The sequence below is a fragment of the Puma concolor genome, chromosome A3 (genome assembly GCF_028749965.1).
Source record: "Puma concolor isolate L17-30 chromosome A3, mPumCon1.1.hap2, whole genome shotgun sequence".
Taxonomy (NCBI): domain Eukaryota; kingdom Metazoa; phylum Chordata; class Mammalia; order Carnivora; family Felidae; genus Puma; species Puma concolor.
Genome location: NC_141669.1, coordinates 92882687 through 92943634, shown reverse-complemented (window position 1 = coordinate 92943634; position 60948 = coordinate 92882687). Strand labels below are relative to the sequence as shown.

Here is a 60948-nt window from a genome sequence, read left to right as displayed (position 1 = left end):
GAATTCTTGGCTGTTCCATCCACATTGTTACAAAAGGCCATATTTCATTCTTTCTCATTGCCAAGTAGTATTCCATTGTATATATAAACCACAACTTCTTTATCCATTCATCAGTTGATGGACATTTAGGCTCTTTCCATAATTTGGAGAGTGTTATGATAAGTGAAATAAGTCATACAGAGAAAGACAGGTATCATATGTTCTCACTCTTATGTGGATCCTGAGAAACTTAATAGAAGACCATGGTGGAGGGAAGGGAAAACATAAGTTAGAGAGGGAGGGAGGCAAACCATAAGAGACTCTTAAAAACTGAGAATAAACTGAGGGTTGATGGGGGGTGGGAGGGAGGGGAAATTGGGTGATGGGCACTGAGGAGGGCACCTGTTGGGATGAGCACTGGGTGTTGTATGGAAACCAATTTTTATTGATTTATTCATATTAAAAAATAAGTGAATAAACAAAAAAAGACAAGATGCTTAATACTTGATTAAATAAAATTAATCTTCATTAAAATATTCCTCTACTTAAAAAAATAAAAAAAACTAAAACTAAAAAATTAAAAACAAAACAAAAAATAAAATAAAGAAAGCTAGAACCTAGGTGTGTTTGGTTCTGCTTTTTGAAAAAAGCTTGATAGAACAGAGAAAAAAGTAAATAAAAGGGAAAAAGAGAAGAAAAATTTTAAAAATTAAAAAAATTATAGAATAAAATAGAATAAATTGAGATAAAGAAAATGAAATAGAATAAAGAATTTAAAGAAATAAAAAAGAAAGTAAAGAAAGAAAATAAAAATAAAATTTTCTCTTTCTGTATCCAAGAAAAAGGAGGAAAAGAAAAAAAAATCAAACAACTTAAGCAAAAACAAAAGCAAAGAAAATGAACAAATAAATGAACCAGCAAACAGAATGAAACCCAAATGAAGTTACATCCAGTTTCCACTAGAACTGAAACTATGAAGTCTCTATAGCCCATGTACTGAGTGAGTGGAGTGACTTGTGCTGATCTTCTAGGGGATGTGCTTGGGGGGCGCAGTTGGGCAGGGCTTGGTGTAAGGGTTCTGTTCTCTACTAGGTTGTGCTGCTTAGCTTACTGGGGTGGATCAGGGTACACATACACGTGTGTGTGCATGCCTGTGCCTGGGAGAGGTGAAAATGGCTTCACCCAACTCCCTAGTCTCTGACACAGGAACTTCATGGTCTCACCAACCCACAATCAAGTACCCCTCCTTTGTCTCAAGCCTCTGTCCACTCCCTGCCTCTACTCTGTTCGTGTCCAAGCTGTCTGCCTGCCAGGCAGCACCTCTCTTCACAGTTTAATCTCAGATGTGTTTGTGTTTCAAAACCTCAAACTTCGGAGACCCCTGTGGCTTGGACCTGCACTGACTATCTTGGGGATGGTCTCACTGAGCAATGGCTGAGAGCCAGTTTGCCCCAGAAAACGTTCACACAATTGTTCAGTGGCAGAGGTTCAGAGATTATGGCAAATCACAACACACAGCTGGCGCCAGGTTTCACTGCACTCTTGCGTCTTTGTCCCAATACCAGCAAACGTGGCTGCTCTATAGGGTCTCCTGGGACCTTTGCCTGTGAGGAGGCTGTATGGCCTCTACCAAATGCACTCTAAGCAGGGGAACTGCTTCTTCACCTGTGGTACACAGACCCCTCAGGCCCTGCTACCTGCTCCTGGGGATTCATCCTACTTCCTCACTAGAGCACTGCCAGGCACTGAGCTCTGGAACTTCAGATTCTGTGCTCCACTATTTATAGAATTCTAATGGTATTGTAACCCTCTCCTTTTTTCCCATAAAGGTTTTGGGGAACAGATTTCTTGTTCAGTCACCTGTGAGTGTCTTCACTTTTTCTCTCTCTTTCTCTCCAGCTACTTTTGGGGGAGTGCTTTTCTTGAACAATCCTGATGCACCTCACTTTCCCCCTTTCTCTGTCCTCTCTCTGCAAAAATATCTCCCTAGCCTCCCCGGCTTTTCTCTCCCCAGTTCACCTCTTCTCACTATATACCTGCTGAATTCTGTAGCTCAAGTTGTACAGATTGTGCAGATCAATTTCCTAGGTGTTCAAAAATGGTTTGGTGCTGATCTAGCTGCGTTTTAGGGATGAGACAAGCTCAGGGTCTCCATGCTGCTCCACCATCTTAACCCCTTCCTTCTTTTTCTTAAAAGCAGGAGATGAAATTCCTCTGTGAAAAATGCCCTCCCTTTTCAAGATAATTTTTATCTTTTCTGTTCCTGCTTGTAACGCAGGCTGCAGTGAGTGGTATGTGGAAGAGAGCACCCCCTTCTGGGCTTCCTGACTCCATTTCAAATGAAGTGTCCTTTGAGTGTCTGAGAGGCTCAATTGGTTAAGTGTCTGACTCTTGATCTTGGCTCAGGTCATGATCTCATGGTTTGTGGGTTTGAGCCCCACATCAGGTTCTGCCCTGACAGTGCAGAGCCTGCTTGGGATTCTGTCTCTCCCTCCCTCTGCCTCTCCCCCACTCACTCTTTCTCTATCTCTCTCAAAACAAATAAATAAACTTAAAAAAATAAATGAGGTGTCCTTTGTGCCTTTTCACATTTACCCCTTTTGGTCAAGATCTTCCCTTGAAAGCAGCACCAATTATAAATCAGGTTTTTCCCATTTAATGGTTTTGTTCCTTATTGTCAGAAAGGCCCTGTCCTGGCTGTCATATCCATGCTGGAGGGAAAGTGCACCAATTGGAAACCACTGAGACCACATTTGAATAACTAGGAAGGGTAAGAGGGATAACTCTCAGGCCTCTTCCACCTATCAAGGTCATAATGTTGGAGATCAACTCCAAGCATTGAAACAGCATCGCCCTGTTTGGTGCATTGTTTCTGCAGACATTTGACAGGCAACAGGTACAAGGTTTAAAAATAATTATGCAAAGCAGAATTAGAAGTAATATGACAAATCCAGTTTGTATGATGACTCTAAACCAGGAGCTCAAACCTGAAGGTAGCCAGCTAAACAGATCAAAAGACCATGGGGAAATTTCTTGTAACCTGTGTGCTTGTTCTCTAATCTTGTGTGATTGAATTTTTACTTCTTTAGAGGCATTTATCCATGTATAACAAGTGGAATTCACTATTGCACAAATGTCTCCTTCTTCATTAAGTAAATAATCAAGGGCCATGTGACTGTCCATAACTACTTTAGCCAAGGAGTCAAGTGATCATTGTTGGGCTGCTACTGCTTTGGCTGTGGGACTGGCTAGCTTTCCTAATGTTAGGGAGAGATTTCTGGTCATGTATTTATTGGCAAGGGAAAAAGGTTCTCCTATGGAAGCAAATATTGAGTCATGTACCCCTTCTGGAAGTTTTTGTTGAGAGTGGTCATGGAGGCTCAATGGCAGGACCAAAGGGAAACTTCTGATCTGTTATAGATGCTAACTGGGACAGTTTAGTGTTCTTGTAAGCATTGACTCCTGATTCACTAGCTGTCTAAACATTAAGACCTCTGGGAAATGCTGTCCACTGCAAACAAAAATGAAACCAGGTGAGGCATGCAAAACTCCAGCTTTGGTTACTGATAGATCCATTAACTTGAATTTCCTAACTGGCCCTTTCAAACCGTGGGTTGGAGGAGTTTGGGATAGCATTCTGTGAGAAGCCATACCTTCTAAAAGAGTCTTTTCTAAAAACCTTGCAAAGAGGTGTAAACAACTTCTAAACTTTTGGCAGAGTTACAAATATCTGGGATGGTGTCACCAGAATTCCTAGCCTTGTAAGTAGTTACAACATATGCAGGATGTTCTTTTTTTTAAAAGTTCTTTTAAATAAGGATCACTGCCTGATTACAAATATGAAAACACAAGGCAACAAAGTATGAGCCTATCAAAGAGTGATTATAGGCTGGCCTTGAGGAGTTAAGATGGTGTGTGTACATAATGGAAAGGGTGGTTGTTCTTGTACTGGCCTTTTCAGTTGGCTACACAGCTTCTTTCATTGCTCAATGTACTGGGATATAAGAACAGTGGATTTCAAACATGTTGGATCATTCCACAGTAAGAAATATAGTGTATTTTATGGTCCAGCTCATACCTAAATATATAAAACCATATAAGTAACTGAAATAAAAGTTTAATGAACTAATGTATATTTCCTGTTTTCAGTATATGCCATGCATGCACTCTATTTTGTACTTTATGAAATTATTTTTAAGCTAATGTAGATAATAAATAAATCTATACTATCTATAAATTATAGATAAAACTGAAGATTATTTATCTATATAGATATAAATAATATGCATATTTTCTATTTAAATAAATGTCAATCATAACTAAGCAATGGTCTGTGACTACAGTTTGAACAACAAGAAGTCACAGTAAAGCCTTCTATGGTAGGAGAAGGCTCTCATGAAAGTTCCGTAATTTCTCACCTTCCAAAGGGGCTTCTGCTGCTTTGCCCACATTCTTTCAGCTTCAATGCACACAGTCTGTGCAGAGTTAATTTATATTTAGTATTCTAAGTGTTCTGACTTTTTTCCTCGGGTTTATTTTGTGTTCTCAGCTCCTCTTCCAACTTTTTTTTTTTTTTTTTTTTTTTTACAATAATCTTTGCTGTGCTTTCCTTGGCTGAATTCTTTCATGTGTTGGGGTCCTCAGCTGGGTCCACTTGGTTCTGTTCTCCATGGTCTTTCATGTTGCAACAAGGTAACCAAGGTCTGTGCTCACAATGGTGAGAGGATGTGCTCTAGGTCCTTGGGGCTTAGGCTTGGAATTGGCCCATAGACATTTCTGCTACATTCCATGGAATGGGAGAGTGGACTCCATCTCTCAGAGAGGGGAACTGCAAAGTCATCTTTGCAAAGTGTGTGGACAGAGGGAGGTTTAAAGAACCGTAACCATTTTGTCAGTCTAGCCCAGTATTAATTCCAAATAAACCTGTATTTTCCTATTTTTAAAAAGATAATCATACCTACTGTTCAAGACTATTATCTGTTCACTCCTTCTCTCCCAAAAGATGAACTCTTTAGACTTGTTTTGTTTTTCTGAGCTTCTGATCCCCCTAGGATGAGCGTGGTAGGATGACTTTATTTCTTCTTTCCCTATATTTATTCCTTGAGTTTGAGGTTCATTTATTGCATAAAGGAGCTTGATTATTCCAACACCATTTGTTGAAAAGAGTGTTTTTCTACATTGAATTGACTTTAAATCAAAGTAAAAAATCAGTAGGCTATCAAGGGTTATGTTTCTTGACTATTCTGTTCCAAGTATCTATATACAACTTTGCAAGAATCATACGCTAGCTTAATAGGATTTGGGGGTAGGTTCCTTGGGATTTTCACAACACAATGCATATAATCATACAATGTTTCTAGGTATACATATAATCATGCTGTACATGAATAAGGAGAACATATAGTTGGGTCATATTTTTATTCATTTTGAAAATTTCTTTTAATTTAGATCATTTACATCTAACGTAATTATTGATGTGTTTGGATTTAATTTAGTATTTTAGTATTTGCCTTTGTTTGCTACCTCTTTTTTTGATTTTCTCATTTTGCTAATATTTCCTACCTTTCCATTCATTTTAAAAGTGCTTATCCTTACTTCTTGGAACGTTTGGTAATAGTCAATATCTGAGTTATGTCAGCATTGGCGTCTGTTTTTTTTTTTTTAAGTTGAACTATAGTTGACACACAATGTTACATTAGTTTCAAGGGTACAAAGAGTGATTCAATAACTCTATATGTTATGCTATGCTCCCCACAGGTGTAGCTACCATCTGTCACCATACAATGCCATTGCAATACCATTGACTATATTCTCTATACTATGTCTTCCGCCCCCTTGACTTACTCATTCCATTACTAGAAGCCTGTACTTCCCACTCCTTCACCCATTTTGTCCCTCCTTCTATCCTTGCCCCCCATGGCAACCAGTAGTTTGTTCTCTGTATTTGTGGGTCTATTTCTGGTTTTTGTTTGCTTGGTCTATTTTTCAGATTACACATATAAGTAAAATTATATGATATTTGTCTTTCCCTGTCTGACTTGTTTCACCTAGCATAATACCCTCTAGGTCCATCTGTGTTGTTGTAAATGGCAAGATCTCATTCCTTTTTATGGCTGACTAATAATCCATTATATTATCTATCCATCTATCTTACATCGTCTTTATCCATTCATCTATTGATGGACACTTGGGTTGCTTTCATATCTTGGCTATTGTAAAAAATGCTGCAATAAACATAGGGATGTGTATATTTTTTGAATTAGTGTTTTTGTTTTCTTTGGATAAACATGCAGTAGTGGAATTACTGGATCATATGGTATTCCTAATTTTTTGAAGAACCTCCATACTATATCCAAAGTGGCTGTACCTATTTACATTCCCACTAACAGTGCACGAGGTTTCTTTTTTCTCCACATCCTCACCATCACTTGTTATTTCTTATCTTCTTAATTCTAGCCTTGGTGTTTGTTGTTGTTGTTTTTTTTTTTTTTTTTCATGGGAGCTGAAATTTTCTTGGTTCTTCATATGCTGAGTAGTTTCAGATTGCATCCTGGCCATTTTGAAAGTTATGTAATGAGACTCTGTATCTTGTTTAAATCCTCTGGGGAATGTTGGTATTTCTTTTCTCAACAGGCAGTTAACCCATTGGGCTCAGGTTCCAAGTTCTGACCAGTCTTCTGTCGTTTGTGGTCTCAATGTCAGCTTCGTGTCAAAGCAAGACTTTGCCATGCTGCTTGTATCTGTGTTGAGTGTGGGTCAAGTGGCCAGTCTGGCTGGGTGGTGCTTGATCCCTTCATTCAGTTCTACAAGTCTTTGGTGTGCTGTGTAGGATTAGACCTGCACTTATGCAAATTAGGGTTTGTGTTTCTGAGATCCTCACTCCCCACAATCTCTCTAGTACTGTCTGGTTCCCTGAGCCTCCCATACCCTGCTCTACACCCAGTTCTGGGGCCACAGAACAGGACAGATATAGGAAAAAAAACAACAAGGGTTTGCCTCTTGGACCTACAGCTGCTCTGAGCAGAGGTGTCTCCCCTCCTGAAACACTGATGTGCTCTCTGCTGCCCCCACTGAATTGCCCCAGGGGCCAGGGCATCAGGGAGCAGAGAAAAGAAAACATGAGGGTCACTCCTACTGTCTGTCTCATGAGTTCCTTGCCTGCTTCTTGAGAAGGAATAGAAGACTTCTCCCAGAGCTCTCTCCACACCCTGGTGTCCTCTTCTAGGTTCTTGGCTTCTTGAGGCCCAGACTGGGGGACACAAGAAGAAAAGCGATGGTAAACCTTCCTGGTTCTTTGGTATTTAAAATTCTAATCTTCTTTTGTCTATCTGCTGCTATGTATGTTTTAGAGTGTCTGGGTGGCTGCTCCATGCATTCTGTCCAGGTTTTGATGTTTATTCTTTGGTAGAGCCAGGGTGTCATGTGTTAACTCTGTCTTACCTGGAACTAGAACATTTCATCCCAATATTTTAAAAGCCACTTTTCCATGAAACACTCTACATCCATGAAACCTCTATTCTGGGGTTTCAGGGTTGTCTTCCTTCCTCTAGTAACTGACTGCCCTGAAGGAGTATAGAGGGCCCTTCTCTTTCCTTCCTTTTGGGAATGCCTTTGGGGAAAAGACAGAATTCTGACTTCCCTTGGGACCCACACTTTCCCTTGTCTTTAGCCATGTTTGTAGGAAGAACTGAACCCACCCCTATCAGGGATGGTCTCTGATGGAACCAGGCCAATTAGTGCAGACCATAGCCTTACCTACAAACAGGTAGAGACAGGCACACTTTCTCCAACCCCAGTTAATGGTGGAGCATCAGTTGTGTGCTGGCCCTCCCAGAACATTGAGCCATTTCCCTCTTTCACAGGAACTTCCAGAAAGCCCATAGTCTCTCTCTGCACTGGATGGAGCAGGGATATGGGGCTGGATTGGTGTAGCCAGCCTGCTCCAAGGCATTGCCAGCCATAGAGCAGGACCAATCCCTAGGGGAATAGAACAGAGAAGACTTTGGGCATATTTTCCATGGGAAAAGACCAGACTCAATCCTCTCTTATTTACACTCCTCATTTAGAGGAGGACTCAGTGCATGCTCCATGGTTTTGTCTGAAGTTTTCTCTGGGCACATGACACATTTGCCCATTGTGGAATAGGCCAAAAGTGGCAGACAATGTATGCACTTTGGAGCAGCCATGATACATGTCAGTCAGGAGCTGAGGACTCAATATTCTAGTTTGTGCCTCAGATGGACAAACATACTTTTGAGGTATATGCTCCATATTGTCTCCCAGACATCCTCATGGAACACAGCCCCACCTGCCCACAGCAGTAAACTACTCATCAGCAATCTGGAACTGGCTTCCTTCCTTGCCTCTCTCATTGTGCTTCCTGGTACCAACAGAACCTGCTATGCAGTTGTCCTACAGGCCAGATGTGACAGACCATGGAGTCTTCACCTATCTGAAGAAGAACAGCTTTAAGCCAGAAATGACCAGTGGAGGAATGGCCTTTAGAAGCTTCCGTTCAACTGTTCAGCCTCTCCCCTTTCTCATTTCCATAGAGGTGGCATTGGTCTATTTTTAAGACCCTTCTAGCTGCAATAATGGGTGATCCTTTGTCAGAAGCAACAAAGGAAAAAACAAAAGTATTTTACTGCTGCTGAGTCAAGAGAGATGGATCACAGTACTGCACAGGGACACAGCCACTACTTCAGCTTGTGTTCCCCACTGCTGGGACAGTGTCCTGTCCTACTGGCCCATCTCCCTCCTTTTCTCATGCATCTCCATGTGCCAAGGAGACTGCCTTGTCTCAGTCTTGCTGAGTTTATTAAAAGAAGTTTAATTTTAAAAGAATCTGACCCTTACAGAAATGCTGTAATTACAATGAAAAGAACTTTTCCCCTGAAACATTTGAGAGGAAGTTGATGAAGTGATGCCTCATCACCCTGAATATGTTAATGAGTGATTCCTACAAAGAGGCACATTCTCCTCCCTAACCACAATGCAAACATGAAGGCCAAAGAGTGAACACAGGCATACCTCCTGCCTGACTCTCAGTGCCTGTCAGGGAATGAGCATGCTTCCTCCAGCCTCAGCCAATGGCAACTTGGCAGGATATGTGTGCTGGGCCTCCCAGGATAAGGGATCTCTTCTCCTCCCAAGTTCCCCATAACAAAAGGATGAAGAACCATGGGCACACTTGCTCTTCCATCTGGAAATGTTCCTCAGTCTTTCCTTGACTTTTATGACCTTGACATTTTTGAAGGGCCATTATAGTACAGAATTTCCCTAAGTTTTTATTTGTCTAATGTGCATGCTAGCATGGCATCCTGGTAAGGGCTCTTCTGGTGCAGAAGCTTATCTTTAGATTTCTCCTGGTCTGTGCCCATTGGCCTCGGTGAACACACACCTCCCACCTCCTCTCAAGGCTCCAGCTCTGACTCTGCCCCCTTGAAAATGGGAAGCTCTGGTCTTTCAGTGGTTGCCTTGCCAGCTGCCTTGATCTCTCACAACTTCTGAAATGGTAACAATCAGACTCATTTAGAGCTAAGGAGTAGGAATGTCCTTGTAGAAAGCATGTGTATTCACTGGTTTATCATCTCAAAGACAAGGTCAGAGTTGTGGAATGAGACAGGAGAGCAGAAACCTATTGGCTTTGTTCTGGGCTCCCCAAGCATTTGAACTACATTGGTGCTTGATCCTGGTTCTGATTTATGGCTGAATGACTAAGGAAAAGACCTTTCCTTTGCACCGTTAAAAAAACCCCCAACATTGTTATCTAAACCTTCATATCTCTCAAGAGGATAAAATATTCTTATAACAGGTGGTTGCTCTGCTGTGTTCTGTTGAGTTTTCCCAAGGAATGATCAATGTCAAATGTGATACAAGAATTAGACACCCAGGCAAGCATCAGATATTCTGAGACACGTGGCACAGCTTTGAGAAGGACCAACATTAGCCCCTAGTGCTCTTGGACAACACTGATGCTCTGGAAAGAGGCAACAGTGCTCAGGCCAGCTGGGAGACCAGAGGAGAGCCAGCAGGTGCAAGCTGGGTTGTGTTCAAGGAAGAGGTTCTCTTCCCCTTTGCTCCCCCTGCTGACACATGTGGACCAGAGGGCAGTGCCAGCAGGTGTTTATAGGAGCAGCATGCCCTCTGGAACCATATGCTTCTCTTTTTTGTAATTCAGGATTTTCCTGAGTCCCTATCATGTATATATAATGTTTTTCATTGTGGTAAGACACATAAGATGAAATTTATAGTTTCAACCATTTTTAGTTATACATTCCACTGGTATTAAGTATATTTACATTATTGTGCAGCACCACCAATCTCTAGAAATTTTCCATCTTCCTAAAATTAAACTTTGTACCCATTAAACAATAACACCTCATCTCTTCCCACTGTCCCTCCCCCCTGCCAGAAACCACCTTTCTACTTTGTTTGTATGGATTTGAATATTCTAGGTACTTCATGTAAGTGAAATCATACCATATTTGTTCTTTTGTGACTGGCTTATTTCATTTAACGTAATTCTCTCAATGTTCACCCATGTTATAGCTTGCAACAGAAATTTCTTTCCCTTTTAAGGCTGAATAGTATTCTATTGTATGAATATACATTATTTTGTTTATTCATTCATCTGTTGATGGACATAAGTTGCTTTCAGACTTTTGGATATTGTGACAAATGTTTCTGTGGACATGGGTGTGTACATATCTGTTCAGTCCTGAGCCCCATTTTGGAGAATTAACTGTTGAACTACGGCAGAACTCCCAGGGGCCCTGACCTGGGTAGCTCTCTGCTTTGTCTATGAGCCTCCAGTGAGTCCAGTCACCTGGAGGACTGACCTTTATAGGGAAGAAGGGAAACAGCCCTGCTGACTGTCCCAGAGACAGTGTTGGACCCTGGATGAGAGGCCAAAAACAGAATGAAGAGAGCTTTAAGGCAGAGCCAGGTTGAGAAGTTCAATGTTATTTCAAATGGAATCAAAATTTTCTTCTTTTCACATAAACCTTCTGAAAGTCAAGGATTACAGGAGAATTGCCCAGGAATCAAGGAAGGACATGTCACTTCTGCTTCAGGCTGTATCCACCAGGCTCACAGGACCCAGGTATTATCTAGATGAGCCATACCCAAATCTGAGAGACATGAGAGAGTGGCCAAGGGAGGTTCTGTCCACCTATAGATGCCCACCAGGGGCACAGCACAGGGGCCACCAGATTGAAAGAAAACTTCCACCAGTACTGCAATTGAATTCAGAAGGCAGAAGCTCAATTCAGCATATCCCTACCTACTCCTTGATGCTTAAATTTACACATGTGGGGACTCAGCCTGGTATTCATGGTGAGGACTTTGGCTGAAGCACTACTCACAGCCCCTGGAAGAGACAGTGATGGTGGACACTTCCCTGGTATGGAACTGTATCATCCTTATACTGTTTGACTCAAAGAAAGACCTGGAGGGGAGAGAGGGATGGGGGAGGGCACTAGGGTATGAATGGAAGAGTAGGAGGCAGTGACTTTCAGTACAGTGGAGAAGAGGTGCTTTTTTGCCTCAAATGGGTGACAAAACATGGAGTTCAGCACCTCTGAAGAAGAAGAGCTGATGAGACCATGAAGGGCTATATTTTCTGTGTAAAAGTTGACTGGAAACAGACCACTTCAAAGTGCCACTTTGAATATTCAAAGAACTGAAATAAAATAACTACCTAGCCAGCAAAATTATTCTTCAAAAATGAAAGTAGGGGTGCCTGGGTGGCTCAGTCAGTTGGGTGGTGAACTTTGGCTCAGGTCATGATGTCACAACTGGCAAGTTCAAGCCCTGTGTCATGCTCTGTGCTGACAGCTCAGAGCCTGGAGCCTGCTTCAGATTCTGTGTTTCCCTCTCTTTCTGCCCCTCCCCAACTCATTCTCTGTTCCTCCCACCTCAAAAATAAAAAAAAAACACTTAAAAAATTAAAAAAAATAAGGTAAAATAAAGACATTCTCAGACCAAGTAAAAGGAGAGAAACCTCAAAAATATTTAAAGATTGGAAGGATTCAGAGTATGTTTTCTGTTTACAGTAGGCAGTTACAATAGAAACTTAATTTGAAAAACTCTGCCTGTACATTTAGTAGTATATTTCTAAATAATCCAAGGGTCAATGAAAAATCATATAAGAAATAAGAAAATACTTTGAACTGACAGATAATGAACATATGGCATAGCAAGACTTCTGAGATGCAACCAAAGCAGGGCACAGAAGAAAATTTATAGCCTTAAATTTCATATATTAACCATGCTTGAAAGACACAGAGAGGGGAGAAGAGGGAAAATTGGCTAAATCTCTAAGACATGGGCTCCCATGGAAGTAGAATTATTTAGTGATAAGACAGGTTTAAAAAAAATTAACTAACTAAAAGATATATTATCAAGTTCCAACCAAAAATAAATCCTTAAGAGAGTTCTTTAGGGGATAGAAAATGGTCACAGTGAAAGTAATGTTGAAGGAATGATGCAGAGAGGAAGGGTAAATCCAATTTATTTAAGACAATCATATTGTCTTATGGGCTTTCAAATATGTAGAACTCAAACACATGACAGCAAGAACATACAAGGTGAGTGGGAAGTTAGGAGTAGTAGTATTCTAAGCTATTCTCACCATCCTTGAAATGATAAAAGTATTAATTTACAGTAGACTCAATTAACTAAATGTTGCTTATCACAATTGTTAGAGGCACCACTAAAAGAAGAGTAAAATAAGGAGTAAATAAGGCCATTAAGAGGAATAATTGTAATAATAAAAATATCTTGATAATTCAAAGGAATATAAGAACAGACAATGAGATAATTAGAAAACATGTAGAAATATGGCTGATTGGAACCCTAACATATTAATAATGGTAATAATAGCTGTCAGTAAGCAGTAATATGAGTCATTGTAAATGGAATAAATCCTCAACATAAAGAGCCTTAGACTGATTTAAAAAATGTTTGCTGCTCACAAAAGCACATCTTAATGAGTAGGACATCATCTGTGAGAAAAAAGATGGATGAAGATATATCATGAAAATAACAATGAAAACAATGCTGCTGTAGTAACTCTGACATCAGACAAGATAGACTGCAGAGCAAGAGGAATTACTTGGGATAAAAGGTACAACTTATAATGATAAATGGTTGACCACCAAAATAGTAACATTTCTATTTGTATAAGCACTTAATTATAGTCTCATAATATATAAAGCAAACATTATGAGAAAAGAAGAACAGATAAATTCACAATCAAAATCATGAGAGACTTTAACACATCTCTGAAAAATAGACAAAAAAGTGACCCAAACCCAAACCAAATCAAACTAAACTTAATACAACAAAATAAAGCAAAAAGGGTAAATATATGGAAGGTTTGAATGAAATGGTGTACTGAGATAGATATCTAACTCCTAAAAGATACAGAATACACATTGTGTTCAAGAAGATATACAGGTGTCTACATGGCTCAGTTGCTTAAGTGTCCCACTCTTGATCAGTTTGTGATCTTGTGGTTATGGGATCAAGCCCCATGTCTACCTCTGCACTGAGACTGGAACCTGCTTGGAATTCTCTCCCTCTTTCTCTCTCACTGCTCCTTCTCTTTTCACACTCTCTCTCTCAAAAATAAAAATAGGGGCATCTGGGTGGCTCAGTCAGTTGAGCATCCGACTTTGGCTCAGGTCATGATCTCACAGTCTGTGAGTTTGAGCCCCGTGTTGGGCTCTGTGCTGACAGCTCAGAGCCTGAAGCCTGCTTTGGATTCTGTGTCTCCCTCTCTCTGACCCTCCCCCTTTCATGCTCTGTCTCTCTCTGTCTCAAAAATAAACATTAAAAAATTAAAAAAATAAAACTTAAAAAAAGAACATATAGAGTGTTGGCCATATTCTGGGCAATAAAACAAATCTCAACAAATTTTGAACAAGAGAAATAATAGGATATTTTCTAACTATAGTGGGCTTTAGCTGGAAGTCAATAAAAGATGATTAGAAAGTTGGCTATGGTAGAAATTAAACAACACAGTTACAATAGCCCACAGGTCAAGAAAGAAGTTGCGGTGAAAATAAGAATATATTTTTTGAATTTAGGGAAAACTAATAATAAGCATATCACCCTGGGAGAATGAAGCCAGATGTACTTTCTGGAAGAGGAGGATCAGACAGCTCCCCCACCTGTTTCATTGTTGGCCACACACCCTGTACTCCCCTGGGTCTGGCTGGTGCTGTGGGCTCCAGCCACGGTTGTAAGCAGTCTTGGCCACTGCCTCCATTCCTCAGAAATGGGATCCCCAGGGTTCCTAGGGATTAGTTGATTCTGGCAGTCCTTGGTGCACTGCCAGGGAGGCAAGCAAGGTGGATGCAAGACTTTGCATGAGTGGGCTGAGATAGCAGTAGGGACCCTCTCAGGGAGCAGCTCGGGTAGGCATCCCTGGAAATGTGCAGGGAACAGAGTATGTTGCATGCATGTCATTGTGTTCAGGGTTTTTGTGATAAGGGGGTGAAAATGTGATCCTTTGCTCTGCTTTCTGTTTGGTGATGATGGGAGGAACAAAGCAGGTGGATGGAGAGGTGGAGTTGGATAGAGGTGCCAGTCAAAGCGGGGAGGTCAGCAGCTCTGAGGGCAGGGCTGGGATATTGAGTTATGGAGGGCAGCCCAGCAGTAGCTACCATCTCCTCCCTCCGTGTGTTGCCAGTCCTTGGTGCTGACAAAGGACAGAATGTTCCTGAAGATGCCTCTGCTTCTGAGGCTCATTGTGCTGGGTGCTCATGTCTGGACCATTAAAAGAGAATTTGTAGACATTAGTAAGCACCATGGTTATTTTGTGGCATCTGTGGAGTTTGCTTTGGCTCTTTTCAATGAAGACAATAGGAAAGAGCACTCATACAGGTTGCTGGGTGGGCCCAGCAAAAGGTAGGTAGCTGTCATTCTGTCCATTCCCAGATTCTGGTCCCCACGAACTGCCATGAGCCAGGCACCATGCGAGCAGAACTCTGAAGGGGGGTGGTGTCTCACCTCTAAATCATACTCCTGAAGAGATGAGGTATAGCCCCTTCTGTGCACAGAGCCCACCAGCTTCACTCAGTCTTCCTGTTTTTTGACCCTCTCCCTCTTCCTTGGACACCAGCCAGCCCTGGACACCTGGAGGTCATAGGAGCTCCTTGGGCACAGGTGTTTCACTTGCTCTCCCAGTGCCTGTGCCCTGTCCTAGCTCAGGGTCTGGTGACCATGCAAGTGGGGTTGGGGGTGCATGGGTATGTGTATGTGAGTGTGTTTTTGGTGTGTGTTGGAGCATGAGTGGGTATCATGTGTCAGCTCTAGGAACTGAGTCCCAAATGAAGTCAGCTATCTAGACAATTACAGGTCAGTCTAGTGAGAGGCAGGTTCCTTACTATGGTGATTTCTGGCTACATTTCTATGTTTGAGTTCTTGAGTTTTCACGGACTTCTATTTAACAAGATGAAATAATAACTTTTATTTTAAGTGTGGATGGAACTAGAGGGTATTATGCCAAGTGAAATAAGTCAGTCAGAGAAAGACAGATATCATATAATTTCACTCATGTGGAATTTGAGAAACTCAACAGATGAACATAGGGGAAGGGAAGGAAAAATAAGACAAAAACAGAGGAGGAGACAAACTATAAGAGACTTTTAAATATAGAGAACAAATTGAGGGTTGATGGAGGGGAGGTAGGTTGGGGATGGGTTAAATGGGTGATAGGCATTAAGGAGGGCACTTTTTCAGATGAGCACTCATTGTCATATATAAGGCATATGGGACTACTCCTGAAGCCAAGACTACACTATGTTAACTAACTTGAATTGAAATAATAAAAAAGAAATAATAACTTTTAATAACTTCTGATAGAAGCCTAACAAACACATGGAACCACACTGCTTTGTAAATATCCACCTTGATGAACATTAGCAAGAAGTACCCTTTTGTACGGCCAACTCCCACATGAAGTGAGGCAGAGCATTCCCAGCCCCCAGGACCTCCTATGTCCTTCCCTCCTGCTCTGAAAGGAATGGCCAGCTCTGATGGCTGATCAGTGGATAACAGCTGTTATCCTACTGTCCAGAGAAGGACTCACTGGTGTGCTCGCCTTGTGTCTGGCTGATGCTGTGCAGGTGTCCAATGAGAGATGGGTGGTGCTGTCACTGTAGCTGGAGACCATGCAGGCTCCTTGCTGTGCAGCTTTCCAATCTGTGCATTCATGGCACTGTGAACATGGCTAGTAGTTACAGATCATCAGGAAGAGTGCCGCAGGGAAGATTCTAGTGCATGCTTTAGGTTCATATAGGGACACTTTTCTGTTGATTATATGCTTACAGAGAAATTACAGAGGATTTATATATCCTATTTATACACATATTTTCATCTTTTGCCCACTTTTCTACTTGATTCTCTGTCTTTTATTCATTCATGGAAAGCAAATATTTAGAAGTTGTTTTATAATTTCTTCTTGACAGAGGTGGACAATAATATTTTTAATGGAGCTGAAGTTGCACCGCACAATTTGTAAAAAGCAGGATGAAGACATAAACAACTGCCCCTTGCAAGAAGGTCCAGGAGAGAAAAAGGTTTGAGAATAAAATTAAAAATAATATTAGAGAGGGTCTATGAAAGTAAGCTTGGGTGGTTGTCAGGGATGATCCTGGGCCAGAATGAGCATTTTGTCCCCTCTTCCCCCAGGTTCCAGGGCACCCCTCCTCCAATCCCCGGGAAGGAAAGTTGGTCACACTAAGCAGACAGAGATGCTTCCAGCAGAGCAGTGAAGCTGAGCCCTGTGCTCACCTGGCTGGTCCACCAGAGATCCTCTGCAGACACCCATATGACCTTCCTCCCAGGATGGAGTCCACCCCAAGAGCCCAGCCTGGATGCTTCCTGAGACCTCAGGTTCAGGCAGACACTCTTCACTCTCTGTGGTCCTAGCTTTTCTCTTGCTACTGTATTTTGGTTTTGGAGGACTGTTTGGTTTGTTTGGTCATCCCACCTTCTCCTCTATTCCCCTGGGCTTGAAGGATGTGTCTCAGTCTTGCATCTCAGCCTTAGAGGTAGCTTCCCCTCAGGGTAGGTTTGCAGCTGCTGCTGAATATTGGGTGTCCAGCTGGACCACTTCCTGGGTAGTGTGCTGGATCCCTCAGAACTCACGTATGTGTGTGTGGGGGATGGTGTTTAGGCCATGTCACACGCACTGGTAGGACCCCTGAAGGACAAGTAATGGTCCCACCACGTGCCCTCTCAGGAACCCTTGTTCCACATGTGAAGATTAAGCAACCCCTACCCATCATTTTGGTGGAGTCTTGAGCTCCTCAAATCCTACCCCAGGTCACTGTTTGTTTTTGCTGTTCATTGTTTTCCATGTATTAATCTCTGTTCTAATCTCATAATTACTTTTTTTCCCCAGGTAGACTGCACCTTTGTTGTGGATGCCAGACCATGTCTTTCCCAGTTCTCCCTCCTGAACAGCACCTGTGTGCAGAAATAGGCTGGGAAGGGGCCCCTGGCTCCTCATACAAAAGATCCTTTTCCTCCAGAGAGCAACAGTCTGTATGTAGTCCCAGGTCTGTTCAGCACCAGGAGAATTAAAGGCATCTCAGAGCACTTTTTAGGTCCCTGTCAGTTTTGCACTTTCCTGAATCATTTTTATTTTATAAATGTTGCTGCTGTGACAAGAAGTACAGAATTGATCATCCTTATTATTCTTACATTGACTGTTGGTGCACAGTGTTGAGTCAATCAGACTCTCCAACTCATGGGAGGCTACCCTCGTGGTTCTTTCAGGGCCCCCACTGGTTGGTTGGTATATTTATTCATTCATTCATCCATTAATATAACCATCCATCCATCCATCCATTCTTTCATTCATTCTCCAATCTCTCCATGCTCTCATCTATTCCACTCACAAAGAATGCAGACAATTTTGTGAGGGAACATCCACCTGTATCTTTTTTATTTCAGCTCTGGGGGAAGGCTCACAACGGGGTGGTCCTTCCGAAGAGGGGCCATATCTCATTACAGGGATAGGAGGTGAGTGAGTGAAGCTAACTAAAGGCTTTGTCCTCCATGGACACCAATCAGGACATCTGAACATGAGCCCCCTGAGGCTTTTCAAGTAGGTTTTCTTCAGAGCCTCTGAGGACAGTTCAGAACATGACACCTCAGTCACCATGTTCCACCTATTCTCTGATATATTTGTACCCCCCCCTCACAGCCCATACTGGATTTAAAGGCTGCCAATACCAATCACTACCCCTGGAACAGGCATGTGGTGATGGACACCTAGACTGATGAGTATGTCTTCTGGGATCCTCGTGGGGAGTAGCCCTGAAGGGCTAGAGTGGAGAGAGTGTGGGAGCACCTGGGGGCATGACTGGGACAGAGAGGCAGTGGCAATGACACTTGGAGGAATCCTTCAGAATGGAGGGGTTAGGGATTATCCTACCCACTTTTAGATTTTTAGGGGGTCTAATTTAACTGCGGTTGAAAGTCTGTCCCTTTCTTGCTGATGTATTCCCAAGATGAGGCTATAAGCACTCTGGGCAGCTTCACTGGGCACAGTATAAAGATGGTGGTCTGAGTCAGGTTTGGTCCTTTGACCAACCTGTGTATAGAATTTCTGGCATCTCCCCACAATATGATAGGGGCAAATATAAACAAACAAGGTGTGGTCAGCACAGCCAGCATAATACCTGACTTTGGCTTGACATCACTCAGGTTCATAGTGGTCTAGCCATTCATTGCTCAGGGGCTGTGCTGGCTAAGACAGTCAAAGCCTCTCTGAGCACTAATTGGTGCTGCTCACAGGTGCCCCTCATAGGTGAACACCTTTACCTTTGTTCCCATTTCACACTGGGAAGGCCTGGAATCTTGTTCTTTTCAATTATGCTGTGCTTTGAGCTCAGATACACCTTATGTGCACCTGGGGGCTTTGCAAATGTCCCTGTATTAGTGCCATGTCTCCCAGCAGACCCAGCCACTGGGTTATTTTAAACCCTGCACAGGGGCACCTGGGTGGCTCAAATGATTAAGCATCCAACTTTGGCTCAGGTTATAATCTCATGGTTCATGAGTTCAAGCCCTGCATTGGGCTCTGTGTTGACATGAACTTTCGTGATGTCCAAAGGAGACTTCTTTGGATTTTGTCTCCCTCTCTCTCTGTCTCTGTCTGTCTGTCTCTCTCTCTTAAAAATAAATAAATAAATAAATAAATAAATAAACAAAAAAAAAATAAGCCTTGCACTGATGATTCTAATGAGCTTCCTATTGGACACAAAGGTGTGAGTGCAGGTTTGTGATTCTGACTGTGGCCTCCTGTAGCTCTCAAAAAGTATGGGACTAGAAACAGCCGTTTGAGAACTGAAGGTCACAGCTTTGCTTGAATATGAAAGTTACAACAGTTGTATCCTTGGGCCACCTCTTCTTATGGCCTCCAGATTGGTAAAGCCACACCCAGGTCTAGAAGAACAATCAAACCCTGATCCAATAACTGACAGACCCCACCAGGTAAAAATCAGAAAATATATACAAAAATTTAAGAATACATTGATTTTTTATTATTGTTCAGAGTTTAGCTAAACTATTCCAGAGTACTGCTGCCTTGGCATCCACTTTGTGTGGCCAAGGAGACTGAGGGTTCCTAAAAGTGACACTAACATTTCATATAAGCACAAGCATGTGCCCTAGAGTCAAAAGCAAATGGAAGTACCGGAAGTGACTTCCCGTATAGCCCTTGTGAGCAACAGTCTCCCCTGCCTCCAGAGCCTCCCCTTTGTGTGCCATTACATAAGACCCTTATGAGGTTTACCAGGACCCTGCTCTTAAGAGTTGAATTGACCAATCTGGCCCTATCCTAAGAACCCCAAAGCATTCTACCCACTAAAGCCATGCGCTCCAGATCTTTTGGCTCCATCTGTATTGTGCCTTGACCTCCCCATGTGGCCGCTTCATCTTGCTGAGTGCCTCCCCCAGGACCTGTGAGTGACAGTCATCTATTTCAACTTCTCCCATGGTCCCTTGCTGAACTGTGATTTACCATGCCTTACTCTGTGCTTCCCTTTGGTGTTATTTTGACAAACACCATATTTTGGTGTTATTTTAACAATTATATAGAACATTCACCACCAACTAACAACATATATTCTTCAGCTAATAGAATACTGATCCAAATTGAACATATTCTGATCCATAAAGCAAATCTCAACGAATTTGAAAGAATTGATATTATATGGAATAATTTCTCTGGCTGCAGTGGTGTTAAGATTGAAATTAAGGAGCAAAACGGTTATTGAGTCAGTAATCCACCTTTAAATAACACATGGGCTGGAGAAGTAATCTCAGTTTTGATTAGGGTATATTATCAAAGGAAATGATTAAAACTTATGATGTGACAAGTATGTATGGTGATGCTGGGGTTCAGCTTCAAGGAAAGCAATGGTTCAGACAGGCACATGCTGAAGATGGACGCTAGGATGACTGACGATCATAGTCTCTCTCTCAAGAATGCGAGGAAGTTATCACAAAAAAGCATAGTCAAAGAAAAGAAGAAATAAATTGATAGAAAGGGTCAATACATCCAACAGCTGTCCATTCACAGGCCTCATGAAATCCCTGAACCCCATTAAGAGAGTTCTAGAAGTGAGGCAGTGACAACCCACGTTAGTAATGTAAAGGGGCCTTGTTATAAATCCTGCAGTTCTCAAAAAGTTACACTGGCCACTCTAGTCATCCTGCTGCCAGGAGTAGTGAGGAAGAACCAGTGTCGGGGCCCTGAGCTCCTCGGGGGAGGAAACAGACTCAGACATACTTGGAGGTAGGTTTTAGAGCCCTTGTGATGATTGTCCTTAGATCCCCATACCTCCAGCCATATACTGATGTGCAAAAGGGAAGGTGTTCACAAGAGTGTCTGTAATTTTGGCCACACTCCCATCTCTTCCTGGGAGTAGCCCCAGTGTGTACTTATGGCCTGTCCCCACAGCTGTGGCCTTGGCCCCGTACCCTTTCTGGGATCATCATCAATATGTTTGTGTCTATTTACTCCATGCCCAAGTGGAAAAATCCTTCCCTTGCATAGTGTCCTCATACATGTGGGCAGCATGTTGTACTTTCCCTGTCTGCTCACTCCCATTGCTTTGTATGAAGTCAGGCAAGTACCATAGTACCTCTCCTCTGCGATAAGCCTGACAACAATGGCATGGCAAAAGCCATGGGATGTCAAAGTTTCAGAGCTGTGTGGAAATGCATGTGGGCTGGGGCTGAGCCAGGTCTGCCCTTCCCAGCTCCTGACCCATGTCCATGGCTGCCATCCAGCAGAGACCTGCTCTGGTCTAGTATACCCCCCTTGTCCTGGGCATTCTCTCCACCCATCCCAGGACATTAGAAATCTCTCTCCCCACTGCCAAGTACAGTCAGACCTCATGGCAAGTAGGTCAGTAGGTGCCAGAGGTGATGGAAAGGATGGTACCCCAGCCCCAGTGGTGGCCCTTCCCTGTACCCTCCTGATGCCCCCAGGGGTAATAGGCAGCAGCCATGGTCAGAGGTAGACCTGGCTTTTACCTCAAATCCCCAGGACTCAGGGCCTACCAGTGTTCCTAAGTGTTCCTGTGACTTGCCAGTTGTAGGATACACTGCCATGAGAGGAAGAGAGGTGGCTTCAAGACCCCCATCAGGGCCTATTTGGGCTGGGCTGGGGCAGGGGGATGTAGCCCTGCAAACAGAGCATCTTTCTTGTGTGTCCCTGTGTCCAAGGCTTATGGAACAAAGGGGTGGAGATTGAGAGCTTCTGCTCTGCCTTCTGTTTGTAAAGATGGGAGGGACAAGGCAGGGAGTGAAGGGGAGGAGCTGGACAGAGCACTGGCCAACGGCCAGGGACTCCTTGGGGTAGAGCTGTGTGGGATGCAGAGCTGCAGAGGGTGGGCCCACACCAGCTGTTACCCTGCCATCTGTGTGCTGCTGGCCTCCAGGGCTGACACCAGACAGCATGCTCCTGAAGGCACCTTTGCTTCTGGGGCTCATTACACTGGTGTCTCATGTCTGTAGTTCTGACTTTGTGGACATTAGTAGGAGAGCAAATCACTTTGCCCTGTGTGTGGAGTTTGCAGTGTTCCATTTCAACCAAGTCTATCTAGATGAGTATGCATACAAGTTACTGTGGGTACGGCGAAGCCAGCGCAAGGTAAGTGGTGTATCCTCCCTCCCTGTGGCTCCATATTCACCTAGAGACCACACTTAGGAGGGGTGAGTCCTGGATCCACAGGGAAGAGCATTCCTAAATGCCCAGATCTGTTTTTGTCTGTTGTATCATCATTTTAATTTGGCAAATATTGGTAAAAAACCACAAGTTCTCATTAGAAGTGTTCCAGGTTTCCAATTTGTTTTCCTCATGAGTGAGGCCCCTGAATAACAAAGGGGAGAAGGAAAGAGGTGAGCAGAAAGCAAGTACTGAAGACAGAGATCCAGCTGTGGAGTGAAAGAGGGAAGAACAGGGGCTGATAAAGCAGCTGAGAGAAGCTAGAGTGGGACAAACAAACAAGAAATGCTAAGAAAAGCGGTAGATGGGAAACAAAATCCTGAGAAGGAAAGGCATGACAACAGTTGAGCTGTGAGGCTCCTGTAAAAAGCACTGTGGGTCCAAGCCTGGGTGGGAGATGGCAGAGACGACAGGCAGGGATGTGTTCTCATGGGACTGTTATGCTGGTGAGGTCAGGCCAACGGCCCCCAAGTTCATAAGTGAAATAGTGGAAAGCTGGGGCAAGAGCTGCACGTGTGGGGGCCCAGGGCTGAGGGGAGGTGAGAGGTATGGGGAGTGTTCAGGGAAGGCATCTAAATGATGGGTACTCCTGGAAGGACCCAGTCACATGGAGGGTGGGGATAAGGAGGGCAGGCAGCTGTGGAGAGGACCCTAGAGGAACAAGCAACAAGTGTCCCTGGGGATGGCCTGAAATTCCAGGGACTGGATTTGCTATGAAAGAGGTGCAGAGAGGCAGGAGTGCAGTGGGAAGTGGGACTAGGGACACCTTCAGGGCCCCAGGTGAAGACTTGGGATGTTATCCTTGGAGTTCTGGAGACCCATGGAAGGGGCTCTCTCAGAGGCTCCACAGCCACTGGGATGCAGTGATCACTGGGAAATGGAAGAAGTGTTGGCTTGTGTATCTGTTGGAGGTTGATGTGGAGTGCACTGGTATGAGGGTGTGAAAGAGGCTCAAGGACAGACCCTGGGTGTTTTTCCAGAACACATGGGTGTGCAGTGACTCTATCAACTGAAAAGACACAGCAGGTTTGGAGAAGACACGAATAGATCTGGAATTTAGGATTCCTGAAACAGCCCAGGCAGAAGAAGGTCTTGTGTTATAGAGCCTTAAAAATGGGAAAGAGGTTGGGTCTGATAGAAACGTGTCATTAGTCTCTGTTGGGAAAACCTTTCCCACTGCTGTTTATTCTTACCATTTTGTGCTTTCTTTGGACAGAATACATACTGCTGTCCAGAACTCATTCTGTCCATGCCCAGATTCTGGTCCCTGCATGAACTGTCCTGAGCCAGGATAGCCTACCATGCCAGCAGGGCTCTGATGGAGAGGGTCTCACCTCTTCACCACATTCCTTAGACAGCCCATGCACACAGCCCACCAGATTCCTTCAGTCTTTCCCATTTCCTTACCCTCCGCCTCTTCCTTAGACAGTAGCCAGCCCTGGACACCTGGAGGCTGCAGGAGCTCCTTGGACATAGAGACCACAGTTGCTGCTTCAGCCCCTGTGCCCTGTCCCAGCTCAGGGTCTGGTGAACATGCAAGTGGGGCTGGTGGTGCATGAGTGTGTGTGTGTGTGTGTGTGTGTGTGTGTGTTGGTGGTGTGTGTCATGTTGATGGTACATGTCTAGGTATGAGTGGGTATCATGTGTCAGCTGTAAGAACTGAGTTTCAAATGAAGTCAGCTTTCTAGACAATTCCAAATCAGTCCACTGAGAGGCAGATTTCTCCTTATGGTGAATTCTGACTACATTTCTATGTTTGAGTTCTTCCTCTCTTTTTTTTTTACTTAAAAATTTTAATGTTTATTTTTGAGAGAGAGAGACAGGGGGAGAGAGAGAGAGAGAGAGAGCACAAGTGGGGGTGGGAGGCAGAGAGTGAGACAGAGATACAGAATCCCAAGCAAGCTCCAGGCTCTGAACTGTCAGCACAGAGCCCAACACAGGGCTCAAACCCATGAAGTGGGAGATCATGACCTGAGCCGAAGTTGGACACTTAACTGACTGAGCCAACCAGGTGCTCCTGTTTGAGTTCTTCTTGTGCTTTTGTGGATTTATTTCTATTTAACAAAATAAAATAATAACTTTTAATAATTCCTGATAGAAGCCTAACAAACACATGGAACAACACTGCTTTGTAAATATCCACCTTAATGAACATTAGCAAGAAGAGCCTTTCTGTATAGCCAGTTCCCACATGAAGAGAGGCAGAGCATTCCCAGCCCCCAGGACCCTCTATGTCCCCATCTAGATGCTGTCCCAAAAGGAATGGCAAGCTCTGATGGCTGATCAGTGGACTAACACACCTGTTATCCTACTGTCCAGAGAAGGACTCACTGGTGTGCTCACATTGTGTCCGGCTGATGCTGTGTAGGTGTCCAATGAGAGATGGGTGGTGCTGTCAGTGTTGCTGCAGACCATGCAGGCTTCTTGCTGTGCAGTCTTCCATCCTGTGCATTCATGGTGCTGTGAATGTGACTAAAAGCTACAGGTCATCAGGAAGAGTGCTACAGGGAAGATTCTAGTGCATGTACATATGGACATCTTCTTATAAGAAAAAAGGGAAAATGAAGAGGAAAAGGTGAAATAAAAAATCAATTAAAATTAGAAAAATAAGAGTCATTACACATACATATGTCCTTATTCATTTACATATGCACATTCACAGTTTTTGCCTGTTTTCCTTATGGTTTTCTGTTTTTCTCATTAATGCAAAGTATTTCACTGCAGTTTCTACAATTTGTTCTTAACAGCAGTTTACTTTGATATATTTAATGGAGTTGGAGTTGGGCCAAACCATTTGCTCAAAACAGGATGAAGACCTGGAAAACTGTCCCTTACAAGAAGGCCCGAGGGAGAAAAAGGTTTGAGAATATGATGAACATTCACATAAAGGAGGGTTGATGGGAGGAGGCTTAGGGAAATTGTCAGGATGGTCATGGGCCAGAATGAGAGTCTGGCTCCTCTCTCCCCAGGTCCCAGGGCTTCCCATTGAAGGGGGATGTGGTCATTCCAGGCAGACAAGAGCTGCTCCTAGAAGGGCAGCGAGCTGAGCCCTGTACTTACCTCTGGCCTGTATAGTAGCCTTCTTGTGTTATCATCTATGAGCTGATCTTATTCAGGAAACTTGGACCCCAGGCATGAGCCTCAGTCAGGATGATGCTCAGCCAGGATGGGTGCTTATCTCGGTACTCCCATCCCAGACTTGGGGGTAGCATCCTTTCAGGGTAGGTTTGCAGCTGCTGCTGAGTGTTGGCAGCACTAGATGGACCACCTCCTGGGCAGTCTGCTGGCTCCCTAAGAACTCAGGGGGGCGGGGGCAGGTGCTTAAGGCAGCATAAGCTGCACTGACAAGACTCTGAAAGGGCAAGTAATGGTCCCACCACATGCCCTCTCAGGAACCCTTGTTCCACATGTGCAGATTAAGCAACCCCTACCCATCATTCTGGTGGAATCTTAAGCTCCTCAAATCCTACCCCAAGTCACTGTTTGTTTTTGTTTTTCATCTTTTGTAGTTTTTCATGCACCTTGAACTCCTATTCAGTCCTTCATGCTAAATGTTCTCCATGTGTGAAACTGTTCTAATCTCATAATTACTTTTTTTTAGGTGGATTGCACCTTTGTTGTGGATATCAGACCATGGCTTTCCCAGTTCTCCCTCCTGAACAGCACCTGTGTGCAGAAATAGGCTGGGAAGGGGTCCCTGGCTCCTCATACAAAAGATCCTTTTCCTCCAGAGAGCAACAGTCAGTCTGTATGTATTCCCAGGTCTGTTCAGCACCAGGAGAATTAAAAGCATCTCAGAGCACTTTTTGGGTCCCTGTCAGTTTTGCACTTTCCTGAATCATTTTTATTTTATAAATGTTGCTGCTGTGACAAGAAGTACAGAATTGATCATCCTTATTATTCTTACATTGGCTGTTGGTGCACAGTGTTGAGTCAATCAGACTCCCCAACTCATGGGAGGCTACCCTCGTGGTTCTTTCAGGGCCCCCACTGGTTGGTTGGTATATTCATTCATTCATCCATTAATAGAACCATCCATCCGTCCATCCATCCATCCATCCATCCATCCATCTATCCATGTATCCATTTATTCACTCATTCTCCAATCTCTCCAGCCCCTCATCTATTCCACTCAAAAGGAATGCAGACAATTTTGTGAGGGAACATCCACCTGTATCTTCTTTATTTCAGCTCTGAGGGAAGGCTCACAATAGGGTGGTCCTTCTGAAGAGGGGCCATATCTCATCACAGGGATTGGAGGTGGGTGAATGAAGCTGACAAAAGGCTTTGCCCTTCTTGGACACCCATCAGGGCATCTGCACATAAGCCTCACTGACACATAATTAGATCTTCTCCAAAGCCTCTGATGATATCTCAGAACACAATAGCTCCAGTCTCTATGTCTCACCTGCTCCCTCAGGCCTGTAACCCCCTCCCAGCACAGGCTGACCTCCGTGGCTGTCAATGCCAATCACTACTCCTGGGACAGCCACTGTGGTTACAGACACCCAACCTGATGAGTAAGTCTGTCTTCTGAGATACTCATGGGGATGGCCTGGAGGGGCAGAGTAAAGAGAGTGTGGGAGCACCTGGGGGAATGACTGGGACAGAGAGGCAGTAACAATACTGCTTGGAGGAATACTTCAGAATGGAGGGGCTGAGCATCTTTCTTCCTTCTTCCTGGGTTTCTAAGGACTCTGATTTGAGTGGCTCCTTGTTGAAAGTCTGCCTGTTTCCTGGCCCATCTATTTTTATGAAATGGTCATAGGGATGATGTGACAGAATTTTCCAAGACAATTTTGGACAGTTCCATTGGGTATAGCACAAAAATAGTGGTCTGGTTCAGCTTTGGTTCTTTGACACATCTGTGTATAAAGTTTGTGACCTCTCCCACACCTTGGTAGGGACATACACAAACTTACAAGGGTAAGTCTGTGTGGCCAACAGATAATAGGTCACTACTACCCATCCTTGCTTGAGAGTTCTCAGGTTCTGAGGAATTGTGGCTTCACCTGAGGAAGGCCTAGTGTCCTGTTCTTTCTCACTATGTCTGTTGTGTCTTCTGATCCATGAAAACCCCTTAATTTTACAAACCCCTTTAATTTTACAAATTTCCTAGAGATCAGGCCATACCCACCCTCTCTACTAAAGAAGAATCTTTGTGAACCAAAATCAGAAATACATACAGTCTCCAGGTGATTGGCACTGTGGCCACAGTTGGAAAATAGTTATCTAAGGAACTGAAATATTTAGAAATGTGTGAAATGTAGCTAGTGTATTTTGTTTGTGACCTATGTCTTTCCTCTGGTTCATGCTTTCATAGAATATAGAATTAAAAACATGGCCCCATTCACTCAACTCATGTTCACAGGTCATGGTTTGTGCAAGAGTCTTTGGCAAGGTGGGTAAATGTGCCTGCCACCATTGCTTTTGATGAGCACACATTAGTAACTTTTGAATGATACAGCATTATCCAAGGTGAGTCAGCACCAGGAGCAGCTTGTCCTGTGTCAATGTGTCTTAGAGAGACCTCTCCAGATCCAGCCCAGTCATTCATTGTCCCAAAATCAGTAGGGAGTAAAAATATACTTGAAAGTTACAATATAACCACCCATATAGAAACATTGACATGCATTTCAGAAATTCTCTATTTCCACAAACCCAGAATGTTTTATGGGATTTACTGGTTTGAAGGAGCAGAGGTCTTTGGAATATATCTGTGAGACCCCTTCTGAAATGGGGGCTTAAACCAAAATCTCAGCACTGAATTCTCTGGGGAAGCTTCAAAGTGAAAAGGGAGGAGGTGAAAGAGAAATAGGGGAACGATGTTCCCTGCAAGGTTGATGTCATGAAATTTAATGAGATGATCTCTGTTAACTCTCACCACCAGCACCCTTCCCCATTTCCCTGCCAGGGCCCTGGCAGCTAGTCTCATGATTCTCTACTGTGCTTTTCCTAAACTGAGCTCACAGATTGAATCTAGTTCTTTTTACCCATGTTAACTCTTTGATTTCCAAATGCAAAGATCCATAGACATTACCAAAGAAACAAAGGCTCAGAAATACATGTAACTAGTCATTTGTTATCTCCTTTTTGTGATGCTTTCCAAATATTATTGTCAAAGCAAAATCATATACCACAGAAACTGCTGCTGTTTATAAGCTTTCCTGTCCTCTCTTAGGAAGCTACATTGTCAGCCCAGGAATAGCATCAGCGAATCAAAACCAACAAATCAATGTCCTGAAGCATCATATTTGTTAGGCTGAGCACCTCACCTCTGTCTCCAACTGCCCTAGACACAGGTGCCATTCCTCAGCATCTGCCCTATGTCTTCCCAGCGTGCTCATAAAGCTGGTATGACCTCTCCTTCCTCTCCAGTCTCCTGGTCATATCCACTTTCAGGATTTACTCTTTAGATAATGACATCTATTATCTCTGAAACTGTCTATCTATATTTTATGTAGACCTGTCCTATGGTTACATCGTATGCATTGCTGTCAGATCAAGGTAAAATATTTTCCAAATCATGCAAAGCCTCAATTAGTTCCACATGTTTAAAACACAGAATGTCAATCACTCAGTCAAAAGCAATCATAAAAAAGACAAGACTTGGTGGGTAAATCAAGAGCAAAATTCAATAATAGAAACAAAACTGAAAATATACCTAGACAGTGTAGTTATCAGATATGGGGCTTTAATGTGTCCAAGATGAATAGGTTCAGGGGAGAAAGATGGGTAGTACCAGCAAAGAAGTAGAAGCTACCAAAAAAGAATAAAAGGAAAGTTCTAGAACTGAAAAATATAGTAATGGAAATGAATAATGCAATAGGCAGGTTAACCTCAGATTCAGAGCAGCTACATGAGAGTTAGACAGCAGGGAGGCAGACTTGAGCAGATACAAGATGGGAAGCATGAGAAAGGCAAGGTGAGATCTCCCTCATAGAGGAAGAAACAGACCATGGGACAGAAGCAATATTGCTGATTCATAGGGGCACACGTACCCAATATTTATAACAGTGCTTTCAACAATAGCCAAATTATGGAAAGACCCTAAGTATCCACCAACTGATGAATGGATAAAGATGTGGTTTATATATACAATGAAATACTACTTGGAAATAAGAAAGATTGAAATCCTGCCATTTGCCATAAGGTGGATGAAACTGGAAGGTATTATGCTAAGTGAAATGTCAGTCGGAGAAAAATATCATGTTTTCACTTATATGTGGAACTTGAGAAACTTAACAGAAGACATGGGGGAAGGGAAGGGGAAAAATAGTTACAGAGACAGAGGGAAGCAAACCATAACAGACTCTTAAATACAGAGAACAAACTGGGGGCTGATGGGGGGTGGCAAGGGAGAGGGGAAAATGGGTGATGGACATTGAGGAGGGTAGTTGTTGGGATGAGCACTGGGTGTTGTATGTAAGAGATGAATCACGGGAAACTACCCCCAAAACCAAGAGCACACTGTATACACTGTATGTTAGCCAACTTGTATTATACTGAATACATATACAGCCAAATTACATTAAAAAAAGAAAAAAATATAAAGCTTGAGTTCTCTAGAACTGACCAAAGACATCAAGCCATTGATTTAAGCAATGTCATAAACCCAAGCAGGGTATAATAAAAGAAACCCATAACTGAGAATAAAAGAGTTCAAAGTCAAATTTAAGGAGAAAAAATCTTAAAATCAGCCAGAGGTAAAAATATCTCTTATTTTCAAACAAACCATTATTGGGCTTTCAGCTGAGCTCAGGAAACAACGAAATGTCAGAAGATGCCATGCACGTGCTAACTGCTGGAGGAAATTAATTATGGACCTAGAATCCCTCAGCCAGCAAAAACCCCTCTCAAAAATGTATACAAAATCAAGTTATTTTAAACAAGCAAAATGGAGTGTAGTTGTTGCCAGTAAAATTGGTCTAAAATAAACACTGGAGGGAATTCTCTGGGAACAAGGAAAAACAAGTCCAGATGGAAAAATAGTATGGCAGGAAGAAAGGAAGAACACTCAAAAGGAACAATATGTAAATAAATGTAGGTGATATATTGACTGTAAGAAATAATATTGTATTGAATATTGTTAAATACATATAGAATTAGTATACATGAAAATAACACTAAATTGGAACAGGAATCAATGCGACTAGGATGATGTATATGCACTGGAAACCTTAATTAAAAGTTTGTTGACTGCTGGAAAAGTACAAGAAGGCAAAACAAAAAGGAAACACTTCTAAACATGAACACAGAGATTTTGGAAAAATGAGAATGGATTAAAGTATACTATGTCAACGCTAACCAAAAAAATGTCAGTATAACAGTACTAAGATTCCATAAGCCCTAAGACAAGAGACAGCACTTGAAATAAAGGTGGCCAGTTTACTGATGGAAATGTTTATCTACTAGGAATATGTAACAACTCTAAATATGTAGGCACCTGTCTCAGAATACCCAAAGCACAAACAGAAAGAATAAAAAGGGGAGATAATCAAATCCACCATCATAGCGAGAGGATACAAAACACACCCCACAGGGGCTGATAAAACTCAGCGGGCATAGTACATCAGCCATGTTCTAAAGTTCCTATAGAGATGTACCAACTTGTCCTTTTTGACTTACACTGAACATCACTTACACACTGATCATGCATACATGCTCTTTTCAAGTGCATATGAAACATTTCCAGAATTGATCAATTGTGTATCACAAAGTAAGTCTCAACAAAATTCACAGGCCTGACACTATGCAGATCATTTAATAACCACGGTGAAATTAAGGTGGAAATCAATATGAAAATGCAAGAGACTTCCAGAGATCAGAAGAAGCTTCTCTTGTTTCTGTGGACCCTTCCCATCCTCTCTGCTGGCTCTCTCCTCAAAGTGACCCAGAGATTAAGGGGGATGGATTTGGAGGATTTGTTGCCTACAGAGAAACTTCTGAGGGGATCCCCTCTGAGGAGACTGGATCCAGGCCAAACTCCTAGAAGTAACTTTTCAGGCTGCAGTTAATTATAAAGGCTCCATCTGGAAGGCTTCATGACAGAAGTTGGCCTTGAGTACCAGCCCTTGTACACATTTGCAGTCTTTGATGAGAACTGCAGGCAAGGGCTCACATGCCCCTCCAACCCACAGGGAAGGTGCTCCACCAAGATACTGCTTTGGGGGACCTCCTAATGGAAAAGGGGCACTTGACACTTTCTTCACTCAGACTCAGTTCTCAATACTTTCTGACTCCTAGCCCTTCCTCCTCACCCTCTCAAGAACTTGGGAGTCCTCTCTGGCTTGCTTGCTTCCTATTCATTCACTAATTTATTATCTTTTTCCCCACACCTACTCTAGTCCCCTTCCCCTATTCTTAGGCAACCATTCTCATGCCTTTTATGTGTACCTTTGCATCGGTATTTTTGAAGAGTGGGTAGTATTGTTTTGTGTCCAAAATAGTTATTTAATTGGGTTGTACGATATATTTTCTTTTGAATTTGACTTTTTCCTTTTAACATTGTCTTTTATAAGATCCATTCTTGGGGCACCTGGGTGGCTCAGTCGCTTAAGTGACTGACTCTTGATATTGGCTCAGGTCATGATCTCAGGGTTCCTGAGATCAAGACCCGCATCAGGCTCTGCGCTTACAACATTGAGTCAGCTTGGGTTTCTCTCTTCCTCCCTCTCTCTACCCCTACCCCTTCCTCTCAAAATTAAGAAATAAACATTTAAAAATAAATAAACGATCCACTCTTCTTTCTCTGTATACATCCAGGCTAGCTTCCATACCTGAGTCATACTTTACCCACCTTTCTCCACTTCCAGAGAGCTTCTGAGTTTCCTATCAAATTTGCTGTAGTGAATATCTTCTTTTAGGTCATTTATGGATATGCTGAGAAATTCCTTGGATTGGTACTCAGGAACAGACTTGCTGCATCTTGGGCTTTGCAAACCCTCAATTTATCCTCCAGAATGGAGGTGCCAGTCCTCATGTTCCCCAGCAGCTCAGGAGCTCACTTGTGCCCCCCTGATCAGTCTCATCAAGCTTTCTCATTTTTGATAGCCTAGTAGGTGAAAAGGATTAACCCATTTCACTGGTGATACCTATTTTCACTTCTTTGGTTACCAGTGGGTTTGAATATATTTTGATAGGCTCAGTCTGAGATTTCCCCTCAGACAATGCCTAACTCATAACAGTAGCTCATTTCTTAGTCTCAGATTTGTCAAATGTCTTTGACTTTTGTTAATGGTATCTTTTGTGAAACAGACATGCTAAATTTTGTGAGTTTTAACCTGGAGTGTGGCATTTCATACTACAGATTATTAATGTATTTTCAGGCCTTTTCACCTCTGCTTGTTTGGGGCCTTCTTGATCTATCTAATTTTTGTCTTCTTATCTGTCAGGTAAAAAGATGACCACTTACTTGTTTTCCCCTGCAGCTGTCTCATTTCTTGCTAGGTTTGTGTTAGGTTGTGCTAGGCCTATCGATATTTTCATGACTGCATCTTCTTGTTCTATTTCTTATTTTGTCCATTTTTGTTCCTATATTAGTTTTTCTATACCCCGTTACAAATAACCACACATTTAGCAGCTTAAAACAATACCCATTTATTACCTTACAGTGTCTGTGGGTCAGACTTATCTGGGTCCTCTGTTCAGGGTCTCTGCAGACTGCATCAAAGTGTTGGCCAAGACTGCGGACTCATCTGAGAAGGGGTCCTCCTCCAAGTTTATGTGGTAGTTGGCAGAATTCAGTTCCTGTAGTTGTAAGTCTGAGACTCTCAGCCATTAGAGGCTGCTATCCTCTGTTAACATGGCCTTCTGCTCAACATGTCCATTTGCTCTTTCAAGGCCAACAGGCAAGTGTCTCTGCTTCTTCTTGTCTCTTACTTCTAGATAATTTTTTTTTTCAACGTTTATTTATTTTTGGGACAGAGAGAGACAGAGCACGAACGGGCGAGGGGCAGACAGAGAGGGAGACACAGAATCGGAAACAGGCTCCAGGCTCTGAGCCATCAGCCCAGAGCCCGACGCGGGGCTCGAACTCACCGACCGCGAGATCGTGACCTGGCTGAAGTCGGACGCTTAACCGACTGCGCCACCCAGGCGCCCCTAGATAATTTTTTTTTAAAACAGCTTTCATGAGATATAATTCACAGGCCATACAATTCTCTTATTTAACATGTGCAATCCAGTGGCTTTTCCTACATTCGCAAAGTTTTGCATCCATCACCAGAATCAATCTTAGAACATGTTCATCAATGCAAAAAAGAAATGCCATACTCCTTAGGTATTACCCTCCAGTTCCCAATCTCCCTCTGTCCCAGGCCTATCAGCAACTAGCTTTTTGTCTGCATAGATTTGCCAACTCTGGACATTTCACATAAATGGAATCATACAATATAATGACTCAGCATCTTTCACTTAACATAATGTTTCCAAGATTCAATCATGCTGTAGTATGTAATCAGTACTTCATCCCTTTTTATTGCCTAGTAATATTCTATTGTGTGGATATGCCACATTACATTTGATTCATTTTTTACGTGATGGACATGTGGGTTGTTTCTACCCTTAATCAATCATGAGTAATGGTGCTGTGTATACATTTTTGCGTGGACATAATTTTTCTCTTGGGTATATACCTAGAAGTAGTAGGGCTGGAACATATGGTAATTCTATTCTTTAATCATTTGAAGAATTGCCAGTCTGTTTTCCAAGTGGTTGTGCCACTTTACATTCCACTAGGAGTGTATGAGGGTTACAATTTCTCCACATCCTTACTAATACTTGAAATAATCCATCCTTTTTATTCTAATCATCCCAGTGGTGTGAAGTGAGCTCATTGTGGCTTTGATTTGTATCTCCCCAATGGTTCATAAAGTTGAACGTCTTTTCATGTGTTTATTGGACATTTGCATATATTCTTTGAAGAAATTTCCATTTAGATATTTTGCCCATATTTTAATTGGGTTATTTGCCTTTGTATTATTGATTTGTGGTAGTTTTAAAAAATATATTCTAGATTCAGATCTCTTAAGTCATATGTGATATTCAAAATTTTCTGCCATTATGTGGATTGTCTTCACTTTCTTGGTAGTGGCTCTTGAAATACAAAAGTTTTCCATTTTGATTATGTCCTTTTATCCATTTTTTTGGGTGCTTGTGCATTTGGTATTGTTTCAGAAAAGATTGCCTAATTAAAAGTCACAAAGAGAGGCACCGGGGTGGCTCAGTCAGTTGGGCTGACTCTTGATTTTGGTTCAGGTCATGATACCAGGGTCATGGGATCCAGCCCTGTGTCTGGCTCCACATCCAATCTACTTGGGTTTCACTCTCTCTCTCTGCCCCTGTCCCCTGCGTGCATGCTCTTTCTCTCTCAAACAAAGAAAAAAAAGTTTTAATTTAAAAAAAAGGTCTTAAAGATGTATACCAATATTTTCTTTTAAGGGTTTTGTTGTTTTAGTTTTTACATTTAGGTCTTTTTTTTTTTAATTTTTTTTTCAACGTTTATTTTTGGGACAGAGAGAGACAGAGCATGAACGGGGGAGGGGCAGAGAGAGAGGGAGACACAGAATCGGAAACAGGCTCCAGGCTCTGAGCCATCAGCCCAGAGCCCGACGCGGGGCTCGAACTCACGGACCGCGAGATCGTGACCTGGCTGAAGTCGGACGCTCAACCGACTGCGCCACCCAGGCGCCCCTACATTTAGGTCTTTAATCCATTCTGAGTTAATTTTTATATATGGTGTGAAGTAGAGTCCAACTTCATTCTTCATGTGAATATTGAGTTGCCCCAATATTGTTGAAAAAATATCTTATTTGTTGAAAAAAATCGTATTTTCCTATTAAATTGTCTTGGGTCCCACGTCTAAAGCCAATGGTTGTAAAAATTAACTGCATATCCATCCTTATGATAGGACTGAATTTTTAGGATTGTTGTAGCTTTGGAGTAAAATTTGAGATTGGAAAGAGTGAGTTCTCGAAGTTTGTCCTGTTTTTGCAACTTTTTTTTGTCTAGTTTGGGTTCCTTGCATTTTATGGATAATGGGCCCATAGAGTTCTTTACCATCCTGAAAATGAAACTCTTCTCTAGACCCTTTTTTAAAGGACTCATTTGATTGGGTCAGCTCTACCCATAATTTCTCCTTGTATTATCTTAAAGGTCAATGACTAAAGATCTTAATTACTTCTGCAAAATGTCTTCCTCTTTGCCATATAACATACCCTTATCACAGGAATGGTATCTCACATGTTTACATGTTCTACCCACAATCAATGGTAGGGAAGTATACAGAGTGTATATACTGGGGGTATATCTTGGAGGTCATCTTAGAGTTCTGCTTACCATAGTCTGACTTTTTTTTTGCCTTAAGCTTTATTTTGTCATTTTTTAAAAGACTGATGCTCTAATTTTCTTTTTGCTTCATATATGCCTATTTTTTCTGTCCTTTTATTTTTATCTTTTCTGTGCCTTCTTGTCTTAAGTGTATCTTTTGTAGATACCATGCTGTGGGTCTTTTTAAAAAAATGTAATCTGTGAATTTCAACATTTTATTTAATGAACTACTTTTATTACTATTATACTACATGTCTTTGCCATTTTAAACACTTCTCTTTTATTGAATATTCTAATTTTATGTTTTTGCCCTCTTAATCTAATTTTCAATGCGTAAATTGAAGTTTCTTCTGCTAGTTCCATTTTGTTTTTGTTCTTTTGATTATTGCCCACTTAACTTCAAAGCCGTTTTCATGCTTATTTACTCCTGTGGCTCCCAGTTCCTGCCAAGGTGGTGAACTACCAGAGGCTATTTGGTCCTTCCCAGGATCAATGCTAGAAAGACTATAGAAATGAGAGAAACTGAGATTCCTGTAAACTAGCAAAGCATAAGAAAACAAAAACCATGTGAGACTCCTGTGGAGGCTACAGGTTTACTCTTGTTTTATGGTAATCATTATTTACCTTTTCACCATAGAAATTGGCAGCAACCTCCAGGGCTGCAGGTACCAGGGTTGTGGGGTCAAAATAAGACAAGCTTCCCTCCAGAAAGAAGAGCTGGTGAAAACCAGTGGGGTCAAGGTCTGCTTCCAGGAAGCTATGTAGCTCATTTCAAATCTGTGGTTCTATAAAGGGATTAAGACTGGTGGGGATGTTGGCTTGGGGTGAATGTATTCTGCATGTAGGATTTTGCAAATGCAATTGAGAACCTTGAAATGGGGAGATTATCCTGGAATATATGGGTAGACCAGTGTAACCACAAAGGTCCTTGTAATGGGAGAGGCAGGAAGCTCAGAATCATAGAGACAGAGATATGAAAATGGAAGTAGCAGAGGAGATAGATGAGAGAGAGAGAAGTTGACAGAGAGAGGTTTGAAAATGCTTCATGGAGGAGGAGACAGTGAACCAAGGGATATAGGCAGCCTCTGAGCTGGAAAAGAGAAGGAAATGCATTTCCCTATAGAGTCTCCAGAAGGAATGCAGACCTGCCTGTACTTTGATTTCAGCCCAGTGAAAAGTGTTCTGGACTTCTGACCTCCAGAACTGTAGAACAATAAATCTGTGTTGTTTTAAGTTGCTCAGTTTGCAGTAATTTGTTACAGCAGCAACAGGAAACTGAAACAGGTGGATTTTATTTTAGGGTGTCTGCCTCCTCTGAAGGTTGCTTCATCACAATTGAAAGGTGAATTCTTCACTTCAGGGATTGCTTAGTGGAGTGGCACAAAGCAGGTGATAGACAAGGCCTCTAGGGTACCTGGACCTTCATGCTCTGGGATGCATCACCTTTCCTTTCCTTAAGTTCACCAAATTTAAAGTCCTAATCCAGGTCACCATTCCAGACAGAGATGCTGGCACATCTCAAGGGAATGTGAACTTTCTGGCCAAAATAAATAAAAACCTGAGGACTACAATAATTAGGCTAAACCAAATAAAACCACTGTTTTTATAGATCAATATCAGCCAAATATTAGCAATTCCTTGTGGTTCAACTAAATAAGAGTGATTAAACTATTGGCCGTGGACCAAATTTGGCTCATTGCCTGTTTTTTTCTTTAAGTTTTATTTATTTGTTTCTGAAAAAGAGACAGAGAGGGAGGAGAGACAGAGAGAGAGTGAGCAGGAAAGGAGTAGAGAGAGGGATAGAGAATCCCAAGCAGGCCCCACACTGTCAGTGCAGAGCCTGACATTGGGCTCAAACTCACAAACTGTGAGATCATGACCTGAGCTGAAATCAAGAGTTGGATGCTTAACTGACTGAGCCACCCAGGCACCGCCCCCACCACTGCATGTTTTTATAAATAGTTTTATTGGAACAGAAATACTTATTTATTTATTGGAACAGAGGCATATTGCCTCTGGTGGCTATCAGGCTACAATGGCTCAGTTAAGAAATTCTTAGAGACTGCATGAAATATTTTCTATTTGCCTCTTTAGAGAAAAAGTTTTCTGGTCCTTGCTCTATAATATACCATTTGAAGCAGAATTGTCAGACAAAATTGCTGAAAAATTTTAAACAAGCAAGATAAAATGATTAAGAAGGTAAAGAAAGGTTTTTGTAATCTGAAAAAAAAATGGGCAAGCATTTATTTAAAAAAAAAAAAGAACCATGTGGAAATAGTAGATATAAAAAAAACCCAAGGGGTGGATAGGTAAAGCAGGGAAACAGATAGGATATTAAGAGGGACACATATAAGAGAGAAATGAGGGGCGCCTGGGTGGCGCAGTCGGTTAAGCGTCCGACTTCAGCCAGGTCACGATCTTGCGGTCCGTGAGTTCGAGCCCCGCGTCAGGCTCTGGGCTGATGGCTCAGAGCCTGGAGCCTGTTTCCGATTCTGTGTCTCCCTCTCTCTCTGCCCCTCCCCCGTTCATGCTCTGTCTCTCTCTGTCCCAAAAATAAATAAACGTTGAAAAAAAATTTTAAGAGAGAAATGAATCACGAGGTGGACAAGCTAGCTGGGAAATGCTCTCAGGAGGCAGCAGGAGATGATAACAAAATAATAAAGAGAAAAATGAACTGATGCAAAGGAGAGAAGTAAAAGTGACAACTGCAACAGTGGGAACATAGAAATCCCAAAGGAAACAAAAATAAAAAGTTAGAAATATTTGAAGGAAAAATGGAGACACATTGTCCAAAATTAAAAGGAAGACAAAATACCTCAGGTATAAAGGCTTTATATCAATCAGCTACAGCTGCAGCCTGAAAATCTCAGTAGCCTATAGCAAAGCATTTACTCCTCCCTGACAAGTATGCAGAATCACAAAAACAGCTTGACTATGTTCAGAGAAGCCCAGAATTAAAATTGTCTAGGTAATATCAACATTATGATGGTGTGTGTGTGTGTGTGTGTGTGTGTGTGTGTGTGTATACTTGTGAGACCAAAGGGTTATGAGAGTTAGAGGCATGATCTTTTACAAAATCAACAACTGTAACTATATATTTCTCTAAAACCTACCCTAGAAATACTGCCTTAATTGCGTGGATTTTAGTGTGTATTATTCTGCTGTTTGCAAAGACATGCTCTGTACTAACTTACTCCTTACCATCATAGCTAACCACAGCAAGTGTCTAGTACACAGTGCATGGGTCTCAGGGCTGACTGCAGCTTGGCTGATTGTTGTCAAGCCATTCACAGGGTTGCATGTTCACTTGAGCCTGTCTTTTCTAATAACAAGCCCCACAGATATTCCCCCCACCACATCCCATTGGGGTCAGTGTTGTGGCTGGACTGGCCTTTCTGGTACCATTATGACAGAGGGACACACCTCAGCAAAATCATCAGAGAACTATGAATAACAAGTTTTATTACTCACAAGTCCTGGAGGGCATGTGACACACCTGGTGGCCACACAGCAAGGTCTCAGAGAGAGAGAGAGAGAGAGAGAGAGAGAGAACACACACAGACCTGGGGCTCCACCTTCATTAGAGGCTGAGGGAGAGGTATCCAGGGTTTCATGGGTTCACTCTTTATTAACAAATTTAAAGCAAAACAGGGGAGGTGGAGAGGCACCTGGCTGGCTCAGCTGGAAGAGCATGTGACTCTTGATCTTGGCATTGTGAATTCTAGATTACTTAATAAATTAAAAAAAACACTTTAAAAAAAGGAACGGGAAATGGAGCATGGGAAGGGAGAAGTGGGGTCATTCACATGGTCAGGTATCGAGGTCACTCAAGGCTCTCTGAAAGAAGGACCTTCATGGTGGGGTGGTCTGCTTCCTTATCTAGTTGTTTGCTAGTGGTTGTGTCTATAGCTGGCAGTGTTTATTTGAGATAGATGTCTTTCAAATGGATGCCTTGGCAACCAAAACTCAAGACAGGCACTCACATTACAATCAATAAGCTTAATGTCAGGCACTTATACTATCTGGTCTAGGAGGTGTGGTGGTGTGGCTCCACTTTAGGATGATGCAGCTGGGCTTGCTTTCATGTGGGTTCTGAACATTGTTCTGGGGCCTGGATTGGGTGTTCCTACATGACATATTCTCAGTCTATGTCCTAGGGCACCCCCTTACCTTGGAAAATGACCTGAGGACAAGTGGATAAAGGCAGTACATCTTCACATCTCACTATAATCCTGACACATGGTCACTTCTGCCTCCACTGCACAGGCCTAAACCAGTCATATGCCCAAATCCACCACAATGGATGGAGAAATAGATTCAATCCACTGTAGGGGGAGGTCCTGAGAAGGCAATGGGTGCAGATGAACCTTTCTTAAACAGGAAGGCTTGGAGGACTTCAGTGATGACTCAGTCTGTGAAACTTGGTTATATAATGCTAAATGAACAAATCTCAGTCCCAGGAGTCTTACATACACTGTGGTAGTTATCCTTTTACAAAGTACAAAACCAAGCAAAACTAGGCACGTCAGGTGTGCAAATAAAGGCAGGGATGATAAATATTAAATTCAGGTAAGGGTCACTTTGGGGGACACTGGGTATTGTGTATTAAAAAAGGAGCACATATTTTCAGATATTGATAACATTCTAGCTCTTGGTTTGGTCGATGGGTCGTGGGCTTTTCATTGCCTCATACAGCCACACATGGACCAATGCCAGGTGTGTCATGAACAAAGGAAAACATCATGTTTAAGCAAACTCTGGACAACTCCAGTTCATAAGCAAAGAAAAAGACAAGCAAACAAAAAACTCAAATGCACCATAGAGGCAGAGAAAGTCAAACAAGTGTTTTGGATTTGGTTATTAATTAGGAAATGGCTGATGGGCATTTAGTGGAGTTACTCTAGCAGCCAAGACTCAGTGGGTCCTGGTGTGGTGGGACTCCCTGTGCCAGAGACTCTCTGAAGTGGACTCTCTTTCTGTTGGGCTGTGTCTCTGGGGTTGGTCCTTGACGATGGAGCCCAGTAAGGGCCTTGGGGTACCTCTCAATCTATATGGGCTCCACTCCTGAGGGGCCTCACCCACCCTATTTCCCTGTGTCATGGGAACCATCAGAGATAGGAAAAAGTTTGTCTCCATTTTACAGACATGGGTGTTGGCTTTCAGAGTTATTAGGTCCCTGGCCTGAGGGCTACCGTTGGGTAAAATAGAAGTGGAATGGAGATCCATGTGCCCTGATCCTTGCAGGCAGCTAGTAGTAGGTGGGAGTAGGTAGGGAGTAGGTGAAAGTAGGCAGGAATAGTAGCTGGGAGTAACTGGGAATAGATGGGAGTAGCTGGGAGAGGCAATGACACAATGATTTGGGTGGGGGCAATGACACTTGTGTTGAGATTTGCAGGTGTATGAACTACTGGATGGAGGTGAGGGATGAACATCCAACAGAGGCAACATCAAGCCCCAGCAAGGAGGCTGGGCCTGAGTATGGAGGCAGGGCACTGCTTGGTCCTTGGTGAGGTGGGAGGGGCTATTAGAGATGTGGTTGAAGATGTGGGTGCACACAGCTAAAGTGTGATCAGGATGCCTTCACATTTGTTTTATAAAAAAAAATTTATCTATGAAGAATTGGCTATTTAGTGTTTTGCATCCTGTTTCATGTGCACGTTGATACACAAGAAACATAAATGCAGTACACTAGTTTTCAAACCGACTGTGCACTGAAACCCTAGAAACTTTAAAAAGTGATGATTTCCTCATCACTGGGCCCTCTCCGAAGATTGATTTTAATGGTGGGAGTGGCCTCGGTACTCCTTAAAACACCCTAAGTGCCTTTAACATGTAGCAAAATTTGAAAATCATTGATATGTTACTAGCACAGAATTAACAGTTTGGCAGTATATACTAACTTTTAATTTGAATAAAGCTTTTGCATCAATTTTCTATCTAGTCTTCTATTATACAGAAATAACTGTGTAATTTCATAAAGATATTGGAAAAGTATTGTCCACTACAGTACTGTTTGTAACAGCTGTAAATGAGAAACAAACCAAACAACCATCAACAGGCAGTCAGTTTAAATACAATAGGGTATATTCACACTGCAATGTTTCACATATTTATGCCTGTCTATGATTTCCTATACATTGCCACTTCTCATGGTCAAGAGCCCATCAGTCTTCTGGCTCTGAGACAAATGCCCACCTCTCTGCCCCTGCAGAAACTTGCTGGACATTGACTTGGGATTTTCACAAGAAGCAGAATATCTAAGAGCTCAGGGTTGCATGCACCCCTTCTGCTAAGACATGGTCTTGAGCATCAGGTGGGCTGAGTGACCCTCACCTTGGCAATTACAGCAGAATGAAGTGCTATTGGCCCAAACAGAGGGAGTCCAGAGGCCAAAATTTAGGAAGCTGGGGTCACTGCACAAGTGGGCAGGAAACTTCTGGGGGCCCCCACAGCTTGCCTGTTGTATGTGAACTGCCTGCACTGAAAGACAGTGGCAGTGTCACAGGTGCTGGATTACATCACAAAGTGTGACATGCCTGCAAGGGCATGGACAGGGAAGAGTATCAGAAGTGAGGGAGGCCCCTGACCAGGGCCTAGGCACAAACTGAGCACTAGAGAGCCAGGAGAACCACAGGCTGGGGCGTGGGCTATAGCCAACGGCAAAAGGAGGAGGGGGCAGTGACTGGGTGCAGCCAGCTGGAGAACACCTAGAGAGTTGGAGCCAGGAAACCTTGGAGCAGCAACATTTTTCACGGTCACATCTTACAGGCCTGAGGTACAAAAACAGGAGTGGGGGGTGAGGTGCACAAGGTAGTTGCTGGCATACCTGGGCCTAAGTGTTCTCCATGAACTGCAGACCACACCTGGGGTATAGAGGGCGGAAGGCTGGTGGCAGGGACTCTTTAACTGGCTTCTTGTAGGTTTATTTCCTTGGAGACAGGGATAGCCCTAAAGAGTGAACATAATGGCTCTTTCTTGAATGCAGCTGGGCTGATGCTATTGTAAGATCTTTGAATCTTTGGTGGCAGCAGAAATTGCACCCTACCTGCAGCTCCAGCCCTGAGAGGACGAGGAGGCTCACCTATGTCCCTGGACGGAGGGACCATGACCAGATCCTGGGGGTTCTGCTTCCTCCTGATCACCATTTTGGTGGCCCTGGTGGCCAGCACAGATCCAGACAAGAATAAAGTCAAAGTGTTGAGGGAATTAAAAGTGATCAATGCCTCAAATGCCAACGTGAAGCAGTGTCTGTGGTTTGCCATGCAAGAATACAACAAAGAGAGTGAGGATAAATACATCTTCCAGGTGATCAAGACAGTACAAGCCCAGTTGCAGGTAAAGGTGTTCTCTCCCAATATGTATATTTGCTATGGTGGCACAGACTGAAGCCATACTGAAAGAATGGGCTTGCAAGAAAAACAATGATACATGAAAGTTCTAAATATGTGAGTGCTCAAGTACATACTCACTTGCATGTCGCTATAACATCACTGCACTTTCTATATATGCTTATAGTGTTGTTCTAAGTACTTTATGTGTATTTATTCATTTAGACTCTAAACTGCAAATCAAATGTCCATGATTTGCATTTGCTAGTATTGGGAGACAAATTGAGTGCCATGAATATTTTGCAATAATGCTGCTGAAGGCAACATTTCAATCTAAACACATAGCGTGCATTGTGGGGTTGAAAAGAGACATGTGGCACTATTCAATATGTAAGTAATGAAGTCCTTCCTCCTATATTCTATAATTATTTGAATCCAACATTCATTTAGTGGAAGTACAGACATTCTGATTTAGTGTTCAGAAAAATGTATCCCTCCTCACATGACTATGCATGGTCCAAATGCTAGGAAGCATTGCTTACTTGGATTCCATTGAGGGTGACTTGAAACACATGGCCTTGGGGCGCCTGGGTGGCTCAGTCAGTTGAGTGTCCAGCTTCAGCTCAGGTCATGATCTCACGGTTTGTGAGTTCGAGCCCTGCGTCAGGCTCTGTGCTGACAGCTCAGAGCCTGGAGCCTACTTCCAATTCTGAGTCTCCCTCTCTCTCTGCTCCTACCCCGCTCATGCTCTGTCTCTCTCTCTCTCTCAAAAATAAATAAACATTAAAAAAAAAAGAAACACATGGCCTTGCCTGCCATGGTTGAGAAAAATCTCCCAAAGCTGGAATTCATCTGACTGTATCATCCTCAGTCTGTGGGTTGATGCTGTGGTTTGTAATTCCACCGTGAAACTTTTGGAAATGAATTTTAAAGATACTTACCAGAGACGTCATTGTTGGCTGAGTTTACTTCATTTTTTATATTCTCCATATGCCATGTTCATTTGCAGGAACTGAGCCAGTTTCTCTGTTGGTACTTCTGACCCTGTCTCTTTGGGACCATGTGAGCCACCAGCCTATATCTCCAGTACACTATGCTGATAGCACTCTGTTTATTGACTGGGTACACTGCATAATTCACCAGGGCACTCCTGCAGCCCTTTGAAATAGAGAATGGATTCTGACTCTTGTAGCTTCCCCAGGCCCCATAACAGTTGTCTTTCTTTGATATCCATGTAGCACATGCATTCAGCAAGTTTCTCTCAGCCACTTCTATGCTAACTGCTATAGATGGGGAGGTGAGATGGACGGAAATAATCACATTCCCAGGGAGCCAGCATTCCAGTCAGAAAGAAACAGCACTAAACCTGGAATGAAAGCTGGGGCATCTGACCTGGTGGCGTGGTACCTAGGGGTCTGGGGTTAGGGGAAGGCTTCCTCGAACAGACTCTCACCTGAGGAGCTTGTAAATATCCTACTGTACCTGCTGCATCATCACCAATTTAATGAAGATCCATGTGTGAGACCTAGGTCTCAATAGGCATTAAAACCTTCCAAGTGATCCCAATACACAGTCAAGGCTGAGAACCACCTCCCTAGGGTGTGTTTTTGAAGCTAAACCTGAGGGCAGACTAGGAGGGAATCAGGTGAAGGATGCTGGTGGGAAGTGTTTCTGTTTGGATTTGCCACAGCAGATGCTAGTGCTAGAAGTCAAGTGCAAGTGGTTTATTTGGGAGGCCATCCTGGGAAGCACCAGGAGGTTGGAGGGGAAGGGAGGTGGGGGAAGTGGTCAGTACAGACAGAGTTACTATGCAGGTGACCACATTGGCCTCTGGGCTTGGTCTTCCTGGGGCTTCAGGAGAGGGTGCATAGCCTGGCTTGGAGTTGAGCCACACTATAAGATAGGAGCTTGGTTGCTTACGTATCAATTCCTGTCTGTCATTGGCTAAGAACTACTCTTGGCTTCTCCTGCTGGTCAGGAAGCCTCCAGGCAGGGAACCCTGGGAAGTGACAGTGTGTTTTGGGAACAGCAAGGCAAGGGCCATGGGCACCACTCACAGCATCTGCTGCAGGACAGGAACAGGGGGGATGGTGGGAAGGTGCACAGGGGTTGGGAAGATCAATCAGGCATAGAAGGCTGCCATTGGGAAGGAGCGTGGCCCACTTGGGCAACTCAAAGGAGCCAGTGTGACTGGTAGGGACCAGACCATGCAGGGTCTTGAAAGCCATGGGCAAAATCTTTTATTCTATCTTAGGAATGCTGAGATGCCAAATAAACATTAGGTCAGGGAGTTCTAGGGATCCATGTGATTACACTGTTTTTTTTTTAAGTTTATTTATTTATTTTGAGAGAGAGTGTGTGCACAACTTGCAAGAGTGGGGGAGGGGCAGAGAGAGAGAGAGAGAGAGAGAGAAAGAGAGAATCCCAAGCAGGCTCTAACCTGACAGCATGGTGATTATCTTGACTGATAATTGGATAGTCACTTAGTTCCTCTGCTTAGTTTCCTTCCCTGAAAACATTGGTAGTGACAGCCTCACTTTGGGGGTTAGTGTGTGGGCATGTACCAAGGCCCAAGAACAGTGTTATGCAGGGAGCAAGCACTCCGTGAGCGTTAGCAAGTGTTAGGGCTTGATAAGAAGTGCTGTGGGTGTTTGGGTTTGCCTCCATGGTATTTTTGAGGTTCCATAAGGACCAACTTCATTCTCAAACCAGCAGCTATTGTTGTTATCTAACCAGCTTCTCCCATGCAGGCTAAAGTCACCTTGTTAATTCTTTGAAATGTAACTAAAATTTAATACCACTTTATTAAAGGCTGCAGATAGCAATGAAGAAAGACACTTCTTTTTTCCTCCTACTATAATCTTTTAAAACCAGATGAAAGTTGATTTAAACAGGCATAATGAGTAGCTTTAACCAGAGTCAGTCATTAATGAGTTCAGTAACTACTGATGCCTTGCTGTAGACCTATTGTTTGTCTGCTTACTAAACACTCAACAGAGAACAATATGACAAAATCCAACCAGCATGACACTTTTAAGGGTTGCTTCCTAAGGTGGGGGGAAGCCCTCCAAAGCAGGAGATGTCACCAGAAAACAGACTATGAAGGGAGGTGTGGGAAAGGAATCAGGGAGGGGCATCCAGTGTGGCCACAGGGCCTGTCCTCCTATCTGTTCAGTGTGAACCTGTAACATTTTGGGCTCAGGAGAGCTGATGGTTCTGGTGACTCATCCTTCTCCCACATCTCATGAAGCATGCCCTGGACTTTGGGACAGAAATAGAATTAGAAAGTCTTGCCTTCAAGGAGGCCCTACACTGAAAAGGAGACTTTTCCCTGAGCATACAGCTCCAGGTAGTGGTTTCCAATGTCTAACTGGTATCAGCATGCAAAGGAATCTAGGCAGTGGATGTCATAGACCTTCCTCTAAAGATATGTTTGAGAGAGAAGGGGTAGGGATAGGAGATAGGGAGAGAGGATGAGGGGGAGAGCATTTTTTTAAGTTTTTTTTTGGCTAAAACTTTAACAAAGTAAAGTAAGTTTTTTTTTTTTTAATAAAATTGCACAATTGCTAATTGACAGGTCACAGATCGTTTGGAATACTTTATTGATGTTGAAATTGCCCGCAGCAATTGCAGAAAGCTTTCAAATGGTACTGAAAACTGTGTCATTGAAGAGAACACCAAACTGGAAAAGGTAGGTGACTAACATTCTGTGATGGTCTTGGCTGCTCTGAGCCCTAGTAAGAAGAACTTGGGGTGCACACACCCTCTCTCTAAGGTCTGGATCACTCCCCAAGTTTTTGTCTAGAGATGGGCAACCTTGTGACTTTTAGAGCAGAGGCAACAGAGTGATGGAATGTGGTGGATCCCTCTGAGTCTTTCCCCACCCCTCATCCTAGGGACAGAATGCTGTCAGGGTCATTCTTATTGTGAAAGCTTCATCAACTCTGGCCTCCTGGTGCAGAAAAACTTTCCAACACATGTTCACTGAAAGTCTATCCTCTTTGACCAAGATGAGCAACCCAACCATTGGTAGCCCCACAGTTGCTCATCCTTGTGAAGGCACAAAAGGAAACCTGTTCATTCACTTAGCTACTCACCAAAGCTTACTTTGCACCAGGTGCTATTTTGGGTGCTGAAGATTAAGCAGTGACTAGGCCAGACAGTGTTCCCATCCTTCCAGACCTACAGTTGATTCTTGCCAGGGTCAGCCATGATTTCCAGGAAGGTCATAGAAGAGCCCAAAGATCCCCACCAACGGGCTGACCTGACTCAGGAGCTTTTAGCATCAAGCCTGTATTTCTGATCTCAGAGGTGGGGAGAGCCCCAGATTCATGTAAGAGATTGGTGAAGGCCCCAGACTTTCTGCAGGTTTGACCAAGAGGTGTGTCTTTGCCTTTGTTTACACCAGTGGTTCTTTAAGTGAGCAGGCACCAGAATCACCTGGAAGCCTCGATAAACCCAGAAGACTGGGTCTTACTTGCAGAGTTTTGGATTCAGTATGTCTTCAGTAGGTCTGGAGTGGGATCCCAACATTTACATTCTTAACAAGTTTCCAGCCACTGCTGCTGCTGCTGGCTGTGGGACCATACTTGGAGAACCACTATTTCATGTAGCCATGGAACAGGAAATTGCAAGGGCCCATTAACAAAGTGTACTTCTGCTATGTCTCACTAAAGCTGACACTGTATGCTCAAACTGAACAAATCCAATCATTTCCAGTTAATAGTAGACACCTATCAGGGCAAACATTTAAACAGGGAGTATGTCTTCATGCCATCTGGCTTTTATGTTACTTTTCTTTATCTTTTACTGTTAGTAGAAGTATGGGTGATTCAAATTTATATTCTCTACAGAGCCCATTAGGATTATAGAAAAGTTGTTCCTTTTTTACCTGTTTATAGAAAATCTTAGCATTAAGGAGAATTGTCCTCAAGGAGCTCACTTATTTTATCTAAAGCTTCCATGGACCATCCCAAATTTTAAGGTGCATGTTTTTAAGCACACACATTTGTCAATAATGAAAACTATTTTTTTTTTCTTTCCAAGTCTTTGGAATAACACTGAAGAATAGTAATGCTGGGAAGTTTTTCTTATTCCTGGCTTTGATTACGGTGCTTTCAGTATTTATATCTTATTTTAAATATTATACCAAGTGCTGATTTCTGGAATTCTTCCAATTCCTTCTGCCAAGAGTTATTTTTTTTTTGAATTAAGAATGTTTCATCTATCAATTATTCTTTCAGTGTCTACCAAGTATATTGAATAATTGTTCTTCTTTGATCCATTAGTGTAATAAAATAATGAATTCACTAATAGTCATTCTTACATGTCTAGAATATGGCCTTTTTTGAAGGAGACTTTATAGCTTGGATTGTCAGTGGTTTGTTCTCCTCCATGTTGACTGACTGCAGGTTGTTCAAAGTGGTGACAATTACATAGGTAACTGATATATAAGCTTGTTCAGGGAATTTCTACCTTCATTAAGTCTTTTGGACAATTGCACATGAATATGGCATGGCACACTCCTTATTCTTTTGACCCAGACAGCTTTGCTGAGCTTGGTGTCAATATGCACATTCATCTCTTTCACGTCAAATTTGTAGCTCTCTCTGAATTTTCTGGGGGCACACTTCTTGAAGGTCACTCCATAGATGTTTTATGAACATGGATGGTGTATTCTCTGGTCACATCATTGATGCCAGAACAGTCTTTCTTCTTGCTGCCTTTCTTTGTGGGAGCCATTCTGTTAGGCCCAGTTTGGAAATGAAGAGCATGATGGATTGTCTACCTTTGTCTTTTAGAACATGGTGGGATTTGGGGGTGGGGGGAGGAGTTAAGATGGTGAAGTAAAGGGGACTGGGATTTTCCTTGTCCCTCAAACATAGCTGTATTGAGATCACATCACCTGGAACACCAGGAAATAGATCTGCAGAGTGGCAGAAGGATCTCCACAGTTGGACAGCTTGGCAGGGTCAAGGTGTGTGTGTATGTGAGTTGGGGGAGATAAAACAGAAAACTTATGAAGGAGAGGGAACCCTTTCTGTGGAGACACAAAAGGGAGAGAGAGAGGGGTTGTGAAAGTGTGGCATTGAGTTAGCACAAGAGGAAAACCTCTTTGGGCCATACACCAGGGAGCGAGAAGTACCGAGTGTACTAGTTCTTTTTTGCAAACAGCCTTTAGAACTGTTTCAAAATTCCAAGGTTTTGAAAGTGTGTGACTTTTTCCAGAGTGGATCCATGGCACGTGCTCCTGGGGAGGAGGGAGCTAGCCCTGGAGTACATAGTGTGGATCAGCAATCTCCGGGGTGCACGGGAGAGAACAGTCTCCTTCCTGGAGTGCTTTGGCAAGAGGGTTTATTGTCTCCCTAAGGACAGAACCCCTGCAGATGCCAGCCAAAGGCCTTTCATCAGCAGGGTGGAAAGCCTCTACTCCAGAGGAGGGGCGCAGGTCTGCACTATGCCAGGTCCTTTAAGACTTCAGGTTTTGAATCCCAGCTGAATGCCAAGGACAAGCTGCAGGAGAATTGTGGCACAGGGCAAGCTCACTGCCCTTGCTATTTTTTGAAGGCTACCTGAAGAGCAGGATTGAGACACCTGGTCTGGGAAGGAGAGATTGGGATGATGCCATTTTCCCCCCAACATCAGCAGGGTGGGACTTCGTAGAGCAGCACAGTGGCCCCCGGTGGAGGCAAGACACCAAACACTGCTTCTCTGTGCCTGACTAATGCTGATTTATTGGGTCAAGACTGAACCAAAGCAGCTGGCCTCTCCTCCAGACCAGCAGAGCCACCAGCCCCAGGCACCAACAGGCAACTCTTTCTTTTCTCCCTTTCTTTCCTCCATCTTCTTTTTTTCTCTTGGAATCAGGCTCATAGTTTCTGACTTTTTTTGTCATTTCTTATTTTATATATAAGAAAAATTTTAATATATTGTATATATAATTTTATATATTATATATAGGCTATATATAATATATATAATATGATATATTATATATAAATTATATATAATACATATAATACATATACATAGTACATATAATACATATATAATATTATATATAATATATATAATACATATATATGTATATATACATATATATGTATATATACATATATAATATTATATATATATATCTCAGTCTTTTCTATTCTTTTCCATCTTTTCTATTTTCTTCTGCCTTTTTTCTTCCCTTCTCTTTCCCTGAAATCAGTCATAGCTTTTTGATTCTCTGTTTGGTTTTCTTTTCTCCTCTTTCCTTTTTCTGTTTTTATGGGATCAGCCTCACTCTTATTATCCAGAGTTACTTCAACAAATCAAAGCACACCCTAGTTAAAGGTCCAAATACTCCACCACTGCAAGTAAGGAGGAACTGTCCAGAGGACTGACCAGTGGGATAGAGTAGCCAAAACACAACAGCAGAGTGCACACAGTATACACCAGAAACACTTCTGGAGTGCCAGGCCCTGAACAGAGTATGACCCCTTTTTAATACAGTAGTACTCTCAGGTGCAGGACACATAACAAGCTTTTAAAAAATGCCAAAGACAGAAACTTAGCCCAAATGGCAAGACAGAGGAATTATCCCTCAAAGAAAAGTCAAGAAGAAATAACAGCCAAATTATTGCTCATATAACTGAATAAGAATTTAAAACAACAGTCATAAAACAACATATTGGCTTGAAAAAAGCATTGAACGCACCAGAGAAACCCTTGCTGCAGAGATCAAAGACCTAAGAACTAGTCAGGATGAATTAAAAAAAAATGCTTTAACGTGAGATGAAAAATAAACTAGATACAGTGACAATGAGGACTGAAGAAGAAGAAGAGAGAATAGATGAAATAGAAAATATGGAAAATAATGAAGCTGAAAAAAAAAGGGAAAGGAAATTACTAGATCATGAGGGGAGAATTAGATAACTAAGTGATTCCATGATGCAAAACAACATCTATATCATAGGAGTCCCAGAAGAAGAAGAGGGAGAAAAAGGGACAAAAGGTTTATTTGAACAAATTGTAGCTGAGAACCTCCCTAATCTGGGGAAGAAAACAGGCACCAAGTCCAAAAGACATAGAGAACTCCCTTCAAAATCAATAGAATATGGTGAGATTCAACATGCTACTTTTTTTATTTAGGAATTTTGATTATATATACATTAAGTACTCTTAAAACTTCCCTAATGTTAAAAAATCAGGGGTGCTTGGCTGGCTTAATTGGTAGCGTGTGTGACTCTCGATCTTGGGTTGTGGATTTGAGGCCCTCATTGGGTGTAGAGATTACTTAAAAAAAAAAAAAAAGAATCACTTGCAGCATGTGGTGAACACACACACACACACACACACACACACACACACACATTCCATGACCTCATCCCAAACCTACTGAATCAGAATTTTCAGATACAGACACTCCACATATTTCATATCACTGGGAATGTCTGAGAAACAGTGCATCAGGGACATTAAATATTTAATATGTAACTGACTTTAATTTGCTAGTATTTTGTTTTAAGATTTTTGTTTTAGATACATTTGAGCTTTTTAGCATTTATTTTCGAGAGAGATAGAGAGCATGAGTGAGGGAGGAGCAGAGAGAGGGAGACACAGAATCTGAAGTAGGCTCTAGGCTCTGAGCTGTCAGCACAGAGCCCACAAACCGTGAGATCATGACCTGAGCTGAAGTTGGATGCCCAATTGACTGAGCCACCCAGGCACCCCTCCATTATATATTTTTTAATTAAAAAAAATTTAAAATTTAAATTCAAGTTAACATACTAACTGTAGTCTTGGCTTCAGGAGTAGAACCCAGTGATTCATCTCTTACATATGACACCCAGTGTTCATTCTGAAAAGGTACCTTCCTTAAGGCCCATCACCCGTTTAACCCATCTTCCTACCCAACACCCCTCCAGCAACCCTCAGCTTTTTCTCTTTATTTAAGAGCTATATTTTAGTTTCAGGATTTTTCTGGTCTGGAATAATAAGAATGAAGGCTCTCCATCTTTTGTGTGTGTGTTGTGATCAATTTAGAGATCATGGGAGCTTTTGGTTCCCAAGATTTGGTATAATTTGTCTATAAAGCCATCTTGGTTTGATATTTTTTGTCTGGGTTTCTGGGGGAAAAGGCCTCTTTAGTCCTTCTTTGCATGTGTTCAATATTCAGCAGACACCAAGCTTCCCTTCTCTGACTCCTAACAGCTTATTGGGAGTACTGCAATGCTTCCAGGTATTTAGGATGCTCTTTGCTGTTTTTCCAGGATTTCTATATATGTATGATCTCTCTCTATCTATCATCTATCTATCTATCTATCTATCTTCTATCTATCATCTGTAATCTGTCTATATATCTACTTATCTATCCATCCACCCATTGATCTATCACACACACATAGAATATTCATTTATTTCAATAGTATTTTGAAATGGAGAGAAGAGGGGCACCTGGGTGGCTCAGTCGGTTAAGCGTCTGACTCCGGCTCAGGTCATGATCTCATGGTTTGTGAGTTCGAGCCCCGCGTCAGGCTCTGTGCTGGCACCTCAGAGCCTGGAGTCTGTTTCGGATTCTGTGTCTCCCTCTCTCTCTGGCCCTTCCTCTCTCTCTCTCTCTCTCTCTCTCTCTCTCTCAAAAGTAAATAAACATTAAAAAAATTTTGAAATGGAGAGAAGAGCTCTTTGGAATAAAAGATGGTAAGTGCTAGAAACCCTTTAAACTGGTCTTGTTTAAAGACAATGTCTTGTAAAAGACATTATTTAATTAAGATAATATATGTTAGTTTATATCTGACATAAAATTGCTTTATTTACATTGTGGAAAATATTAAAGGGAATTAAAATCAATTTTATATCTGATCTCCCAGAAAAACACCATGATTGTTAGTATTTGCTGTGTATCCATGGTTGGTTTGGGAACAGAGACCCTTCCAGGTATCTGCTGTTGGTTAGAAACATCTAGCAGATTCCTGGGAGCATTCCTTGATGGCTGGTGACCTATTGTCTAGCATATTCCTAAGCTAACACCTAGCAACAGGACATTTTTTTTTCTTTTTGGCATTACTGATTTTGTTGTGGTTGTGGTCTTTTTCAGAAAGTAATGTGTAGTTTTCTGGTCGGAGCACTCCCCTGGAATGGTGAATTCACGGTGATGAAGAAGCAGTGTGTGGATGCTTAGGGGGTTCTGGAACTCGCCCCTACCACCATCTCTACCTTTCTCTGTAAAGAGAAAAATGGCATGCACTGGTATTACCATTGTGGTTTCCTCATGCATGCCTCTCTGCTTGTTTTGTTTCCTAGTTTCCTAGTTTCTTATTAGGTGATGACAAAAGATGGGTATGTCCAATTCTTTTTTTTTTTTTTTTTTTTTTTGCCTCAAGGGAGGCCCCTTGACTTTGGCCAGCTTGGTGGCTCACCACCAGGAATAAGTTTGTCCCTGACTACAAAGTTTGGAGTGAAGTATGATTCCATTCTCACTGCAAATCTGAGGAGGGATCCCTTTTTGATTAGGTAACAACTCCTTCCAGAGGTCTTAAGCCAGTGGGTGTTAGCTCAGCAGGTTCCTTCTGGATACCTCCTTTAACCTGAGGCTCCTTCCTCCTGAGGGTCCTGAGCCCACAGGTCACCTGGGTTGGGAGAACCCCTTTGGAGGAACAGTCTTTCCCTTCAGGGTCTCTGTGAAGTAGGGAAAGTGTGTTTCTTCTCATGTAAATGTCAACAGTGGTCATACAGAGAGAGGGGGAGGGCAATAATGCCTTCATAATAAGCTGCATTGTTGTTGTTGTTGCTGTTGTTGTGTGTGTGTAGAGATAGAGAGAGACTGAGAAAGAGGGAGGGAGGGAAAGAGAGAGAGAGAGATGATTGGGAATGTGGAGAAGGAAATAGGAAAACAGGGATGATAGCAGGAGATGAAATTCTCTTGAAGAAAATCATCATTAAAAATAAGTCTGTCTAGGGGTTCATGGGTAGGCTCAGTTGGCTAAGCATCTAACTCTTGATTTCAGCTCAGGGTATGATCTCACAATTGTGAGATTGAACTCTGCATCAGGCTCTGTGCTGCGCATGGAGCCTGCTTGGGATTCTCTCTCTCCCTCCGCTCCTCACCTGCTTGTGCTCCCTTTCTCAGAATAAATAAATAAACTTAAACAAGTCTGTCCAATGGGGAATTATTTAATGGGTACTGAGCTTTGCAAGATGAAAGGGTTGTGGAGATTAATTACAGAATAGGGTGAATATACTTAATACTACTGAACTGCACATTTAAAAAGGGTTAAGATGGTTGGGGCACCTGGGTGGCTCAGTTGGTTAAGCATCTGACTCTTGATTTCTGCTCAGTATATGATCTCAGAGTTCATGAGATTGAAAGCCCCACATGCAGCCCCACATAGGGTTCTGCGCTGATAGCACTGAGCCTGTTTGAGATTCTCTCTCTTCCTCTCTGCCCCTCCTCTGCTTGCGCTCTCTCTCTCACACTCTCTCTCAAAACAAATAAACTTTAAAAAAATGGTTAATATGGTAGATTTTATGTGTACTTACCATGATTAACATTTTTAAAAAATAAGTAGATATGGCTGTTTTAACTGTGGTGTTGGGTGTGATTGCAGAGGCCAAATAAGTTTCAAATGTGGACATGCACCGGCCAGGCTTCACATCACAGGGCCTGGCAAGTGGTAGGGATTGCAGTATTTCTGCCCCAGAGTGAAAGAGGCCATGAAACTCAAAGGCCATTCCTTTTGTCTCTAGTCCCTGTGTTTTACCTAATGGATGTTTCACATGTGAGAAAACATACCATTTGAGTGGCAGGGGACAAGTGACATTCACCTTGCAAAGACCTTGCTCTTCCTCTGGCTGTCTCTGCTCTCCCCTCATCAGCCCCCCATGGTTCTCTTCCAGGCACACCCACCTCCATGCCCACTTTTCTCTGAGGAAGTGCTGCCCTGCTTTCTCTTCCCCTTCTCAATATCCTTATTAGGGTTTGGATCTTAAACATATTTTTGCATTACTTGGATTTACTTATTACAGGACATACTTATTATAGGACCGTACTTATCCTGATTAAAAAGGGTTCTTTGCTTTAGGCCAGGAGATCTCCATCAAAAATCCCTCCCACCCCACCCCTCCACCTTGGATACACTGATGGAACACCCCATATGAGAGCAGCAGACCCAGCACCCAGTTTTGGGGGGCTTGCAGGACGGGTCAGCTTACAGCTTTGTGGGTCTCTGCTGTTTGTGGAACAGTGTAAGTACATGTAAGTATCTTAGGAAAGACTGTTTTTGGAACAACATTGTGGAATTGTCTTTTCTTATGGGCAGGTGGGCAAGAAGCACAGGGAATCAGACATCTGGAGTAGGCAGGACCAGAGACGTGCTTTGTGTGCACATGTGCTTATGTGCAGGGGTCTATTTCTAAGTATATTTTAATTAACATTAAAGTTTTATTTAATTTAACCTCATCTCTTTTCAACCTATCTCTCCAAATCTCTTTTATTTCCTCTCTTTAAACATTAAATAAAATGCAAGGCTTTCCTTTGCTGGATTTCATGTCCTTTTTGCTAAGATGTTATTGTGCTCTCGCTCTCTCTCTCCAACACACACACACACACACACACACACACACACACACACACGTTCACTTCCCCTGTGGAGGAGGAGAGGAGTCCCCCAAGCTAGTGTCTGAAGTCTCCACTAGGTTCTACTAAAACTCCACCTGTAGGGCCTAGACCCCAAGGTCTGTCTGGGTCTGGGACACAGGAGCACTAGGGCCATGGGAGGCCATGGACATCTGGGAAATGGGGCTTAACCAGAAAAGCCACATGGCCTTGGATGCTGCCCAGGCTCAGCACTGATTTCGGCAGTGGCGGGGGGGGGGGGGGTGGTGTCCCATGCCCATTCTTGCAGGGTGACCAGTCATGGACATTCTGTGTGTGAAAGCAAGGAATGAATGCATTTAGTCCAATCCTGGGCTGGGTGATTGACACCCCACAAGCTAGTGGGAAATGAGGTCAGAGGCAGGGGCCTGCCAGGACCAGAAGTGAGTGCTCTGGGGACACATGGACAGCAGTGGAAGGGAGCTCAGGGCCTCAGACCTAGGAAAAGGCCAAGTGGGCCATGTGGAGAGTGCAGCCTGGTCTTGCTCTCCATCTCAGAAGATGTGAGCGTTGTCCCAGATCTGTCACTTTCTATTGTAGTACCTTTACCACTGAACCTACTCTTGGTCTGTACACCATGATCTGGGAGAGCATCTGGACTACCTGGCTCCCAAGGCCTGCTGGAATGGAAGCAAAGTCATTTGCCATGTGAGCCTTCTATGCAGTTGGTACATCTAGATACAGTAGATGTATTTCTAGTGTCTCCAGAGGAGTCAGGGACAGTTGATCAAGACCCAGGGACAGATGGCAGCTGGTGAGAGTGTGGGAAGTGTGGAGGGGCACCATCTCCATTTCCATGCTCTGTGGTGGGGGCTTCATGGGGGTGGGCCTCCTGGCCAAGCTCTGGAAATGGACCCAAGGCTCAGAGAAGAGGCTGGCCCTCTTCCCCTCCCCCAGTGCCATGGTCTTCACTCCTTGCCTTCTCTTGTTCTCTGTTAAAAAAAAAATTACCTGAAACTTAGAATAAGCTACAGAGAAGTCAGCACGTGTTTTCCATGCTATTTTGAACATTGTTCAGTGGGTCTAATGGGGATTATTGAGTTATCCAAGGAATGTAACTCTGTTTGATGTTCTGTTCATTATTGAGTAAAGACCAGACTCTGAAGTTATATGTTTACTTGTGGGTCTTTTTGTCCCTGAGAGGTGCAAATGATTATTGTCTAATAGAAAATTTCACCCCACTGGTTATGGTTTTATTGTTCTCTGAGAAATAAGTTCATTTTGTAACTAACCTAGGAATTCCCCCTTGACATTCTATATTTGTGAGTAAGTGGATCAGGTTTGTAATCTTCTGAAAATTATGTTTTGACACTTCAATGTGACCCTCCCAAAGTTCTCCACATGCCAGACATTGGGTATATCCCATAGCATTCAGGACCTGCTGCCCTCTCTCTTTGAGTTCCATCCATCACCAGGTTGACTCAGGGAGACTCTGAAATAGGCCTCCTCACACACCTACCAGTTGCCATGGAGGGGAGAAGTGGTCAAGACCACAGTGATAAATAAAAATATTAGTGAGTCAAAAACTGTCCTGATGGATGTAAACACTGGCCCCTTGTTCAGTGGCTTAGAAGCTGTCAGGAACACCCACTAGTCAGCTGGGAGTCCAGAGAAAGTGACACCAAGAATGTCATATTTGGCCCTTGCTAAATACCTCCTCCTATCCAGGTAGTTAGGTAAGGTTTCACACTGCCTTTATTGCCCCCCCCCCCCCCATTGCAGATAGGGACTTTTGGTTTATGAACTTAGGATGCCAGGAGGCAAGAAAATGAGCAACCTGCTCTTGGAGCAATAGACTTTCCTGTTTTCCGGTTCCAAACTTTTCAGAGTTTTTTTTTTGTTTATTTATAACACACATCTGGATTCCCCAGAAACAGAGACATTATGAGTGAACACCAGAGAGCTCTGACTACAAGTCCCATTGTCCTGAAGAGCCATATTTCTTCCCTGCTAACCTGATTCCTAGGGATTTGTCACCTGCACCAACGGTGTAGCTAGACTACCCAGGTGCAGCTGGCAAAACCCCAAATATGAGAGTCAAAGACTCAGGAACTAGGCCTTGTGCCAGAGATAGGGTGACAAAAACCTCAGGGCCCCATAAAAGCCATTTCTTATTGTCAAATTAGCCACTGACTTTGATTTTGAAAGAGAACCACACTAGTGTATCCCTGTAAGCTGCTGGAAAGCCAGCATTTGCTGAAGCATGGGTCCAGAACACCACATGTCCAGAGTAGAGATCTGACCAGACCATGTACATTGAAAATTGCCTTCACACACACACATCATTTTAAAAATAAAATTAAATAAAACAGAAAGGATGGTGCAGGGATGTTCTAGTAAACTAGTAAGTGTCATTGAGGTAGTTTTCATGAGGGAGAATTTAATGACCCAGAATCTGGCTCCCACTGCAAAAAGAACACATTGCCTTCTTAAAAAGAAGATGAAAAAAGATTATTTAGCTTTTGTGGAAAAAAAAAGAAACGACAAAAACCAGTTTCCCCTGGCAAATGTCAAACTTGTAAAAAAGTTTTTGTTTTGTGTTTTTTTTTTTTTTTTTTTTTTTGGGAAGATACTGATCTATGCACTGAAAACAAATCAGAGTAAATACAGAGTTTATAAGTTTTAGCAGTAAGTGTTAGCAGAATAGAAAAATAGGTAGCATTTACAAACCCATAAGTGGGAAATCCAGAGGAATGCCAACAATACACCCAAACCAAACCCAGGAGATTGAGCATAATAAAGAGGAGCACCAAACTAAGAAAATCAAAATGTGGTTGGAATTTGTAAATTGATAAAATTGAGACTCTTGAATTTTGTAAGGGTATGTTAAAAACAAGAAAACAGGCCCTTATATAACTATAGTTATATATCCCTTAACTATAGTTTGGGCTCTCCCAGAAATGGAATCTTAAAATGGTCATCAGGAATCTTCTGATCAGCACTAGTGAGGTAATCTGACTGCCATCCTCTAATGGAAAGTGGTCTGGTGATAACCAACCTGTTTGTTTTTGCCCACTGTAACCTCCTTGTTCCTGCTCCTTCCTGCCTATAAAAGTCTTTCATTTTGTACAGTTCCTCTGAGTTCTTTTCTATCTGCTGGGTTGGATGCTGCTCGACTCATGAATCACTGAATAAAGCCAATAAGATGTTTAAACTTTACTCAGATGAATTTTATTTTCTAACAACTGTCACACCTGTAGGATATTCATAAGAGACACATCTACCACAAACTAATCCCAGCATGTTGAAGATTTGTTGATGGACAAAGAAACCAAAAGAACTAGTAATTAAAGAACAAAGGAGAGAAAATATTAATATCAGGGATAGTAGAATTTAGGCAAAGAGCATTAAGTGGGATGAAGAAGAATTCTTCCCCTGTAAAATTTATTCTAAGATACCAAGAAAATACAAATACACTGTCACTGATGGACACCCAAGTCGAATAGTACAGAAATAATGAAATCACAAATAGAATAGAAGGTTGAGAAATAAGTTGGCACATCAAGTAGGGGGAAAATATGAAAAAAATAGATGATATAAATAAAATAATGAGGCCTTTTTGTTTCTGAGGGACATAAAAATTTGGACTTTACTCTCTGAGGGAAGAGGAAGGAGAGAGAGAGAAGCCCAGGACTGTGGGGCTTGAGAGAATGGCCAGGAGACCCCAGATGGCACCCGTTCAGGTTGAGGGATAGAAAAGATGGTTCTACTGCTGACTGTGGGTCCTTTGTTCTCCCTGTTGGTTGTCCTTGGAAAATAGCACTTCCATCAAGTGTGCCCAAGGCTCCTGATTTCATGGTAGGGCCTGAAGGTGGCATGTTCCCAGCAACTCTCAGTCTCTCTCTCCATCACCTCCTAGCTCAGCCAGTGCCAATATGTGACTGTTATCATGACACCAACCCCTACCCTTGAGTATTCAAAGGGCCATCAAGGCACTTGTGCATAACCAGGACCATTTCTCTTCTTATTTAATGCATTTTCTTCACTTTCAAAAGTAGATAATTAGACATTGATTTCTGTAGAGCAAAGGGACATAAAAGTCCTCTTTTGCCCTGTTTGCAAGCCTTCCAATGGATGTGCTGGGGGTGGGTCACCTCACTGCCATCAACCTCATCCAGACCAGTGAGAGGGGCCCTTCAGTCCTCCCCAAGGAATCAGACATCTCCTATGTGCCTATCGGTATGGTTTATCAGGAAGGAGAGGACACTTTCAGTGCCTGGATGGCCCCTCTGCAGGCCTGGTGACATTATTGGTGGTGGGGATAGGACAGCTCCCCCTTTTGTGCTTCCAATCCTGCCCAGAGCCATTTTATTCTCTCCCAGGAGGCCCTCCTCACTCCACACCATGACCCAGGAAGTGTTCCCACCCTGGGGTTGGTACCCCCTTGGCAGGGACTTTTCACACACCTTTGTTTTTACTCTTGACCAGGGCTGTTCCCCAGTGACTGACAGCCTTCCAGATCACTGGCTGCATCCCTGGGGGCCCGGCCTGGGCCATAGAAGGATGAGAGCCTAGGAGCCACAGGAGTTGGAAAACAGAGGCAAATGGGAAATGGGGCATGAACAGAGGACTGGGTGGTCTGGGTTACTACCCTTGGTGGTGGAACCAGGCTTGGTGGTAGGAGGTGGAGGGTGGGTGGAGGCTGGCCCTTTCCCCACAAATGTTTTACCATCTGTGCAGGCAGGCAGTGCCTGGCTACATGGTGACTAGTGCTAGCCAATAGTCTTCTTTCTCAGACATGAGCATATGTGAGCACAAGGAAAATGAGTTTTCAAAGTCATAGCCAGGCCACAGGAGCCTCGCTGGCCATGGAAACGAGGTCAAAAATAGGGTTGACTTTGTAGTCCCCTCATGGATACCAGAATCTCTGAGCCCCAGGCTGCTGAAACCCATAGGGGCAGGGGTACAGTAGGGAGTCAGCTCAGAAGACAGGAGTTCTTGTCCCAAGTTGTCCATTTTAAGGCCTTCACCACATAAGTTGGTCTCAGTTGGCTCACCTTCAACTTGGGAGAATGATATGCCTGCCTGTCTCAGCTGGGTGGTTGGCAACTAGGAGAGGGAGTGGGAATGCAGGTACTAGGTCAGCTTCAGTGTACTTCACGTTGTGGCAGGGCTGAGTGTTCCCTGTCTGGCTGTGGGTCTATTAGGACATTTACATTTGTGGGTCACCGGTAGTCACCACTCAGACCAGGGCAGTGGCCTTGGGGACAGATGATAGAAGTGGCAAGATCTGAGTCCTTGCCTCTGTTGCCTCCTCCAACTTATTCTAGGCTTTGTCCCACCAAAGAGTTGAAAAATATTAGTTCTATGCTCTCCTTTATTCCTGAGCTGACATAGAGCTTGATTGTCGCAACTTCGAAGTAGGCCAGGGACAAAAGAGAGACTGCAATGCTCTTGGCCAAAGAACAGAGAAT

At 42.9% G+C, this 60948-nt stretch overlaps 3 protein-coding genes across 4 annotated transcripts; all 3 read left to right on the top strand.

Moving 5' to 3' along the window:
- Window positions 1–14701: 14701 nt before the first annotated feature.
- On the top strand, window positions 14702–17592 carry LOC147582601 (putative cystatin-16). The gene is given in 3 exon segments (XM_086699846.1): window positions 14702–14899; window positions 16458–16568; window positions 17396–17592. Coding segments are annotated over 3 exon segments (390 nt in total). The 3' UTR covers window positions 17477–17592.
- Window positions 17593–21866: 4274 nt separating this feature from the next.
- Window positions 21867–26039, top strand: LOC112869604 (putative cystatin-15). 2 transcript variants are annotated; one of them, XM_086699845.1, is made up of 3 exons: window positions 21867–22162; window positions 24988–25095; window positions 25839–26039. In XM_086699845.1, exons 1-3 carry the CDS (start codon window positions 21968–21970, stop codon window positions 25917–25919), a joined length of 384 nt encoding a protein of 127 aa, XP_086555971.1. In that variant the 5' UTR covers window positions 21867–21967; the 3' UTR covers window positions 25920–26039. The 2 variants fall into 2 exon arrangements, with proteins under 2 accessions (XP_086555971.1, XP_025788530.2); XM_025932745.2 differs by having other exon boundaries at window positions 21881–22162; window positions 24985–25095.
- Window positions 26040–39053: 13014 nt separating this feature from the next.
- Window positions 39054–53153, top strand: CST8 (cystatin 8). The gene is made up of 4 exons (XM_086699844.1): window positions 39054–39164; window positions 42552–42901; window positions 46472–46585; window positions 52979–53153. The coding sequence occupies exons 2-4, from the start codon at window positions 42650–42652 to the stop codon at window positions 53060–53062; spliced, it is 450 nt and encodes a 149-aa protein (XP_086555970.1). The 5' UTR covers window positions 39054–39164; window positions 42552–42649; the 3' UTR covers window positions 53063–53153.
- Window positions 53154–60948: the final 7795 nt, after the last annotated feature.

Excerpts from the sequence above, each read along its gene's own strand:
- CST8 (XM_086699844.1), top strand. The coding sequence starts at position 42,650 with ATGTCCCTGGACGGAGGGACCATGACCAGATCCTGGGGGTTCTGCTTC. Across the intron at positions 42,902-46,471 it reads CAGTACAAGCCCAGTTGCAG|GTCACAGATCGTTTGGAATA; the intron begins GTAAAGGTGTTC and ends GCTAATTGACAG. Across the intron at positions 46,586-52,978 it reads AGAACACCAAACTGGAAAAG|AAAGTAATGTGTAGTTTTCT; the intron begins GTAGGTGACTAA and ends GGTCTTTTTCAG.
- LOC112869604 (XM_025932745.2), top strand. The coding sequence starts at position 21,968 with ATGCTCCTGAAGGCACCTTTGCTTCTGGGGCTCATTACACTGGTGTCT. Across the intron at positions 22,163-24,984 it reads TACGGCGAAGCCAGCGCAAG|CAGTTTACTTTGATATATTT; the intron begins GTAAGTGGTGTA and ends TGTTCTTAACAG. Across the intron at positions 25,096-25,838 it reads AAGGCCCGAGGGAGAAAAAG|GTGGATTGCACCTTTGTTGT; the intron begins GTTTGAGAATAT and ends ACTTTTTTTTAG.